The 72,089-nt window shown below is 47.2% G+C and overlaps 1 long non-coding RNA gene across 1 annotated transcript; it reads right to left on the reverse strand.

Annotated features, from left to right (window-relative positions):
- Positions 1-28,598: 28,598 nt before the first annotated feature.
- LOC135821477 (uncharacterized) lies at positions 28,599-43,119 on the reverse strand. Its single transcript, XR_010554367.1, has 3 exons — positions 43,032-43,119; positions 39,518-39,633; positions 28,599-28,670 (listed from the first exon to the last, which is right to left on the reverse strand). It is a non-coding gene; the product is annotated as an uncharacterized LOC135821477 (long non-coding RNA).
- Between the last annotated feature and the right edge of the window lie 28,970 nt (positions 43,120-72,089).

Below are 72,089 nucleotides of genomic sequence, written 5' to 3' on the forward strand. Positions count from 1 at the left end.
TCAGTGTTTGCAGAAAATACTGTCACCTACAGTTGCGCTCGGTGAAATCCGGCCCGAAGTGCAAAGCCGGCGCCGCGAATTGGCGCGAAGCCAGCCCCCATTACATCACTGGAAATGTGTGTGTATGAACTCAACGGTACGCACCTCGCGTAAAAGTTCGGAGTGCACGTGTTGCATGCTAAAAACAGTTCAAAATTTCTTTCATTCACTTCACTCAAGCACAGCAGGATCTTCTCGATAGCGGAGTACCCAACATCCTGTTTCAACCTCCCTGTTCGCTGGACATTGGTCGGTTGGTTGTTTGTTTTATATTTATTTAAAGTCGAACAACGAACAGGCATGTCTGCCTCCTTATATGAAGATTACTTCTGGCAGTAAAACATTTTAAAGAAAAGAGAAAGGAAAAAGAAGAAGATAAGATCAAGAATGTATAGACTGAGCATACAGCTAGCCGGAGACTGAGCATATAGCTAGCCTCAGCATGTATCAGAGCATCAGGATTACTACATACTAGTACTCAAGACAGGGGAGGGGGTTGCTGTCACGCTACAGTAAGACAATACGCGTGCAACACACCCTTGAACTGGAGGGGGGACGTGATGTTTCTCGCATCAGGTGGAAGACTGTTCCAAACGCGTGCAGCAGAAAGAGACACGGGATGAGTTCTGGATGGAAGCTGCAGCAGATGTTGTTGGGAGCCGAGCGTTTGGCCAGCCCTGGTCGGAGTGACGAAATCTCCAAATAATGCGCTGATCAGCGGCTGCTCCATGGCGGAATGTAGGCACCGGTACCGGTAGACCAGCAAGCACACTGTCTCACGCAAGAGCTGGTGTACACGAAGCAGGTTGTGTTCCGCATACACGGGAGTCATACGGGTACGGGAGGTCAGGTTGTACACGGCATGAATCCAATCGAGAATGTGTGGGCTCTTCTCAAGATTTGACAAGAAGAGAATAATTTCACATCGCTGCGAGAATGCTGACCAGCTGGTGCAGGCACTGCACCTGGAGTGGGACTTGTTGGCTCCTGACACGGTTTTCCCATACGTGAAGTCAATGTCACGTCGTGTTGAAGCCCTAATCGAAGCAGACGGTGGCCACACAAAATATTGAAGCCCTGCTGTTCTGTGTATGAAATAAACTGCTTCGAAACAATCTCCGTCTTCTTTACTTGTGCTGAACTGAAATGAATGTTACACTTGTCTTTGTTTGGCGCGGTTTTTACACTTTGGTGTAAGCATGCATGCGTATGAGTACAGCACATGCACAGTTCATACGGCACACGCACAACTGTAGATAACCAGTGTGGTGTGGCTGTTTTAGAGTAATGACTGGCTGCAAAGTTTCAAAGTGTCTGTCTTCCGGCACCTCCGTGCCCAGCAATGGCACTGGGCCACTGACACTTTGTAAGATGTATGCACATCTACCCACACACTGCTGCATATTGCCATACGCCTCGTACCCTGCTTACTCTTTTCTCTGGATCTGAATGTGCACCCCTTACGCATTATATAATTATACTTTATTTAGTTCCCTCCCCGCTCGCGCTCTCTCTCTCTCTCCTTCTCTCTCTCTCTCCTCTCTTTCTCTCCTCTCTCTCTCTCTCCTCTCTCTCTATCTATCTATCTATCTATCTATCTATCTATCTCTCTCTCTATCTACTAGTATCTCTCTCTCTCTCTTTCTCTCTCTCTCTCTCTCTCTCTCTCTCTCTCTCTCTCTCTCTCTCTCTCTTTCTCTCTCTCTATCTATCTCTCTCTCTCTCTCCCTCTCTTTCTCTCTCTGCTATTGGCGCGCCTGGTTGTGATGAAGCCGAGACCCAAGGTCGGCAGAGCATCCCAGACCACGCCACCACTCCCCTTATTCATGGCTCACACATGACAGGTTTACGTGGCTCTAGTAAAAAAAATAAAAAAGAAAAAAAGAAAAAATGACCATCCAGCACTGGTGTTGATCTCTGGGCCTTCGTTTCTGATCTCCACTGCCTCCCACAATTTGCGGCTTGCCCTGTCACTGGACCTTGCAATCACAGATACTGCTGAGAAGATGCTGTCCCTGACACTCAGGTTGATCCCTGCATGCTTAGCTCACATGTGATCAACCCATGGCTTCTCCACAGTGTGCCTACGAGCTTCAACATTGTGTTCCTCCAGTCTCGTCTCCAGTGTGTGACCCGTCTCTCCGATGTATTTTTCCCTGCACAACTTGCATTGCAGACGGTATATCACATTCTTCCTCAAACATATTTTCACTCCACCCGACTTACAAGTCAGACATGGTCCCATTGAGCGTCCCCTTCTCTTTGTCTTTCTGATGTTAGGCTCCTAAATGCAGCTGGGCGGACTTTGTGCTGAGTGACCGAGCTGACATTTGAGGCTACCCGCATGCTTGTAAACCACCCAGACTGGTAACTTGTGCTTCCGGATAGCTTTGCTGACGCTGTGATGCACCCTGTCCGACTTATATGACAGCTTCAGAAACGCACAATTTGTATTACCTCGGCGGCGACGCTTGGGTTTCCTTGCTGCTTCTCGGGCGTGCATTCTTGCCGGAGATGTCTACCTGTGGCGACAATAATTTTTTCATGGACTGATCTTCTTTTTTAGTGTTAGCACACTCTTGGCTGCTACTGTGGAACTTTTGTATTTTCGTGCTGCTGCGCTCTGTACGGCTGCACTAGCCGTATTAACTGTCGTACCCCGGGCCAGATGCACATATTCAATCCCTGGCTATGCTTTGGCATTGTTTTCGTTGCCTATGTCCTCATCTCTCTTCGTTTTGGTTTCGCTGCCTGGGCTCTCATTTATCTTTGCGTGCTTGCTTGCTTGTATTGCTGAGGGAACATATGCTGGTTTGTATTCGTGGTTCCCCATGGTGCATGGGTCACGCGTACTCATCCGGCGTATATGTGTGAATAATAAATAATTCTCGGGCATTAATGATGAGGCTCTCTGGATAGTAGTTGAGTTGAAGTTGGTCTTGAATTTTCTGTTCACTTTCTTCACACATGGTGTCATTGGAAGACAGACATTATGCTCTTAAGAATTGAGACTTGGCAACTGCAAGTTTGATGTGATGGGGCACAGCAAATGCGTAGTCTATCAGCAATCCACTATTGCATGGATTTTGGAAGAGCTTGTACGTCATCTGGCCCGACTGTTGTATGGCAATCGTCACATCCAAGTTATCAATCCAGCCTTTGCTACTGCTGAGCTCGTCGGTGAACTTGAGTCGGTCGTGTCCTGCATTGAAGCGCTGTATTAGCTCCAAGAGGCGTTTCTGACCGTGGGTCCAGAGAATGATCACATCATCAACGTACCGTTTGTACAGCACAGGCAGAACCGGTGAATCGGCAAGAAGGCGCGTTTCCAGAGAGTGCATGAACAATATTGGGAATGGTGGTGCTAGATTATTGCCCATTGCAACTCCCTCTAGCTGGTGGTAAATTTGTCCCCGAACCTGAAGAAATTGTTACTGAGAACAAATTGAAGCAAGTACTTGACTTTCTTTCTTCATCGTCACACATTTTCGGCGGTTGTTTAAACCCACGCTGCTTGGGCTTCCAGAGTTTTCTGTCGCCCACAGTGTCAGAAGCAGTCTCGTTGTCTGGAACCTCCGCCTGTTGAGGCCGGGCTTGCTGCCAGCGCAACATGTACGCCATCCGTTCGACAGACGTAATCACCTCCGAACGCTCACAATCCGTAAACTTGCCTGTCGAAGGAACAAAGCTCGGTCCAAGCTCCAGAATCCGCCTGGTGCTGTCCGGCACACAATCATCCACAACCAATGCCCGCTGGACACTGGATCCATCACATGTCGCCGCACTACTGGTCCGAGCGCCAAGCTGGGCTTGTGATGCGGCTTGCGTAATTTCATGCTCTTGCTGGCCAGCTTCTGCACGAAGCTTGCCAAGCTTCCGGGCTAGCCTTGCATTTGTATCGATGCGCTCCGTTGTGGCTACGCAATGCATCACGGTACGGATCCTTATGTAGTCCTACCGAGAGGATGACCAGAGCTTGTCCCGAAAGTGCGTGCTCTGTCTCAAGCGAAAGCCCTTCTCTGCACACGTGTCCTCTATGGCGTCGCTCAGAAGACGAAGGCAGTGCTGGTGTCTTCTTCTTTGGCGGGCTTGCTTTTGTCTGGAAGACCTTGGCTGTCGGGTCCCCTGGGTTATAAATCGCGGAATAAAGTTTTCCCTCCGGCATTGTAGCAGAAATGACCACTGACACTCGCTCTTTTGCAACTTGCAAGCCCATTGCACATAGCGCCACGGTGCCACGCTCCGGGAAGAGGAGAACCACGAACGAACGCTTCTTTTATTTACCTAACAATCTAGGCGTGTACCTGAAGTTCGATTAAAAGTTAATTTGTGCACTGTGCCTTCACTCGTCAACCACTTCATTGGTGGCAGTGGTGCGTGAACTCGTCCCTTGACTATTTATGGAACGCCAGTCTCGTTTTTAGTGCCCACTACATTGGTGGCTGTGGTCTACCTAGTCAGTCATCAAGTTATGGCTCAACCTGCTGCTGCTCCCACAGCTGCTGCACCTGCCGTCGCTGCTCCTGCTCCTGCTCCTACATTGTACGTGAAGTGTGTGGGTAACAGTGAAGTCTGCATCCCACCCACCGGTGTCGATTAACACAAAGTGTGAGGAACGAAGTCTGAAGAAAATGTTGAACGGACTCTGCTGGGATGACGACTACACCATAGCTCAGTGGTTACAGCATCGCTGGCTACAAGCGAGGATCCCTGGTTCGAGTCCTGGTGGTGAGAGTCAATTTTTTCTTCAGACTGTCCCCGTTTGTGTCCTTCCCTCAAATTAGTGAATTTTGTATACTTCCTCCGCTAAGCAAAATTTCGTTGCCTTTTGTTTTTAGTGTTCTTGTAATGATATTTCTGTTGGCATTAGACATATATTATGTCAGTGATCTATCCCCTACATAGAGAAGCTGAGTTGTCGTCCGTTGTTCTGGCAGGCTTTTGAACCTCCGAAAAGCGTGGAGTCCTTTGAAAAAATCGGCGAAGCAGAACCGTTTCTCGACAGGATGTCACCAGAACACAACTCCAGGCGCGCACGCATGACACCAAAGTGCGAACACGAGAAACTGTTTGAAAGACCGCGTGGCTCGAAGAAGTGTCCAGGAGCCGGCCAGCACACAGCCACTGCTGTACTAGCATGAGTCGATGGTGAGCATTACAACGCAACGGACAACGGAAACGAGTTGGGGAAACATTTATTATTGACGATGAGACGGAGACAAAGACGAACTTCAACAACTACATTATGAGAGAGAGAGACTGAGACAACAAGAGACAATGAAGGGCCTGGGTAGCTATGGCAATATAGGCGCGCAAGTAGCTACCCAGGCCAACGGAACAAAAGGTGAGTACGGGGTTCATATGGTTCATGCAGGCCAGCTAGGGAATAAGGTAGACTGTATGGGAAGCGGTACCTAACAGATAGAATGACCCCACCATTCTTCTATACAGTCATACTAACTTGTACACCCTTGAGAAACGCCTCAACTTCAAAGCCTTTGTATTTGTACCGCTGCCTGAATGGACTTGCTAGTCCTCTTCTGCGAGATCGCTTTACGTTGTCTCTGTTGCTCTTGTTCTGCCCCCCCCCCCCCCCCTCCCCCAACACCTGATATGGCTTCAGTGCGATCTCTTACGCGTTGACAGATATTAAAGGTTGCAAGAGGGCCACAAGTTATGAGAAACTGGAGGCTTTCACACGTTTCTCTTCCAACAAATGCAGTGTACACGGCCTCGATCTTACTACGATGGACTTACTGGACACAGCGTTCACTTGGGCATCTTAACTAACGACAAATCACTTTAGCCTCAATGCAGATCATGGAGAGCGTTATCAATTGTCAGCTCATGAATCACCTTGAGCGTTACAAACACCTGACACCCCACCAGTTCGGGTTTCGTCGCCGCCTCGGGACCTCAGATGCGCTACAGGCTCTACACCACGCCTGGATCACAGCCGTCGGCTGAGGCGGTGCAGCACGTATGCTAGCCGTGGATATTGCCGGAGCATTCGACCGTGTGTCCCATGCTGGCCTCCTCCACAAAGTCCGCCATCTTGGCATTGGCGGCCCCCTGCATACCTGGCTCTCTTCCTACTTAGGTGGACGGTCCATTCAATGCTTGGTGGGCGGCCAAACCTCATCGCTGTATACCATATCAGCAGGAGTTCCCCAAGGGAGCATACTCGGCCCTACACTCTTCCTGATTTACGTGAACGACGCCTCAGAGACCCTGTCACCCGGAGCCCACCTGGAGGCGTACGCCGACAATACTACCTTGTATAGCCTGATATCTCTCGACACATCCCCAGCCGACGCAGCATTGAGCCTCCAGACTTCTGTAGATCGCTTGCATCAGTGGGGCGGCAGATGGCGCATATCCTTCGAACGGTCCAAGTCCCAAGCCATGACCGCCACTCTCCGCAGAACCCCCATCAATTTGCCTCGCATTGTCTTCGGCGGCACTCCTATCCTTGAGGAGAAGGCTCTCTCTTTACTTGGAGTGACCTTTGACTCGAAGCTGTCATTCAGCACTCATCTCCGGAAGGTTGCCACTTGAGCCAAACAACGCCTGGGCTTCCTGCGCCATGCAGCGCACATTCTCTCTCCAGCTGGCCGCACCACAGTATACAAGGCATTTGTTCGACCAGATATGGAGTATGCCCCCCTCATCTGGATAGGTGCTCCGCCCAGCTACCTGCAACGCCTGGATCACATCCAACGCTGTGCTCTGCGAATCATCGGTCCAGGTGCACTATTACCTAGCCTGGCCATCCGTCGTACTGTTGCCTCGCTTGCCTGCCTATACAAGCTGCATTACCTGCCTGGCCCTCCGCGGCTACTCTCTGTTTTGCCACCGCGCCATTTCCCCTCATCCAGCCCCAGAACTCGCAGCGAGCATGGTAGCATCATTGGCCATGACTACCAGCTCCAACACCAGCTGCTTGCATCTGTCCCACTGGCATTAAAGCGCTCGTTCCCACACTGCAGTATTAGTGACTGGAACTCCCTCCCCGCCGCTCTTCTGTCCCAGCCTCCCCACAGCAAGGGAATACAAGCATTCAAAACTAATGTTTATCGCCATCTACGAAGCACAAACTGGTTCTGGGCAGTCGACTCGCTATGATGATGCTCTCGTCGATCTCCTCTATCCCTATCTATGCACCACAACTGGCTCAGACAACCGACTCGCCGTGATCAGCCATGATGATGCTCCTCTCAGTAACAGCCCTTGTAATTTGTTTGAATAGTCTCACAGTTTCTCCCGCACACTCGCTGGTGTTAACCCTTCCTTTCTTTTCATTTTGCTGACTCGTACAGCTCTATTTTTTGTTTTTGGTGCGTGTTTTTGGCCGTGATGCCGACACCTCAGGTCGGCAGAGCCATCAATGCCCCACCATCACTGCTGCGTCTCGGTGCAGCCCCTGCTCAATAGTTGTCACGTTCGTCCTAGTCTCAGTATCATTGTCTTTACAAATCATCTACTTGGAGATAATAATTTTAATATAGCCATGAATAGGATGAAGACCGCAGACATCACGCAACTACGTTACTTGTTCGACATGTATTTACTGTGTATTTTATAACAAAAATATTATTGTCTTTGCCGGTTTCTGAGGGCATCCTGGATTTGGTGTGCAGCGCTGTGGAAATGGCTTGCTGTGGAGGTCCCAGCACTGGATGTTGTATCAAAGGTACGACCTCGTAGCACGTGCTAAACCTAAAAAAAATCAAAAATTGACTTGGATCTGTGGGAGTCCGTGAGAGAACGCCCACTCCTTCCGCTGTGACAGATTCCAGGGCCACGTTGAGGGGCCCTACCCCACCACCCATGGCTGCTTCTGGACTTGTTTTAGGTTTGGGTCCCTCGCACGGACAGAATGGGCACGAAAATGTGAAAAAAATGTAAATGCATTTGTTTGGTTCCTGGGTGGCTCGCACACCGTGGCACTATGCCGGAAATTTGAGTTTTTCCGGCCTGGAAAGCCTGTCAGTGAGGCGCAAGAACTTGTAAATCATGTCCTGAGGGCCAGCATAGTGGCAGGAGCGTGTGGTCAATATTTCACTCAAATCCACTGAGAAACACCAAAGTTACGGTCAATTGAATGCCATATGCAATTTATGGGTAGGCTGCCCCCTTAAGGTGGCAGACTACCCAAAAATTCGCTGAAAAATCGAATTTGTAAATTCATATTGAGTGCTACGTCAGTTGAAAGAGCATGAATAGCTGCAAATTCTCTGAAAATTGTGTCCCGATCTGACCGGCCGTTCAAGAGTTATGGCCGAAAATGTGCCCTTGCAAGGAAAGATTTTTTTGTTGCACGCTGTCATTTGTTGGCAGCACTGTATTTGAATGTGAGCAGACCGTGCGCAACTTGTCGTATCATGGAAACACGTGAAAGTGTGCAGAATTTTGCTCCAAGTCCAAAAAATCAGGTTTTTGAGCCACGTATTGGGCTGCACGGCGGCGGGCAAAGCCCGCCGCCGTGCAGCAGGACTTTTGCCAGCACCCTCGTGACGTTGCAGATATGTCAGGTAGGATTCAGTACTAGGCAGTAGTGAAACGTGAGTGGCAGTCTTTGCCGGTTTCTGAGGGCATCCTGGATTTGGTGTGCAGCGCTGTGGAAATGGCTTGCTGTGGAGGTCCCAGCACTGGATGTTGTATCAAAGGTACGACCTCGTAGCACACCCTAAACCTAAAAAATTCAAAAATTGACTTGGGTCGGTGGGAGTCCGCGAGAGAACGCCCACTCGTTCCGTTGTGACAGATTCCAGGGCCACGTTGAGGGGCCCTACCCCACCACCCATGGCTGCTTCTGGACTTGTTTTAGGTTTGGGTCCCGCGCACGGACAGAATGGGCACGAAAATGTGAAAAAAATGTAAATGCATTTGTTTGGCTCCTGGGTGGCTCTATGCCGGAAATTTGAGTTTTTCTGGCCTGGAAAGCCTGTCAGTGAGGCGCAAGAACTTGTAAATCATGTCCTGAGGGCCAGCATAGTGGCAGGAGTGTGTGATCAAAATTTCACCGTCAAATCCACTGAGAAACACCAAAGTTACGGTCAATTGAATGCCATATGAAATTTATGGGTAGGCTGCCCCCTTAAGTACTGTACTAGAAGAGCAAGAAGAGCAATTGGATGACGAAACGGTTGGTGAGGAGACAGAGGACGAGGCAGATGATGGTAGTGATGATGATCGTGAGGATGACGAGCGGAACGAGGAAGAGGATGATGAGATAGACGAGGAGGAGCCGGGTGGGAAGGAGCGAGATGAGGCGGATGAATGTGTTGATCGTAAGAAGTCAGCTGTGTATCTACACTTGTTATCTCGTCCTGACTGTCTTAGTGTGTATGATGACTCTCATTTTTCTGTACTGTGTCGTGCGCATTATGTCCAACAGTTGAAAGTCCTTGAGGCAGTCTGTATACGTATTCATAAGCCTGTTTTGTGTAAGCAGAAGGAGCACGTTGTTGCACTGAAGTTGTATTCGTAGGTTGACACTTCGTTTAGCGCCTTCTCGCCTTTGGTTACGTAATCTTGTTACCTTTTTGCGTTTCCTCTAGTGGTTTTATTGCACTTGTATTTTGTTGTTATTTCTAACACATTTCTATTTACAGTACTTAACTTCAGTTTCTTTGGTTGTATCCTTAGTTCCGTATTTTTCCCACTGATGATAGGAACAAGAAGATCGATTATGGGTTTTCAATAATATTTTTGTTATAAAATACACAGTAAATACATGTCGAACAAGTAACGTAGTTGCGTGATGTCTGCGGCCTTCATCCTATCCATAGCTATATTAAATCATTGTCTTTCTTTATTATTTTCGAGCTGGGAATGTGAACATAGTAAAAAAAAAGTCCACATGCTTCTACCTCGGCTTGATGCCTCAAAGGCGACTGGAACCGACGGTATTTCCGCTCCTGTCTTGAAGGAATGCGCCAGGGAACTTGTAATCTCAGCTCTTTGCTTCCAGCAAAGAATCCAGCCACGGAATTCCACCTGGAAAAGTCTTCCACGAGCGGCGTCAGATTCGGGTCGTAAAGGGTGCGGGAGGGTACATTAGATCAATCAACGAGATGCCAAATCTCGAAATCCTATTTGCTACATTTCAAAAAAACAGAACTACGCAAAAAAATGTGTTTTCCCAATACATGCACACCATGACTTACAGTTTTTCTAAGTTTGTTGTAGCATCGAACAGCCCGGCAGGTAGGTTAACAAGTATATTAAAAGTGAATTTTCTAGGAGAACAAAGTAGAACTTGGATAAGATGTACATCACTTCCTGGAGGAATTTCTTTAGTGTGCTACTGCCGTGGACATGGAAATCCGGTCAGTGGTCAAGCAACCCATGGGCGCTGGCCATGCAGCCGTGAGTACGCATGCCGTGCACACATTCATTTCTGCGCTGCAACGCTGCGCCGCTGATCCATTTTGGATTGTGTACATGAACTACAGATTTGGTGTGAATTTTGGCACGTGTCAATGCATATTGCTGGAAGTGACTATACCCGTACCCGGTACTAGTGAACTTTCCACCATTGCAAGAAAACACACAGTACACCCAGCAGAAGAAAAAGAGAGAGGGAAAGACACAGTTGTGTTCTGATTGTTTTATTTGCAGCAGCTGGGAAGCTGGGCTAGTATCTGGTGTGACCACCATTATTTGCGATGACGTCATGAAGACGGTTTGGCATGGATGTTGCTAAACTCGCCACATCGGCAGATCGGAGCCTTGTGTAGCTTATCTGCAGTTTGCCAGTTGTGTGCCTCCAGTCATCGTTTCAGCAAGCTCCAAATGTTCTCGATCGGTTTACCGGGTCTGGTGAACGAGCAGGTTGAAACGCAATGATCGGCATGCCGTTGTCGAGGATGTGCTGCTGTGCGTTAAGTGACAGAGACACAGCGCCGAGGACGTGCACCTTCGCCGGATGCTGTGACTGCTCAAGAACAGGCACAGAATCGCGAGGAAACCAGAACATGATTCGACCGTCGGGGCAGGCAGCGAAGCAAGCTTCGTCGGCGGATACCGTCTGGTCGAAGGCATGGTCTTGGTGGACGATTGCCCACACAAGACGGTGGAGCTTGTGTGCCTCTGTGAGGACGACTTTCTTATGCGGAAGCCAATGCAATGGGTTTCTGATAGGCGCCGTGTTACCTGCCTAGCACCTACTGATTCGCCTGCTGGACCGACATTAGCCAAGTCGGCTGCTGCTTTCTCGCTGCTGGAATAGCGGTTGTCTTCAACAAAATGCTGGATGTGCTGAAGTCCGTCAGGGCCTAGTGTGGGCTGAGCGCCACTTCCCGCTTTCGTCTTCACTGTAACACCAGCCTCGACCTTCTCTTTCTGCTCGTATCTCCATTGCTTTGATGTTTTGCTCGCTTACCGGGGTTTTCTTATAGCCGGTCAAGTCATAAACGTGCCTGCTTCCCAACCCAGGTCGGTAGAGCGCATCTACAGTCAACTTCGTGTATAATAATGACACTCGGCGGGGCATCAGAAAAGTGTCCTTATTCGCGAAGTGTCGTTATACCCGAAGTCCCATTGTATGTATTACAGTGGGATGTGACTTTGCTCTGGGCATGGAAATTCTGTCGTTATTCGCGAATTGTCGTTATATCCGCAGTCGTTATTAGCGAAGTTGACTGTATGTGCTCTCTTCTGCACAGTTCTTTTCCAGGGAAATCCTGGTGGTTGGGGACGTTCCTCATCTTTCTCAGATTACACCACGAATGCTTATTTGCACATCTCTCGTTGCAATGGTTAACACGTGGCGGTGAAGGGGAGGGGGGGGGGGGGGAGATTCCGCAAAGGTTAGCCATTGGCGAGTGCTGTTGTCTTTAGTGCAAAAGCCGTCCACTTGTTGGAAACGCTTCGCACGTCTTCGACCTAGTCGTTGGAATCGACTTCCAACATACTCATGTCAAAAATACCAAAAAAGGGATGCCTGGCCCCGTACCATTCGTATATGGGTGTTTGCATCGGATCCATATGACTGTGCGCTGCATTGCAGTGCATGCAACGCTCTGTACGCGCTGACAACGCTGAGGGCCATGTCCACGACAGTAGTTTGCACATGAAGTGTGCGGGTTACTGTGAGGTCTGCGTCACACCAACCGGTGTAGATTCACACAAAGTATGAGGTACGAAGTCTGAAGATAATGTTGGACGGTCTCTGCTGGGATGACGTCTACACCATAGCTCAGTGGTTACAGCATCGCTGGCTACAAGCGAGGGTCCCTGGTTCAAGTATTGGTGGTGACAGTCAATTTTTTCTTCAGACTGTTCCCATTTCTTGGTCAGGTGCATTTTCTGCTTCAATGTCGGCGGAAACATTTAGTTCCATATTTTACCATGTGAAGTTCATCCACCGTCCGTAGAGGGCTCAATTTGCGAAAGGGAAAGAGCGGGATACACACACAGCAGAACGAGCAGTTGCGGTTTCGTAACTCCGAGTTTCACAAACTTAATCGATCATCAGACTAGTCTGGGTCATTGGCAATGACCCTGCCAGGCTATAATTATACATGTACCGTGAATGTGGCAAGTCCAGCATAACAATTACCATTATGATATGTAGCGCGACACAGCGTATGCGAGAAAGTTTTAGTTATCTGTGTATTGTTAACAAAGCTTGACAAAAGGTGTTATTTGGCCCAGCATTACCTGCAGAGAGAAAGTGTTATATTTGTGTATATTTATACAAAAGAGAAAGAGCAAGGAACTGCAAGTTACGCTATACTCTCCACTAACACCACCAGTTACTAAACAATCAGCTCATGCGATAACATTGCACGACACTGACCGATGGTACTGACGTTCTACAACTAACTGGCTAACAACTCTAGCACATCTTGGATGTAACTTGCAGTTCCTTGGTCTTTCTCTTTTGTATAAATTAAACCTTGGCTCTCCATCTGAGTCCATTTCTGTGTATAATTACTAAGGACGTTTAGTAATTCGAAAATTCGAACTTTTTGTGGTGGTGATATTTCGCGAAAATCTGTTTCGAAAATAAAACTTGTGAGGTTTAGCAATGTGAAATGACTTTTTCTCGAAGTTATTTGAATCTTATAGTACTGTACCGTATACGCAGCTCAGTCTAAAGCAGGGGCTGTCAAATTACTACTCCCTGTAGTCAAATGCGTACCTAGAAAAGAGAAAGTTACTTTCGCAAATCACTGCAACTTCGCGTCCAAGTTTTCGAAGTTTCGAGCCATTTTTCTGTACTCATTAATAAAAATAATAATGATAATACCAGAGCACGCGTAATAATATAATTATGTGGGTATAATTATACGTTCCGCTTCTGTCCTATCTCCTATGATCAAATTCCATTGTCAAGATAATTATTAATACGGTGCACTGATGACCTGTGACGCCAGATCATGGATTGTCGGCCAGATTTTTCCACGTAGGCTTATCCAGAGCGATGGCCCTCAAATTCTCCAGCTGATCGCTGCGCTTCAGGTCGATGTTCCTTCTCTGTAAGTCGCTTCTGATGCGCATCGCAATGGATGGCCTCGGACGTCCACGCCCAGCCTTGGCATCTCCTGCAAAATAGCCCGTCAGCGCGATCCATGGCGGCGCATCCCTGTCCATACGGAGAATATGGCCGGTTAGCTGCCATCTTCTCCTGTCCACGATGTCAGATAGTGGTTCCGTGTTGCACCTCTCATACAGCTCAGTATTTGATATCCTGGCTGGGTAAACTATGCCAATGAGCCGTCGGAGCTGCTTCCGGTGGAATGCGTTAAGTGATTCTGCTTGTGCCGCTGTGAGCCCCCATGCGCCGCAGTTATACAAAAGAACGGGCAGAACCAGGGCATTATACAGTCGGATGCGCCTCTGCTCACTGACCTTCCCACGCCTCAGCCAGAGGCTATACATCCTGCCGTATGCACTCGAAGCGAGGTCTTTCCTCCGCTCCAAGTCCTCACTGTCGCCAATGAGGGACCCTAGTTGCCTGCTGGACCGCCAGGAGTCTGAAGTTGATGTCAGATGCAATAATTCGGTCTTGGTCTCTCTGTACTCATTCCCAGACTCGAAATTTCTTTCGAACTTTCGCATTGCTAAACGTCCTTATTATTAACTGAGTGATGTTCTGCTAGTATCATGTGACAAAATTTGACAAGTAATATTTGTTCTCATGGCAGCACTTTGACACAAGCTCGGACCGTTTGTTGGGGCACCTGGATTCCATATTAATTTTTTTCCTGTGCTATGCAGAAGACGTTACTTCAGTAAAATCTGGCGCTAGCCAGGGTCCACACAGCTTTAATTTGGTGTTTGTTTGTTGTGTTGTGTTTGTGTCACGCCTAGAGCTACCGTATCTGTCCCGTATCTGTGATTTGGTGTTTGTGTCCCGCCTGGAGCTACAGTATCTGTCCCGTATCTGTGACTACAAAGGCTCTACAGGATTGTACATAACAGCTGGCCACAATATCTGCTGGCTCCCTTATCTTTCCCATAGCTAGCAACAAACAGCTGGCCACAATATTCGTCGTATCATGTATACGACTCCCTGATGTAGAGGGAGATTTGGAAAGAAATAGGGAGACGAGGAGGAAATATAATTAGAATGGACGCTAGTTGCGGAATAGGTGATAGGATGCGTCAGCAAAAACATACTTTGGAAGAGAGATCCCGTCGTCTCCAAAATAAGCGTGAACGGGCGATTCAGCGCCGGTCCCAGGAAACGTCGGAAAAGAGATCCTGTCGAGTCCAGAACGCCCGTGATCGGCAGAGTCAGCGCCAGTCACAGGAAACATCAGGACAGACGCAGAATCGACTCCAAAATAGGCGTGAATGGGCGATTCAGCGCCAGTCTCAGGAAACGCCGGAAGAGAGATGCCGTCGAGTCCAGAACGCCCGTGATCGGCAGAGTCAGCGCCGGTCCCAGGAAACGTAAGGACAGACGCAGAATCGACTCCAAAATAAGCGTGAACGGACGATTCAGCGCCGGTCACAGGAAACGTCGGAAGAGAGATCCCGTCGAGTCCAGAACGCCCGTGATCGCCAGAGTCAACGCCGGTCACAGGAAACGTCAGGACAGACATCTCGTCGACTCCAGAATGCCCGTGATCGGCAGAGTCAGCGCCGGTCACAGGAAACGTCAGGGCAGACATCCCGTCGAGTCCAGAATGCCCGTGATCGGCAGAGTCAGCGCCGGTCACAGGAAACGTCAGGACAGACATCTCGTCGACTCCAGATCGCCCGTGATCGGCAGAGTCAGCTCCGGTCCCAGGAAACGTCGGACGACATAAATGGAAGAAATGAGCATAGGAGGCTTAATCGTGCTGATTCGCGTCATGCTACTGCAGCTGCGCACATGGAAACTGTGCGGTCTATGGTAGAGGAAATAAATCATGCAATGGTGTCCTCTTTGACACGTGAAGAGCGCCAGCAGTATAGCCACCTATCGTAATCTTGCAGGGAAGATAACGTTGACGTAGCTCTGCTTTCCTTTTATGCTGCTTCAGGTCATGGTCGTGGACCATCTCGGACAGTACCTGATACTTATGTGAGAGAAGAACTGGCATCCATTATTCCAGCACCAGTTTCTACAGGCCTGCTAGCTGATGGTCTGGAAGCGTTCAAAGCGGAGTACAATTTAGAGAATGTTTGCCTGTGCGCTGCATGTGGCTGTCGTGATATGGTGAAGTCACACAAGTATCGACTTCATGACGAGGCGTTTATGAAATGCCTTCGACTGGATGATCCAGCCGCCGAAATGTACGAGCAGAGGCCAGAGGTAGTAAGGGAAGTGATGAATGTATATCGCTCCCCTTCAGATGGAAATCTGTACCACCTTCTCCCCGATCATTTAGATGAGGTTGAAGATGGTGCCACTGAAGTTATCATTTGTGCAGCTTGTAGCTTTACCTTGAAAAAGGGAAAATTTAGCTTGGCTAGTGGGTACGATTTCGGAAGGTTGGACATGCTGGAATCGTTGTCATTACTCGAGAAGATCAAGGTGTTGCCGTATCGAACGTTCGCAACTATTCTCAAGTTGAAACCTTCTCGTGGAGCCGCAGGAAGATCATCTCAGAGTTTCCTGGAGGGTCATGCAGTGATGTTCCGTCACGATGCTGTCGAGGCGACTGTTGCCATGTTTCCAAGGCACAGGTTCGTTTAAAATTTGAAATGCAACTTTTTAATTAGTTTGTGCAGTTCGTTGGCAGTTGTGAGGTATGTAGTAGGTTTTTGACGATGATTAATTTTGGTTCAAAAAGGGTTTTAACTAGATAATTGTTTCGATTGTTTTGCTATGATTATAGGCTCGAAGATATATCTGAAGACTTTTCGATTATGTTCCTAGGATCTAGTGTACAATGGCGACAAAGGCGGTCTGACATATTAAGACGGGACCACCCGCACAGTGGCCTTCTGGTGTGTAGTGGGCGCAAGATAACGCAATGGCTCCGTGTGATGAAAGCTGCTGACCACTGCGCATATCGCCATTTGCCGGAAGATGCATTCAACTTGTCGTCAAGCATTATAGACGCTTTGGAGTTCTTCCAGAATTACTTGTGGACAACGCTCATTGCGCGGACAGTGCAATCGCAGCGGCGATAGACGACTACGCGCGCGATGACACAGCCAATGTAAGACCGCATGGTGACGTGACTGATTTCGACGACACCTTGAGATTACCAGCTGTGGACGGTGTGCAGTCTGTTATGCTGACTTCTCGAGCCATGCAGCATGATGCTAGCGTAATATCTGAAGTGTTCAAAGTGTTAGAAAACACTGTTAATGGCACGGATGGTGAAGCTCAGGAGCCAGTGACAATAGATGGCACGTACCGGAATGCATCTTCTCAAACACGGAGGGACAGGTTATTGGAAGTCACCATCAGGACGGATACTAGTGAGATGATTAATGAATTTACTCACAACGCTTTCCTGTCAGGTTTCCCATACCTGTTCCCGTTGGGCATAGGAGAAAAAGATAATTATTATGTCAACATCTATATCCAAAAGAGTTATGATGTGGCATGATGGTCGTTTCGGCAGGGACAACCGATTTTTGTTCTATCTATATGACCGAATTCGTCGTTGGAATGCTGCGCTCGGCGGTCATTTGAAGGTCAAAAATGATAGAGAGTCGGTTGATAAATTCAACCGGTTGATTTTGGATCCGTCAATCTCCGATAGAGTCACGCAAGCTGCAGCAAACCCGGCCAATAGAGACGCTAGATTATTGATGAATTTACTGAAGCCGCTGTTGGTCGTGGGGATCGCGAAAATATTCACTTTCGAGTCAATACATATAGTTTGCCTGTCGAGAAGAAGAAAGAGGCCTTTCTATTTTTGAGCCACATTTCTTCAGTGTTCCCTCTTTAATCATTGTGGTGATTTCTTGGTGCTGGCAGAGATTGTACTGGAGCGTTCTGGAGAATGTGGAGGTGAGCAGGACAACACTCTATCTCCCTGCGCGCTCAACCCTACTTGACGAGGAAGATTCGCTCATTCATAGTGGCCGTGTTTCTCATTGTTGCGATGACGAGAGCCGCTGGTATAGTTATGGGGAGATGTATACAAGCCGTCCGACTACCGTTCTGACAAGCTGCAACTATCATTCTGACAAGCTGCCTAGTGAGCTGGCTCTTGCTGCAATGTTTCACTTTGATTCGGCCACCTTCAAATGTTCATGACGTGGCGTACTGTATTCCAAGGCCAATAGTGCCACATGTCGAAGCGATGCATTGACTCTACCTGCTAGCATATCGTCCCGTGGTGCCTTCTACCACTACCTACACCAGGAAAGGAGAGTGACATGGACTAGCACGGACAAAGAATCAGTGCTGCCTTTTTAGCAATGTGCAGTCTGCTGGACCTACGTGCAACGTACCGATGGAGCTCAATCGATATCTGGCACAGCACTACGAACTACAGCCATAACGCTCTTTGCTTTGCTGCGTTGACGGTCAAATTTCTTGACGATCGCGGCCAATTTCTGATCAATATCCGATCAACCATGTCTCTGTCAGTGAGCGATGTCCAGCCAAAATGCGCTCTGCTGAGCTGCGAAACGCACTGGCATCCCGCAATTTAGACCCGACAGGAACAAAACCTACTCCGCGGACTCGCCTGCTCGAGTTGAAGTTGGCTCCGGACTACTGTACTGACTTGGCCGCTCCGGCAGCGGAGCAGAACCTAGCCAGGGCAAGCTACACCCAGGGACTGATCAGTGCCAGCAGTGTTGTTCCAGATCCGGTACTTAGAGCACATTGCCCACTATGCTAATGGGCAGCCGCATTGGACGGCGCTCGCATCAATTGCTGTGAATAGTAATGCCGATAAATCATGTTTGGGTCATGTTGGTGTCAGTCAATTTTTTTCTTCAGTCTGTTCCCCTTTGTGTCTTACCCTCGAATTAGTAAACTCTATAAGCAGTAAAACAATAAATTATGATAATGTTTAGTTCTAGTGGTGAGCCAATTTAATTATGGTAAAAGAGCAGAAGGACAACCTATTACGAGTTATGACTAGGGATTATTATTATTTATACAAAAGACACAAAGGCACACAATGAAAACCTTGGCAAATTAATTCCATTGTGACTCAGAGTTTCATCGCTGAACCAATCATCAGACAACGATAATGGAATAGGAGGCCGCGCTGGTATATCTAAGCGGAGAGAGGTGTGATAATGCGATAGCGAGAGGAGTAATCGCGTGAATGTATACATGGTCAGGCTATTTCAGAGGCAGATGCAGGAGGCGCAGGTCTAGCACTAACAAGCACGCGCTTAATCTCGCTCACACACCACACCCACACAGACACACACACAGACACACACACACACATACTAACACGCACACACACACACACACACACACACACACACACATACACGCACACACTAACACACACAAATCTCGATTTGTGCGATCGAAGCACGATATTTTTGCGTCCTGAAACTGGCCGTGTGCCGACCACAGCGTGACATAGCAGATCGACGGATTTGATCGATTTGATCGACAATCAAGATCAGAATCAAAATCTAGATGATCAGGTTGATCAGCAACATGATATTTGCTATGCTACTACTGTGATGTATGATGGAATGCTGCTTGAGTGAAACCATGAAGAGGCACGATGCCCTGCACTTCATGATTTGGTATCTAGCTGCAACCTGTTTTCCCGGAATATCATTTGAAATTTCGACCACGTAGCATACTGACCAACCACCAAAATCTCAATCCCTTGACAATACATGCAGAATGCCTGGATGTTTCGCAAAATCCCTGGATGGCACAAAAACAAGGGGAAAGGGCTTTTCCCGCCAAAAAAAAGTTCAACTCTGCAGATCTGCGTACGGCACAGTTCAACCCTGCACTGCAGTTCGATCAGTCGGCGCGTCGGCGCCTGTCAATGCAGATCTTGTGGTCAGGTCTTGAAAGTGCCGTTAACAGCTCGAAGTGCAAGTGCGCACCGTACATATTTTTGAAAAAACCGGGACATTCAAAGCAAATCCAACGAGTTTTCAGGAAAATCCGGTATCAGACGAAACTGTGACTTTTCCGGTATTTTCCTTCAAATCCCCAGGACCCCGGGAGTAGTGTTGATTTCCCGGGATTTTCCCAGGAAAACGGGGAGGGTTGGCCACTATGACAGGTATGACAGGTTCGAGCACTTGCTTTTCAGGTGCACCCCGGAGAGACCGACGTGTTGGGTACGGAAATGCATCCATGGCTATTTCGTATGTCTGGTAAGTTGGTCGTGTGTTTCGTGCATTTTTTAGGATGTCAACAGTAATTTTGTGTTTCACGCATGGATGACATCTGTTGCCGGAGCGACATAGCTCGACAAAGAGAATAAAGTTGATTCCTATCGACATAATGTCTCTATTCCCACCTGATCTATATTCCTGCAACCAGATAACTTGATGAGCTCAACACAATAGTCATTATTGGGATTTTGAGCATAGTCATCCGAGTCCTAGACTTCGTTGATGCCGCACTGGAGACTGTCTCGCAGCCTCTCTAGACACTCATTGAACGGGAGCAGTGCAGTATCGTCAGCAAATACGGACACACCTTCAACATGACTGGGAAGATCATTAATATACACTAGGAAAAGGAGGGGCCCTAGGATGGATCCCTGCGGCACTCCGGATAGAACAGGTGAGGCATCTGAGAGAAGTCCACCTACAAAGACAACTTGCGTCCTGTCGGATAGGTAGTCTGTTATCCACTCTAGCGCTGCGCCACACACACCGAAAACTTTGGAAAGTTTAGCAAGTAATGCACAGTGCCACACGGTGTCGAAAGCTTTCTCGAGGTCGAAAAGCACATGGCAACTTTCCGCCCCATATGACGATGGTCGGCAATGTTTTGGATCAGCTTGGTGAGCTGTAGAGCGGTCGAGTCACCACGACGAAACCCAGATTGCGCGGGATCCAGAGCAGGAGAAATATGATTATATAATTGAATGAAGAAGAGCCGTTCGCAAAGTTTGGAAATACAGGACAAGAGGGAAATTGGGCGATAGTTACTCGCTTGGGATTTGCTGCCTTTGCACTTGTAAATAGGCACAAATTTAGCCAGTTTCCAGTCGGTAGGGAACTTGCCTGTGGTAAAGGAGAGGTTAAATAGGTGGCTAAGTGGAAAAAAATCGCAGGAGCTAGTTTCTTTCTTGAAGGAATGCGCAATGGAACTTGTAAAGACACTATCTCAGCTCTTTGCTTCCAACACGGAGTTCTACCTGGAAAAGTCTTCCACGAGCGGCGTCAGATTCGGGTCATAAAGGGTACATGAGATCAATCACACGAGATGCAATATCCCAAAATCCCATTTGCCACCTCTCAAAAGAACTACGACAAAAAGGCCTTTTTACGGTACATTCACAACGTGACTTACAGTTTTTCTAATTTGGTTGTGGCTTTGAACAGCCCGGCAGGAAGGTGAACAAGTTTATTACTGCACAAATCTCTGGAAGAACAAAGTAGAATTTGGATAGGATGTAGGATCCTGGAAGAATATTGCGTGCTAGTTTGTAGGTGGAGTGTGTGGATTACAGTGAGGGCTGCGTCCCACCCGCCTGTATAGATTCACACAAAGTGTGAGTTACAAAGTCTGAAGAAAATGTTGAACGGTTTCTGCTGGGATGACCACTACACTATAGCTCAGTGGTTACAGCATCGCTGGCTACAAGCGAGGGTCCCTGGTTCGAGTCTTGGTGGAGTCAGGAAATTTGTTCTTCAGACCGCTCCTGCTGCCATTGCCGTCGTTGTCGATCTTGTCATTCTTCTAGTTGATGCGGTTCCTGTCACTGCCATGCCAGTAAGTGTCTTGTCCGGTTGTTTTTCCGGTGGTCTAGTTAATTGTGAGGTGACGTTGCTTGGTGTTGATGCCGCTGCGTTAGATCATCTTGTACCAGGATGATTCTTTGCTGGACGTCTCCTGTTGTCGGATGCGTGCGTCCAGATGTTGACAAGATCGGCAACGAAGGTGATGGCAGTCTAAAGCACTGACATCAACGCCAAGAAACAGCAAAAATCGGCACCGACGGCGATGGCAGCGTCTAAAGCACTGACAGCGGCAATGGCTAGGGTCCACACGACTAGCCATTTGGTATCGGATGTGTCCACCGCAGATGCTGATTATTCTGATGTATGAGTCGTCCATTGCTAGTCATTTGTTTGAGCATCCTGATTGTTGTGCTGTGTATTCAGATGATTTTGTTCGATTGTGTCATGTGTACGCAGTGCTAGATTGTTTTGAAGCCGTATACATCCACACAAAGAAACCCAACCTTTGCAAGCAAGCATAAGCAAATTAAATTCACACTTAGGCTGTTAGGTAGGCTGTCATAACCTCGTTAGTTATGTCCAGTGATTGTCTCTTGTTGTCGCACTACATGTCACGCCTATTGAGTTTTCTCGCACTTGAACTTTTGTGTCATTATTGCTATGTGTATAGGTCACGCATTTTCGCTGTTTACTTTAGCTATCTTCTTCTTTGCGCTGCTTGACCACCTCCTTACCGTACTTAATTCAGTGTTCCTTTTCCTTTGCCTTAATTTCACCTGACGAGAAGGCTTGAAAGTATACTTGTGAAACCAAAACCTTCAAGATTTTCGTAAAGTCCTTTTTATGAGTATTGTCGCATTCTTGTCTCAGAGGAAACTGTCTATATAAGCAGTAAAACAATAAGTTATGATTTTAGATAGTTTTACTCGGATGGTGAGCCAATTTAATTATGATAAAAGAGGAGAAGGACAACCTGTCACGAGTTATGACTAGGGACCATTAGCAAGCCGTAAAACTTCTACGCGAAGGGGGTGCTGGTTTAGAGACCAGTCGTGACAATGCGAAACATATTCGTGTCTCACGAGTTCGGATGGGTCTACTCGTCATGAACGCTACGAGTGGGTTTTGAGCTATTTCTCACCCATTCTTGTTGGAATAAAGCCAAAACCGTCGCAGTGCACACACCTCCACGCATGCCGGCAGAGAAGGCAGCAGCACGGGCAGCACAGAGCGGAACAGCGGAGCTGAAACTGACTCTCACCGTACCGATGCGGCACCAAAAGCGGCCCAGAGTTTGACCCACGCCAGCGCCGTATCCGAAACCGCCTCCGACGGTGGCAACACCACTCCGAAAGCGGACCTGCTCTCCAGCTCGCACCAAATGACCCAGTCAACGACCAGTACGAACACGACATTATATCGCCCATGTCGGCAACCAGCACGACTGTGCACCCTGACACGCCGCCAGGCAGCACAGGTACAGGTACGACAACATCCAACCTCACCGCACACCGACACAACCACTCCTACCACCACAACATGCAATCACCCAGATTCGGCGTGTGCTGAAGATCTCCTATCCTCACTGGTGTCTAACACAGACATGTCTAAACAGCCAGCAAACCCCTGGATTACCTCCGAACAACGCAGGAGAACCAGTCCCAGTGCGGAATCCTCACCTGATTTCTAAAATTCCAAAAAAACAAAAAGAGAGCAACAACATCGACCCTAGCCACAGCCAACCCCTTGCCCCAGCACAGGGCTCACGCCTCAGCAAACTGATGTGACAGGATACTCAATCCTAGCCTACAGTGACGTTGTTCTCCACACCTTTTAGGTATTTCATTAGATTTTTAGGACCCTTAGCCATACATGTAGCCATGCACCCGCTTATGCCAAATTCCACTCCCCTTTTTAATTTCCTCCTCCTGCAATGAAGGGTAGCAAGCATCTTCGTATTCTCTGCACAAACGCTTTCGGCCTAGCCAGCAAACTTCCCGACCTACAGCACACACTCCTGCAGCATCAGCCCGACGTCGCAATTGTGACAGAAACGAAGTTCACTGCGGAGAAAGTGCTTCCCTCTGACATTAGTTTCCCTGGATACAGCTCACCATTTTGGTTGGACAGAACGGCACACGGGGGAGGGGTAGCCATCTGGGTGAAGTCGTCACTCCCCTCCATGCTCATCACTGAACTCATGTCCCCCGCACATGAGATCATCTGGTTTTCTCTCCAGCTGGGCCCAGGTCTCCTCACCGTCTTGGGAGCAGTGTATCGGCCGGAGTCCTGTGCCCCTGGCGATCTCACCCTAATTGACCATCCCGACACCATCCTCCCAGAAGCTAGACAGCAGGGCCCCCACATTATCCTAGCTGGCGATTTCAACGTGCACAACCAGGCTTGGTTGAACAGCTCGAAAACTACGCCTGCAGGCGAGGCTCTCGAAGATACCTGCCGCCCATCTTCTTTTTCAGCATGTCACCCGTGGAGACAACCCACTAGACCTCATAATGTCAACATTCACGTCCCCAGTAACTACACGTACACTTCCACCCCTCGGTCGATCTGACCATTCAGTTGTACTGTCAGACTTTTCTGATGTGCTCCATAGACGTGAACCCCCCAGTATCTTGCTACAACAGGGCAGACTGGGATCGCCTCAGGGCGCACCTTCGCAACGTGGAATGGGGTGATATCATCACAAAGGAAATTTCCTGTGAGCAAGTTACCGCTTCGATAACTGCAGCTGTTGCATAATTTGTCCCATCCAAAGTTCTGGAAACGAGGCCTTCCGATCCGGTATGGTGGACGCCTGAATGCACCCAGACCGAGAGGGAGAAGAAAAAGCGCTGGCGCAACCGGAGAAAACACCCTTATGACCCAGCACTTCAGCAGGCATTCACCAATTCCGTGACTGTAGCGATCGCCACTCAGTTCCGATCACGACGTGCAAAGGAGGACAGCCTCTGTCGAGGCCTCTCAACTGGGTCCCTCTGAGACAAACAGTGGCGGGCGAAGTTGAAGAACGCCGCTGGCAACTGCACACAGCTCGAATTTCCCCTAATTGTCAACTCTGACGGCCGCAGCTTTGGCTGTTGCGCAGTGTGGCTTTGCGTTGTGAGAACTAACTACTTGCACTGCATCCCCATTGTACTTGCACTTCCTGTCAAATATCCGTCTTTTCTTTTCTCTATTTATTTTCTTCACCAGGCGTGGGCCATCCCCTGGACTATCAAAATGGGTGCCTTATTATTTTATCTGTTTCTGTTTTAATGACAGTCCATTGCAATTTTTTTACATCTATGCTGTGATAGGTGATTTCAAGTACTGCTTTGAGCCGAATTCTGACTTTGGGGCTCATAATATGGCCGAATTTGGACATTCTCTCAGCCGATAGAAAAGCCGATTAGGCGAAAAAATCGGGCCGATTTGGGAAATGCTTAGCTGGTGCTCATGGCCAATGACACTACCGTGCTCGCTGCGAGTTCTGGGGCTAGTCAAGGGGATATTGCGTTGTGGCGAACAGAGAGCAGATGCGGAGGACCAGGCAAGCAGTACAGCTGGTACGGGTAGGCAAGCGAGGCAACAGTACAGCGGATGGCCAGGCTGGTTAGGTGTCCACCAGGACCGATAGCATCCAGTGCGCAGCGCTGAACATTGTTCAAACGCTGGAGGTGACTCTGCACAGCTCCCATCCACACAAGAGGCGTACGAACGCCTTATATACGGTCCTCCTGCCGGCGCAGGTGATGATGTGGGCGGCTCTGTTTAGGACCCCAAGCCGTTGGCGTGCACGGGTGGCTGTGGAGCGTAGGTAGTTTGTGTTTATTATTTAAGGGGGTCAGCCTACCCATAAATTCCATATGGCATTCAATTGACCGTAACTTTGGTGTATCTCAATGGATTTGAGTGAAAGTTTGACCACAAACTTCTTCCATTATGCTGGCTCTCTGGGCATGATTTAAAAGGTCTTGCGCCTCGCTGACAGGCTTTCCAGGCCGGAAAAACTCAAAATTCCAGCATAGTGCCTCGGTGTGCATGACACCCAGGAGCCAAAAGAATGCATTTACAATTTGTTCACATTTTCGTGCCCATTCTGTCCGTGCGCGGGATCCAAACCTAAAACAAGTCCAGAAGCAGCCATTGGTGGTGGGGTAGGGGCCCTCTCAAAGTGGCCCTGGAATCTGTCACAACGGAACGAGTTTGCGTTCTCTCACAGTCTCCCACAGACCCAAGTCAATTTTTGCTTTTCTTTAGGTTTAGCATGTGCTACGAGGTCGTACGTTTGATACAACATCCAGTGCTGGGACGTCCACAGCAAGCCATTTCCACAACGCTGCACACCAAATCCAGGATACCTTCAAAAATCGGCAAAGACTACCACTCGCGTTCCACTACTGCCTAGTACTGAATCCTACCTGACTTCTTGACACGACTCAAACTTGACAAAGTCACTAAATCAACGTCAACCACAATATTCAAGCCACATATCTGCAACGTCACGAGGGTGCTGGCAAAGGTCCTGCTGCACGTGCAGCCCAATACGTGGCTAAAAAACGTGATTTTTGGACTTGGAGCAAAATTCTGCACACTTTCGCGTGTTTCCATGATAGGACAAGTTTTGCACGGTCTGCTCATATTCAAATACAGTGCTGCCAAAAAATGACAGTGTGCAAAAAATCTTTTTCCTTGCAAGGGCACATTGTTTCGGCCATAACTCTTGAACGGCTGGTCAGATCGAGACAAAATGTTCAGAGATGTTGCAGCTATTCATGCTCTTTCAACTGACGTAGCACTCGATATGAATTTACAAATTTTATTTTTCACCGAATTTTCGGGTGGTCTGCCACCTTAAATGATCTCCCAAAGGCATAGCCTATCGGGGGGATCAGGTGATCGCTAAAGGTCAACTTGGTGTCCATCTTCACACCAAGGAGGGTGATGCTGTTTGTCTCGGGTACCAGTGTGCCACCAAACAGGAGTGCGGGAGATCTAAGCCGGCGCGTCTGAGGGTGACTGTCATGGCCTGGGATTTGGTCGGGTCAAAAATCACTTTCCATGTATGGCCTCTGAGGGTGGCTGTCATGGCCTTGGATATGGTCGGTTGAAAAATCACTTTCCTTGTATGGCCCCACTGGTGCAGTCTGTCAATGCCCCTGCTGCAGCCAATACAGTTCCTTTTCACAGTGCTACCCGACAGAGCGATACGCAATCGCAGCAGCCATTCGTTTTCCTCAAACTCATTCTTGACACAGATGTCCTCGAACAGGTGGAGATAACACTCCAGTGGCTGCCTTTCGTCGTATGTCGATACTTTCATTAAAGGCCTACACCCACCGCTGTGACAGGGAGCCTCCGCTGTACCTCCCATCCACCTCACACGCGTAGCGTCGCCATTACCCTCATACACTCTGACGATGCGCTCTCTCATCTTCTTGAGCTTTTCTTTAAACTCTGTGCGGAGCACACCCTTGCGCAGTCTGACACGGCGTTCTTCACGCTCCTCGCACTATCGGAGCCTCTTCTCCACGTATTCCATCAACCTATCGCCTTCAAATACATACCGAATTCCGTTGGCGAAAACGTTGGCTTCCAAATAACCTAGTTCCTGTTCCATGCTCGCTTCGTCCTGGCGTGGTCTCCAAATGTTGTGAACCCTCTGTGATTCTCTAAATTGTCAGGATCGAACGACCACACTGCATGAGGACAACTATTAACTCTTGACAGTATATTTAACTTTGATCAACAGCAACTAGCGCTAAAACCACCAGGTAGTTATAGCGTGAACATGACAGCAAACACATACAACATACAACTATAGCGCACACAGCAAATCACACATAGCGCATGTAGCGTATGCCACCTCATACACATCAGCGGCACGGCGGAGTCAAGATACAACTGCATTGAAACGAACACAATGTCACAAGCGAGAAGGCCTGTCACACTTGAGAAATTGTGGTTTCATAACAACAAGAGTTTCCATGACTTTCGAGATTATGCACAGCAAGGGTACGGGCCTGTAATTCTTAAGGTTTGAGCAGGAAGATTGCTTGTGGATTTAAAGCACGTTGGCCGTCTTCCACATCTTAGGTCGGACTCCAGACCGGAAGCACTGATCCCTGTCTCCATTCTGCCTGTACAATGTCCTTCATTACTTTTAAAATTGATTGTCCACCCAGCTTCGCGAAATCCCTTCTGGCACTCTCTTTCAAATCCCAGATATCCCTGCTGTTCCAGAACTCTGTATGCTCGTGTAGCGACCACCCTTCCCATACACGTAGTCACTAATCCCTGCTCACCCAATTCTTCGTCACTCTTTCTCCTCTCTCACACCATTATCGCTTATTGGTCACTGGGTACCGTGAGAATAAAGTTTTGACAACAACCACGTTATGAATTTGCAGGTGAAAGCTCTATTTGATTAAGGTGACCAGCTGTCTTTGATGATGCTGTGCGGTCCATGTACCCCATCTTTTTCATAGCTACGGGAATAAGGCTGCGTTTACACAAAGACAAAATGAAACGAAACGTAACGAAAACGGGCTGGCCTCGAATCGTTTTCAAACCTTTTACACGAGAACGGAAAATCGGTTTAAACCGCTTACACTAAACGGAAAACGGGCGATCAGTCTGGAGTTAGCACGTGCTGGCTTGGCGGACGGGCGGGAAGTAACACGTTAGTTGGAGTTGGTATGTGCTGGTGGTCGCAAGGAATGGGTATTTCCCGCTAGTTAATGGTTTCCATGACCGCGCTTCGTTTCCAATCGTTTTCACTGTTTTCACCGTTTAGGGGCCGGGCCGTCCGTAAATATCGAACTTTTTTCACCAAACGAATTATTTTAGTTTAGACCCAACCCCTCCCTCCCTCCCCCTCAGAACGTAAAAAATGTTGACATACATGCATATACAACGGACATGTACATGAATCAATGTTTTCTGAAACGAAATTGGTCAACCCCCTCCCACCCCATAACGAAATTATTTCGTTTTGTGAAAAAAGTTCGATATTTATGGACGACCCCAATACACGAGAATGAAAACGTTTTGAAAACTGTTCAAAACACTTTGAAGTGCTTTTCCATTTCGTTCCGTTTAGGTATCGTTTTCGGTCGTTGTCGTGTAAACGATAGTAGTAAACGCAACAATATAGTTCCGGTTGGGTCGTATTTCGTTGTCGTGTAAACGCAAATCGTTTTCAATCGTGTAAACGCAGCCTTAAGCATCATTACGGCATAGTGAGGACTCTTGATTGCCATTTAGAGTGAGATTCGTTTTGAAAATTGACTTACATATACGTAACGTTCTTGTTATTCTGAAATGCTGAGCCACTGAGATTCGTCAAATGCTTATAGCGCAAAGAACTAGATGCAATAAGGCACAGAATAAAGCGGTATTTTATACACAAAATAAAGGACCAAGGAACTACACGTTATGCTATACAGTCCATTAACACCACAAATTACTAAACAATCAGCTCGTGCGATAATAGCGCACGACACTGACCGACAGAACAGACGTTTCACGGCTGTTATGCATGCATAATCCAGCGACATTATGTACCGTACGACATTTTCCCGTCGCCCCAGTGATCCATGATGCAGTCTTACGCGACCTTGCTGCCTTTTTCAAATTTCTGGAAATATTTGGCAAGGTTTAGCCTATGTTTCTGTCGATTCCAGCCGTTTTCTACGCTGGATTCGCGAAGTCTAAGCGAATTCACCTTCTTGCCTTCAAGCTGCGCAAGCATATATTTTGATCGTCAAAATGCGCAATGGGAAAGTGAAGTTACGACCTTTTTCATTTCGTTCTTCCTCGGCGTGCCGGCCATTGGCGTTTATCAGAATCAGCTCACATTCGAGGCTTCCTCCTAAGGGGTGCAGAATTTTTAGCAGCCTTCATGCCAATTTTCATTGAAAGGTTTGTCCTTTTCCTACGTCGTAGTTATATTTTCATTGCCGCCCAGATTATCGTTTTCGTGCCCAAGTCGATTTGCGTGGCGTACTTGGACGTCAATTGCAAGTGTTTGCTGATATATGCAGAACGAGTGGAGGTGTGCTCTCCTGCCTCGATGTCTAACGAAGACCCCGGTTTCGTCTGCCATAGGAGGGATCCGTGCATGCTTCGTTCTGGATGTCAGCAAGTACAAATCAGACATGCATCCAATGAACATTTTTTGAAATCCATGCTTTCGAAATGTATGTACAAGCAGGACATTGTGTACAGATTTTAAATGTTAGACAGATAGGCATGGGTTTTTTTGTATTACTAATTTTACTGCAGATTTAGGCCTCGCACAATGAAGTCTTTCGACGATCCTGCTGAAAAGCACACACTTGCATGCGTGAAGACCATACGGAAATACTTCAAGTAATTGAACAACAACAAACGGCAACCATGATGCAGCTTATATATCTTGCACTGCATCAGCACTAAGCACAGCATGGCACTCAGGACAGGGCCGCAGCCGCTGGTAATGGCCGTACCCGGTTTTACCACTCTCGGCGTTCATGATAATTACATGTAACATGTTCAATATGGAAATGATTATGTAGAACACTAACAGGCTATCCTCGTACACTCCTCACTAGAGTCCCTCCTAAACTGCTTTCTTCTTTAGTGAGGACTACTGTACAAGCTGCATTATGCAGAGTATCTGTTGCTACCGGAGTGTGTAGCCAAAACAAACAGGTTATTATTCTGATGCGAATAAGATACACAGCATCACGCATCTTCATGACCGTGCCATTCCTATGGAGCTGGCTCAGGGCTCGATGGCAATGCAGTTCACCTGCTGAATTGACAGATGTCCATGAATTCATTTTAAAATAACAAGTCGGTCAAGCGAAAATTCAAGTCGGCAGGAATAGCACAAGCTCCCACGTAGGGAGCAACACACAATTCCACAAGTATCGCCGAAGTTGCATCAACCTCTTCTTCACATTAATTACAATACGGCAAATTAAATCAAAGCTGTAAGAAGCTAAATAATTATGTGACTTGAAACAAGCATTGATAGAATAGCACCTATAGCAGGTCCATGTGCTCTAAAAGTCAGAGACTGGAAGATATCCTCTATTTGTACACTAACAACACCAACATGGAAGTGTTGCGGGCAACCAACTCCACCATGCTATGACACTTGATGATGTATTGTGGTACTTTGCTTATCACTGCAAGCCCACTGGTTGACTTGACAAAATCCATTGCTTCTTTCATGACGAAGATCAGCAGTGCAACTGTGGCAATAAATATCACCACCTCCAATGCCGCACTTATTGGAGGAGCACATTCTACTGGAAATGAAACACTTCAATGTTCAGTTGGTGCTGATCTGGAATAGTATGGAGAGCAGGTTGGTGAAGGGTTACACACAAATTCAACATCCTTGCCGATGAGCACTGTGGAGCATGTGCAATGCAGAAACTGCTGTCCAATAGTATACAGAATCTGATTTCCAGCAATCCTAAAATCCTCACATTGATCCCCAAGGTGAAGAGCACACGCATGAAGAGGCGTACAGGTAGCTGCTATGTCATCAACTTTGCGCTGAGAGAGTAGCAGACGATCGAATTCTATCCTTCTCCTTCTCCAAGATGAATTGCCATCAGTCTAACGATTTATTTGTGCTCTTTTCTTATGCATGGAAATCTGGCTGTAAGCTGTCCTCAGGGGGAGAACATGTTCTAGAATAAGAGCAATGGGGTTCCATCTGTTCACGTCATGATGGTAGTGAGTCAAGCAAACGTGCCCCCTTCTTGTTCCGAAGTTTCAAACACACCGAATTCCATGATGCACTACAATACTAGAATTTATTACACTGCATCGTCTTGAAAACAATTCCTGTATTGACTCCAGGACATATTAACTTCAGTACTTCGCCGAAGGGAGGCTTCCAGGTCTTGGTAGACTTATTCTCCTCCAGCATGGCCTCATACGACCTCTCCAAAGCACGAATCCATTGCCCCAAAAACAAAAACTTTCTTCGATAAATATGAAAAATGTGAAGTAAGACTGCACGCGTCGGCACGCCGTGCGTACGCGAGCTATTGCGAAGCGGGTTGCTACGGTACGCCGCCATATTGATAAATGTCGCACTCGGAACAGCCCTGGTTTCACAACTAACTGGCTAACAGCTCTAGCACATCTTGGATGTGCACTCCAACAGCCTTCTAACTTGGAAGGTTTTATTATTATTATTATTTTGCTTGTTCGCGTTGGCATCAACCTGCATAAAGCAGGTATATAGCCTTCGCTTAAGCTGCCATAAAAAAGAAAGCTCATCCTAAGCGAGAGGGCTAGAGGGAAATCTAACGATAACGATAACGAGATACAGAATACAAAGAAATCCAATGAGTTCAACGTACAATTCAAAACAAGAAAGAAAGGAGAGAAAAACAGAGCCGAATCTACCGATTGATCCATCAATCGACAAAGGGGACTAATCTGTTAGTGTTGCAAAGTAGAAGCTGATTATAGTTGCAGATCTCCAGGCCAGGGCCAGCATATTGCCGATTCTGGATAGGTCTCCGCAGCATTTGATGTGGTAATTATCATAATGTTTGATAAAATTGTTAGAGTATCTAGTATCTAGATATGGAAGGTATGGGATATATAGGGGAAGGTTTTAAGTTATAGAAATAACATCAGAAGGGGAAGGTGAGCGCAAGCAAGATAAGCACGAGCTGAAAGTCTCCGCTGTGAAAGACGTTGGCGGATGTTCATGCATTGCGATGACAATACTGGCAAGACCAATGGACAATAAGGTCGAACCACGATTCGAGATGTCTCAGTACTCTGTCAGTTTTGTGCCTAGTTCTTGCACTTTCTGACTGTACATAGTAGTGTTGAAACGAGCATATCTATAACAAACGAGCGACCAGTTCCACTAACGAGCAAGCTATCGAGCGAGCTAACGAGTTTCATTGATGTAGCAAGTATGATTTTTTGAATATTTTTTTTTTCTAAGTTCGATTTTTTTCAGCTGGTTCAAATTATCACCGCAAATTATCACCGCCAGCATAATTGGGGTTGCTGCTGCTGATTCACTCCGGACTGCTGTTTGGTGTCGAGATGTCTTTTCAGCGCCGTGGTTGAGTAGCCTTTGTACGAATGGACCGTTTTGCAAAGATTGCAAGTAGCCCTGGTCTTCGCTGCATCGCAGGAGAAAACTTCCAAACAACTGAGCGTAACTTTCACTCAGATGCGGAACAAGGCATCAGTAGAGTCCACCAAAGCTGCGATGACAACCCAAACAACTCAAGTGTCGTGCAAGCATACAGACACTGTAACTGCAAGTGATTTTCACTTTGCGTGGGACTGGACTCTCGATCGACCAGGGAATCGTAAAATATTTTACGACTCCCTGGCCGACATATACTGCCATGTGTATGGAATACGATGTACGGTGTTCATTAGTGCAAACGAGCTGGCCGCACAAACGAGCCGAGTTTCTGGCGAGCGAGCTCACGAGTACCCAGTGAGATCGTTTCAATACTGGAATGCCCTGCCACCCGCCGTCCTCAGCCAGCCACCTCACCGGAAACGGCTGCAAAGTTTCAAAGTGTCTGTCTTCCAGCACCTCCGTGCCCAGCAATGGCACTGGGCCACTGACACTTTGTAAGATGAATGCACATCTGCCCACACACTGCTGCATATTGCCATACGCCTCGTGCCCTGCTTACTCTTTTCTCTGGATCTGAATGTGCACCCCTTACGCATTATATAATTATACTTTATTTAGTTCTCCCCAACCCTCCCCGCTCTCTCTCTCTCTCTCTCTCTCTCTCTCTCTCTCTCTCTCTCTCTCTCTCTCTCTCTCTCTCTCTCTATCTCTCTCTCTCTCTCTCTATGTCTCTCTCTCTCTCTCTGTCTATGTCTCTCTCTCTCTCTCTCTCTCTCTCTCTCTCTCCCTCTCTCTCTCCCTCTCTTTTTCTCTCTGCTATTGGCGCGCCTGGTTGTGATGAAGCCGAGACCCAAGGTCGGCAGAGCATCCCAGACCACGCCACCACTCCCCTTATTCATGGCTCACACATGACCAGTTTACGTGGCTCTAGTAAAAAAAAAAAATACTAGTATGTAGTATCTAGTTACAGTGATGGAGAGTTAGTCTTAACTCGAATCCAAATGTCCTTTTCATTTCTACAGTTATTGTTGGTTCAACATCCGACTTTAATATATTTATTCTGTTTCCTTTGTGACTCGTCAGGCGAAATTACTGGTCAGTCGGCGACACCCATTTTTCACAAAAATTTGCGCTTCACCTGCTGGGAGAGTATGCGTGTTCTCGAGTCTCACCCTGAGCACGTTTTTTCTTCTTTTTTTCAGCTCCAGTATAGCTGTATTTTTCATTGCAAAGCCGTCCTCGATTGTTGTGTTCGTTGCTCAAACGAAGTGGACATTCAATCATGAAGGCAGAGGACATAGGAGCCTGATTGGAGTTTCTCGTGGCATATGACAGCCACACAGAGACACTTTTGGATTTTCTGAATATAAAATACCGTACGCACGATGCTGAGATCTATTTGCGCGATATCAAGTTGTTTGTGATCTACCACATCGAGCAGAACGGGATCCAAACACAAGCTTGCCGACCTGACTGGACAAATGATCCCTGGTTTCACCAGATGCCAGAAGTCGGAAACCATATTCTTTGCCGCAACGTTCATCTCCAAAAAGAACTCCATCTTCGTTGTGAAAAGGCTTGAAATACTCAATATTCAACCGAGATTCGCAGTCTCACCCTTTCTCAGATTGTTGTGTATGCAAGTTAGTCATTATATATCTACTACACCGTTTGTTACTGTATTGCGCATGCTCGCATATGGTTGTTGTTGTTACTTTACCTGACCAAGAGGAATGTCTTCCAAATGCTAGTGTTTGTGTGTGTCAGTGAGAATGCATGAGTGTAATGGAATGTTAGTCCGCAAGGGGACATAACAATTTGGCGACGAAGATAAAAGACGAAGATGTCGCGATCGAAGCTTGAAATATTTGAAAAAGGTGATTTTCGTGAGTATGTAGAGAGACTCACGTTTTATTTTATCGCCAACAGTATTGGACAAGTCGCAGCTGGGGCAACCGCGGACCAGGAGAGAGCGGCGGACACGCAAAAGGCAGCTGTCCTGATCAGTCAACTCTCTGCTGAGAACTACTCGATTCTGAAGAGTCTTTGACTGCCGGACAAACCAGCGCAGAAAACGTTTGAGGAACTCGGAGAATTGCTTTCAGAGCACTTCAAGCCTAATGTCAGTGTGTTGGGGGCGACTCATAGATTCCAGAGGATTTGTCAAAAGGATGGAGAGTCAGCAACACAGTATGCAGCTAGACTAAAGCAAGCAGCCATGGACTGTAAGTTTCAGGCGTATTTGGACAGGGCACTCCGAGACCAGTTTGTCAGTGGGTTGAAGTCGATGAGTGTTACGAAGGAGATATTGTCGAAAGCAAAGGAGACCTCAAGTTTGGCGGACATTGTGACGATGGCATCAGCCTATGAAACTGCTTCGAGAGAGTCGGAACAATTGACGGCGCAGTCCGTCCACGCCGTTCGTTCGCGCCAGTCGACGAGCAAGCCAACTCCAACTTTCAAGTCGCACGACAAGAAATGTTTTCGGTGTGACAAGGCTGGTCACAAACCGGAAGAGTGCCGCTTCAAGAGTGTGAAGTGTCACGCGTGTGGTACGGTGGGTCACATCGAGAGAGCTTGCCGCAAGAAGAAGTCTGGACAAACCGTCCATCACATCGCGGAAGAAATTGGTGAGTTCGTTCCATGTGCTAGTAAACCCGATGTCACCATGTATAGTGTAAATGCAATGGGGCGACTACCGTACACTGTGTCATTAGATGTAATGGGTACCACTATCCAAATGGAGATTGATACGGGAAGTGCTGTCACGATTCTCAGCAGCGCAGATTTTTTGCAATGCAATGGTGTGCTGAGTAACCTGATGGAATCCAGTATCAACCTTGTGTCCTACTCTGGAGATGTGATTAATTGTCTCGGGGAAGCGGAAATGGAGTTCCGAATGGGCACACAATTGCACACACTATTGGTGAGGGTTACAAATGGAAACCGTCCATCTATTCTGGGCAGAGATGCAATGGCTTTGTTCAAACTCCCCTGGAAATCAATTTTCGAAGTGCACCAGGTCGAAAAGTCTGGCGCTAAATTCATTGAGAAATACCCAGGGTTGTTCGACACCTCAGAAGTGGGAAAGGTGAAAGGCGTGCAGGTGAAATTGCATGTGTCTGATGAGAGCCCTGTTTACCGAAAGGCAAGGCCGGTACCACTGTCAATTCGGGAGAGCTATGTTGAGGCTCTGAATAAATTGGAAGCAGATGGTATAATCGAGAAAGTCACGCATTCAGAATGGGCCTCCCCCACTGTCACGGTAGAGAAATCAGGAGGTGGGTTGAGAATCTGTGGTGACTACAGTGGCACTATCAATCTGCATTCTAAATGCGAGCAATACCCGCTACCCACTCTTGAGGAGCTATTGCACAAATTGGGCCCGGGGTCTAAATTCACGAAGCTGGATTTCTCGCAAGCCTACCACCAGCTAGAGATAGCACCTGAATGTCGGAAGTACCCCACGATCAATACCATGCAGGGGTTGTATCAGTACAAACGACTCCCTTTTGGTTTTCACAGCGCCGTATCTATTTTCCAACGGGTAATGGAAGAAACCCTTAGCGATTTGCCAGGATGCGGGGGCTACATCGACGATGTGTTGTGTACTGGTCGTGATGAGGAGATCCATGAGAAAAATGTGGATCAAGTGCTATCTTGCCTAAATGAGAAAGGATTCAAGCTCAATCCTAAGAAGTTCAGCTACATGGCGGATAAGCTAACGTACCTCGGTCATCAGGTAACCGCGCAGGGAATCGCACCCTCGCCTGATCGAGTGAATGCCTTGAAAGTCGCAAAGCCGCCTAACAACGTGAATGAATTGTACTCTTTTCTGGGTGCGGCCAATTTTCAACGGAAGTTTGTACCTCGGTTCGCAGAGATTGCTGCACCACTGTACAACCTGCTCAGGAAAGAAATGAAATGGCAATGGAGCAAGGCAGAGGAAGATGCATTCCAGGCCTTGAAAGATGCAATGTGTGAGCATACGCTATTAGCACACTACGATGTCAAGAAGCCAGTCACACTCCAGGTGGACGCTTCTCCAATGGGTCTAGGTGCCGTACTATTGCAAAGGCAAACGAATGGTGATGTTTTGCCGGTTGCTTACGTGTCAAGGAAATTGACACCGGCTGAATCGCGTTATGCACAAATCGAACGGGAAGCCGTAGCTGTGGTTTTCGGTGTTAAGAAGTTCCAGAAATACTTGCTAGGGCGCCACTTCACACTTCAAACCGACCATCAACCACTATTGAAGTTACTGGGAAACAACGAACCAGTTCCTACACTTGCATCAGCTCGCATCAAGAAATGGGCACTAATGCTAGCTGGCTATGATTATGAGATCAAGTATTTGCTAGGCAAGGAAAATGTCTACGCGGATTTCCTGTCTAGGCAACCATGTGGGAATATCAGTCCGTCTGCAGAGGAAATGGTTACGGTTCGTGTCTTGCTAGTGGAGGAAGATACGATAATCAAAGCAGACGTAGTGAAATCGGAAACAGCTCGTGACCCTGAGCTATCTAAGGTGCTCTGCTATGTGGTGAATGGTTGGCCTAGCTCAGTACCCCAATCGTTTCGGTCTTACCACAATAAGAGGGATGAGCTGTCTGCGGAAGATGGTATCCTATTGTGGGGACAACGAGTTGTCATACCCAAATCACTAAGAATGGTATTGCTACGTGATTTGCACACGGAGCACTTTGGCATGGTCAAAACCAAGCAAATGGCACGACGGTACCTATGGTGGCCAAATGTGGATCAAGAGATTGAAATGTTAGTCAAGGCATGTGCTCAATGCCAAGAAAGTGCGAAATGTCCACCTGCCAAGTCGGGAACCTGGTCATGGCCAAACGGTCCTTGAAAACGGGTGCATATCGACTTTGCAGGACCATTCATGGGCAAGATGTTCCTGGTTGTGGTGGATGCATACACAAAGTATCTGGATGTAATTGCAATGTCTAATGCCACGTCTGCAACCACTATTGCGGCTCTGCGGCACGTGTTCTCTGTGTTTGGTCTGCCGGAGCATCTTGTTTCAGATAATGGAACCCAATTCACGAGCGAGGAATTCAAGGCTTTCCTCCGTGCCAACGACATTGTGCACACCCTGACGGCTCCAGGCCATCCGGCTACGAATGGACTTGCTGAGCGCTATGTGGGTGTGTTTAAGCAGAAGTTGAAGGAAATGGGTGCAACGAGCGAACCACTGCAAGCTCGGCTCGACAGGTTTCTGCTAACGTACCGCACGACACCCAACCATGCCGGCAGAACACCTGCGGAGATGATGTTTGGACGCCAGCCACGCACGCGGCTCAGTGCTCTGCGTCCCTCGCAGGTACGTCAACAGGCAAAGGCTTATGAGGACGGCAATCGCGTCAAGCCAGCGTTCACAGAGAGTGACTCTGTGTTTGCGCTGAATTTCGGCAAAGGTAATCGTTGGGTCCCGGGACGAATTGTGCGTGTCCTCAGTGACTACAACTATGAAGTACAAGTGGGTGATGTGTTGTGGAAGCGTCACCGAGATCAGTTGCGTCTACAGTCAGTTCCGGCAAGCTTGAGTGCATCGCTGCCAGAACCACTGTTGGATACAATCGATCAGACATCACCGTCACCAGTGCTGTCAGACGTAGGAGAGTCGTCACTGTCCAGTGATTTTCCGGCTAGCGTCTCGCCACAGTCTGCTACTGTACAAGTTGAGGCGGATCCTCCTTGTGAGCAGTCTGCTCCTGAAGTTGGTTTACCACAGGTCGAGAATACTCCCTGTGAAACCACTGTTAGACGTTCGTCTCGGCGTAGTGTTCGTCCGGATAGACTGATTGAACAGTTTTGAGCCGTTCCCTGATATGTCATTGCTGGACTGTTTAGCGAACTAGTAATTATTACCATGTACAATAGTGTGCAAGATCCTTGGTATTGCTAATATGGACTGACGGATTCCTGCGTCAGATTATGTTATTGTAGTGCTGTGTCAAAGTTTAAGAATTCACGTACGGGGGATTGATGAACTTATTTTATGTGTTGCTTCAACGATTTTGAGGTATTTAATTGTGGTAGAATATTCCCTGGAACATTCTTGAAAGGGGGCAGTTGTTGTGTATGCAAGTTAGTCATTATATATCTACTACACCGTTTGTTACTGTATTGCGCATGCTCGCATATGGTTGTTGTTGTTACTTTACCTGACCAAGAGGAATGTCTTCCAAATGCTAGTGTTTGTGTGTGTCAGTGAGAATGCATGAGTGTAATGGAATGTTAGTCCGCAAGGGGACATTCCACAGATCGAATCATTGTTTTGTTGTAGCAGTTGCAGGGCAGATCCCCGCCACTACTTCAACAGGAAATGGCTCCAAAGCATGCCTGGAACAAGCCATATCGAGGTTGCAAGCCACCCCTCTCAGCAAGAAATTCGAAATTTCAATGGTGGAAGATATCCTATGAAGAGAATTTCAAAAAGTATGTTTCGCGGAGCGATCGCTCAACCTACGTCATTCAAACTTTGCAGGATGGTTCAAACGTACATGCTAGGCATGGAAACACAGGAGATGATATCATAGCTGACACACAGAGTCACACACAGCAGATTCGTGTGCACAGATACTAAATTAGTAGACGTCGTTATATTCTTCCCGCTGATCTCAAATATACTATGACGTGCTATTTCGCCTGACGTCTTTCACTTGTGATTTTCTCCTCCCCTCCCCATTACTTCCCATTACTATTATCAATAAATTTGCCATGCCGTGTATGTCGCTCACATGTATAAAAGGAGGCGCCACCGCCTGTTTGTGTAACTCTAAAGCTGGTTTTCCAACTCGGCAAATCAGTTGATCTATGCGACTTTGTGCCTTTGTAGCACGTTGACGTTTGTATAGCAAAAGGCATGCAACAATGTTATTGAAAAGACCCTAATGTATTATCTGCATCAAAACTTGTTTCATTCATTCAAAAGGATCAAAAGATTAACTCCATCATTGAATAGTGTTCAATGTGAAGACTAATATGGGCACAAGTGCTGAATATTTCCTATTGCTGATTTGAATACGTAAGTCGAAGCTTTCGATTGCCAGACCATGTAGAACTCACATTTTGGCATTGTTTGGGCACGACATGAGAACTCCGTTTGTACATGTACACAGTCCACAGGCATTGGAAGGTTCACTCCAAGCTAGCACCATACAAATCACGGCCACCGATAAGAGCTGCAAATATCCAAAGGAAATGAGCAGATGCACAACCAGAACAGAACAGAAAATGTTACTGCTTCTGCTAGGAACTCCAAAATACAACACAGCAGTGTTATCAATTACCTAAACATAATATTTGTATACGTACGCAAGGACGCTAAACATTCTAATTTTGCGAACAAGATGAGAAAATCAACGCTGAGGTGCAAAAATATAGGTAGAATCTGGATAAATCAAACCCCAGTATGCCAGGGCATTCCAATTATCCAACCCCTAGAACATATGCCCGTTTTGAGGTTCGAATTACCAGACTTTGCTATTCCCGTAGCTATGCAAAAGGTGTTACTTCAGTAACGTATTGCGCTAGCCAGGGTTCACACAGCTTTAATGCCATGTGTCTGCGTGTTTGTGTCGTCGTGTACGTCGGCATGCCTGGCGCTATCTCGTACCTGTCTCGTACCGTACCATCAGAGACAGCTAGCCACACTATTCAAATAGGACTTTCAAATGCAAGATCATAACGTGCAGCAGCTTGGAAGAATGAGTATGTATGCAAAGTGTATCGGGGGGATGCATACGGTGCGATAGTGCGGGTTCGAATCCTAGGTTAAGTCTTGAGTAAATTAGGAGAGGTGAAAAATACATAACATCACTATTGTTTTTTGCCTAGGTCATCAAGGTGGTAGACGGTGTCGTATTACCTTCGAATGCAAAGAGAAAGTTATTTTCTTTCGCTCAGGGCCCTACGCTATGCTTTTTTGCCTAGCTCATCATGCATGTTATTCGAACGGATGGAAACTGTTGCTGTACAATGATGATGTAGCCGATCAGATCGTTGTGGTATGGTTGGGCATTGTAGCCGTCATGGTCGACGTAAAACACTACAGCCAATCAATGGAAAAAAAACATTTCCAACAGTTCTAATAACATGCATGACCTAGGCAAAAAAAAAAGCTTAGCGTAGGGCGTTGAGCTTCCAAGCTCTCTCGTGTTGAATTCGTTTGTTATATCAAGAGTAGTAAAATTACGATTGAGCTGGCTTTAAACTCTGATAAGGCTCTTGGCGGCAACGTTGCTCATTGGTCGTTTCCTGGACAACGAGACAGACCCCGTTTTAAATACTAAATAGCATAATACAATATTGCGTAACATGTTTCCCATTCTTTAGTCCGCTGTACCACAGAAACACACTAGCCGAAAAGCATCTAAACGAAGCCATGATGCGCTTCTAGCAGGGCACAGAACTGAAGGTGGCTGGGCTAGTAGTACAGTTGTGGCAAGTGAAAGCCGACACTTGGCATAAGGGACTGCACCATGCAGTCTGCAGCCCCTGCAGCCCTGCATACGTACAGTACATGTGTTACATACAACTTTATCTGTCTGATGACAAAACTCGTACTCATCACAGTCAAGGTTCAAAAGGTGCTGGCAAAAATGAATGGGGATTGGATACCAATACTCCTTATGTGTACCATATTTGTGAACTGTGTGTATCTACGCTGTGACCTTTCGGGATGCATACGGCTCTATAGTACAAATTAGGTGCAGTGCATTACATCATTGGTGTCCATTTGTGGCGCTGTCCCCTATGGCAAGTGTCGGATTTCACTTGCCACAACTGTAGTAGAAGTATTAGTAGTGTGTATTAGACTAGGGAGTCCCAACAGGCATGGCCCCGCCATTGTTACAGGGAACCCTAGGTGAATCTTTGTGAGGTGAGCAAATGTATCAGCAGATTGTGCCCGACGACAATTTGGAGGAATAGCATTCCACCAACCTGCCGCCAGAAATGAAACCGAGCGCAGTCCATGCTCAATTTCTACAGTAGGTAATACTAAGGCAGCTGTATCCTGGCCAAAAGTACAAGCATTTTTGTGTGCGCCAGCTGAACGCAGGAGAAACAGTGACTGAAGGAGGGGGCTGGCAATTGATGACAAACAGTGATAGACCAAACAGTATAGTTTCAAATTAACTCTATGCTCAAACGAATGCAGATGACACCGTTGTTCATGCAGTTGGGGTCATTCAATCTAAACCAAATGCCTTCTTCATCGCAATATGGCTGACCATTACAAGCCTGCAATATGGGGTAGTTTTCAAGCAGTGCATATATGCATTACAGTTGAACATCGATTACCCGCACATCGACTATCCGACCATTCGATTATCCGTAACAGTTTTTTTGGGCGCACGTGCCGTAGAGTACGCACTGTGCATGTAGTGAGCCATTCAAAAAATACGAAAATTTTGAAAAGTAAAAAGGTCGTGCGGCTAGTAATAACCACTGAAAGTGTGCGAGTGACAGTTTTTTCTTATCCGGAACATTTGCCTTATCTGAACACCGCCTGACAGTTGTCTGCCCAGAGGTGGTCGGATAATCGATGTTCAACTGTACTTGCAAATCCAAGATAAAAAAAATCATAGATTAGTATGTATCTAATATTGACTGAGTACGAGGTCAATATAGGAAATAAAAGCCGAGTAAAAGACCGAGGCGAAGCCGAGGTCTTTTACGAGGTTTTTATTTCCTATACTGACCAAGGACGAAGTCAATATTAGATTTATCACGACGAACAGTCCGTATTTATAATTCCAGAACAATCACCTCATGAAGCCCGGTTTAATGATTGCACAACCGTTGCACAATGCAGTGACCATGCTACATAGTTTAGGCACCATTCAACTGCGCAACCCCTAAGCAGTCAAATATATAGGCAGTCAATAGACAATATAGCCCTAAGGAGTGAAATATGCAGGAATATTTGACTGCTTAGGTATAGCGAAAATCAATGGGTTGTCGTCGCTTTCAAAATATTGGGCAGAACTGCCCGTTTGACATGCGATGTAATAAACAACAGTAAGAACTTGGTGTTTTTTTACAACATTCACATCATCTTTGTTCAATATGTGTACATTTTGCGTACTACACCATTGTTTTGGTCGATTGGGCCAGCGTTGCTCCGACTACAGCGTCTGCTTGCACTCAATCCAGATTTGCCAATCGATGAGACCCCCTGCTTAATAACAAGCTGGACCATTTACTCTGCTGCTTGTTATGACCAGCGCGAGCGGTGAAAGTACAATGTGAGATTTAGACCACGTGATGTGTGAAACTTTCGCTGTTGGCGAATCTCAATCTATATGTTATAATTTTGCAGATATATTCCCAGTATTAAAGCCATGAACGGAGACCCCCTCGACTTAGGCCTCGGCCTTTGGGGAATCCATAAATAAATAAATAAAAAATCTAGGACATGCAGATTTAGAGATTAGACATTCTTGGGCACTTATGATAATTATGTTCTTGATGACACAGTACAAGTGACAACTATCTCTTGTTGGCGATGGTGCCATCGTCAGTATAAATAATTCAACAAAGAAAACTAACAGCTATAGAATTATCGAGTACTTACACACACGTTTGAAGCGTTCATGATGTCCTCCTTGCAAACAGCTTGTGAGATACAAGAATATTATGCCACATTCAAATTTGGGTTCCCTCTCTCGACAGCCCTCCTTCTGTTACGAAATGCCGATTGGTCGTACAGAGAAATACCAGTACTACTACTATTAGTGTTTTTCGGAAAAGCAGGGCCAAAGTGCTCCTACTCTTGGCAATGGTAATGATGACAGTGAAAGAAGAACTGTGCACGACTACATGTACCGGGTTCATGCACGGTGTTTACATGAGGCGTTTCAACCCGGGTTGAGTTCGACCCGGGTCAGATTTCAACCCGCCATGTGCATAAAATGAATGGCGCGTTTACATGACGCATTGTGCTTGACCCGGGTTGAAATTTCGCCCCGGGTCGATTTCAACCCTCCCCCCAAGGGGAGGGTTGAAATCAACCCGGGTCAAGAAAATCGTACAAACGTACTTCTGTGCGTATCTCGCGCCAGGTTTGAACGGCACTGCAGATGCAAATTTCGCGCGAACGGATTCACGTGACCATACAGGACTGTAGAAGTGGACTTTTGGCGGCATATCAGTATTTGACCCGGGTCAACCTGGGCAACTGTCGTCATCATGTCAACGCTCACCTCTTTTGTCTATCGTACAGACTATCAACCCGGGCTGAACTCGACCCGGGTTGAAATTTCTCATGTAAACACAGCCTTGCTATACTGATAGGCTTTGTTCTCGCACAGCGATAAGCCACATCTCTTTTGTCTATCGTACAGACTTTCAACCCGGGCTGAACTCGACCCGGGTTGAAATTTCTCATGTAAACACAGCCTACGTTAGGAGAGGGTTGAAGGGGAGAGTTGAAATCAGGGAGTAGTACAATACCTACTACTCCCTGGTTGAAATCAACCACTGGTATCCCTTTGATGTGTAATCATTGATTTACATGACTGTACACTGCTTGTTCTTTCACTGTATCTTTTGTACAGTATCTCACTGTTTCCGATCTCATTTTGCACATTTTCTCTTTTTTCCAACTCCAATGCATTAATGTTCATTGCATATACACAAATAGGAGATCCCCCCGATAGGCGTCAGCCTTTGGGTAATCCTGAAATAAAGATTATTATTATCATTAACCATTACATCGGCGCGGCGATGGAGAAATTTGGAACCACCGTTGGTCTCCCAAAGCGGGAAGAAAAGTCTGTGGATGGCTGTACGTTCACGACTGGCACTATCCGCACTGTATTTGTAAATGTTGTACCCAAGTCCGCCATGCCGTCTACAATCGTGCTGTCTGGCTCCCATATGGTGCAGTGGTATGTGCAGCGATTTCCAATCGATAGATTGCGGGTTCGATTCCCGACGATTATGGTCACACACGTCTTTCTTCTCTTCTCAGACTCTTCCTGACTTTCCTTTCATTCTCCTGGGTGGTTACCAACAGCCAGTGCATGCCGGAGTATGTGGTGTGATGTGTGTGCGGGAAAAAAATTGAAAAGACCAAATATAGGGATTCACTGGCCAGAGAAAGTCACTTCAAAATAGCTGTATGGTGTAGACCAGGCTGAATAGTGGCGGTCAATTCTTCAGCCTTGCAAGCTGTTGAATGGTGCAATCCCAGCACAAGTTGCTATGGCTTCTGCCGTAGCATTGCTATCATCGCCTCCGGCGATGGGCGTCAAAGGTCAAAGGTCAAAGGTCAAGGTCTGGCTCCGGTCAAAAACTTCGCGTTTGGCACGGGGGGTCAAGTTAGTTCCCGCGTGCTTCAAGTGTGGCTCCCGTACGCTGTACTCTCGCGATATCCATGGCCGCGCGCGCCGGTTCAAGGTCGAATACAGGTCAGGTCATGGACCTTTTTAGTTCATGGTACAATAGACATCCTAAAAAGTACAGTAACGCTAATTTTTACGGTACTCACTCCCAGCCGTGACAAAAGACGTTATCGGGTAACGGAAAAACGTTACAGAGCTCAAAATAACGGGCCGACGTTCGTTATGGTAATTCTGCAAAAAATGCAAAAACACGCATTGTTTTTAAACTGGCGGGACATAAGAAGCACGTACAGATCGAGATGAGATTGCTTCCTCTTGTGACATTTAGCTTTTTTGGCGAGTTTTGCCTTTCAGTTGACAATGTCTGCGTCCTCTGCTTCGTGCCTTTCCCATCTGGGAAACAAAGGACCAGTTCCACGGCACTCCTGAGGAAGAAATTCATCGGCCTCTCCTAGACGTGCTGGAGCTGGAAAACCCTTATGCTGTGCATGCTCAGCAGTGTAATTGAATGGAAGAGAACAATTACTTTGGTGTTTTGCAGCTCTGTTTCGTTCCCTGACGGTAAACAAATCTAGATGTAGGAATCTGTTGAGCAGGAGAGTGACACATGTCTTCCCGACGGCTGTCCAGGCTGCAGTGGTGATGAAGAAGACACAATCATCACCCCGAGATCGATTGCAGCGAATTGGAAAACTCATGGTGAATCTGCTTCCACTCCAACGCAATGTCGAAGTATGAAGGGTGCTTGTACTGCCTTCCAAAGTGAAGAGGAGATGAACATGGCTGTGCATAGCTGTTGTTCTACGCCAACATACCTACTCTTGCTGGTACCGTAGTGGCATATTGCAAATTTCGTGGACGAACAACTCTAGTCACTAGTGGCTAGTGAGCAACACTAACAGGTGAGATTTTTCAATTTGACAAAAATTGTTTTTGTTTGAGAACTGGCAGTGGCAGTCATTTGACTCAGTAGGTGTCTTTGCAGCTTCTTTCCCTTCATAGATAGGGTTGTGCTTGAATAGTACAAGTGCTTGAAGTGAAATAAAATAATTAGAACATGTGGATGCGTTATGCAGAGCTCACTGACTTGTCAGTTTGAGCACTCTGGCAAGGTACGTTCGGGCCTAATTGGAAATTTTTATTCCCGTAGCTATGCAGAAGACGTTACTTCAGTAACGTCTGGCGCTAGCCAGGGTCCACACAGCTTTAATTTGGTGTTTGTGTGTTTGTGTGTTTGTGTGTTTGTGTCACGCCTGGAGCTACCGTATCTGTCCCGTATCTGTCCCATACCTGTGATTTGGTGTTTGTTTGTTTGTGTGTATGTTTTGTGTCACGCCTAGAGCTACCGTATCTGTCCCGTATCTGTGATTTGGTGCCGGTTTGTGTGCTTGTGTCACGTCTCGAGCTACCGTATCTGTCCCGTATTTGTGACTACAAAGGTTCTACAGGATTGTTTTTTTGTTTTTTTCTACAAAATCCACATATCTCCAGACACTGGGGTGAATGATGGAGTGTGGTGGTGGGGCCCATTAAGCTCCGCCGACCAGAGGTCTCGGCTTTATAGCTCCATGGACGCACCAAAGGGATATTGGGTGGGAGGATTAAATTGAAAAAGAAAACAGAAGAAAGAAAATGGAAAGATTGTATTGCTCAGTGAGCAAAAGAATAAGTTGAGTATTGATGTGAACGCTGTTAGACTTTTAAATTCAAGAGGAGACTGTCCGTGAGGAGAGATTACATGTATGTCCAAGCAGGGTAGGACACTGTACCCTCTTACTCGCGTATGCTATGAGTGGCCCAGTGCCAGTTCGTTCTGAGGAGATGGTGATAAGCTGCTGTCTTGAACTTTTGGATGTTCTTTGGGTGAAATGGGTGGGGAATGATAGAGGTAGGCAGCTGGTTCCAAATTGAGATGACGGAGTGGGGAAAGGCTCGGCTCACATTGTTCCGGGAATTGGCAGGAAGAACATTCTGTAACTGATGGGGACGTCAGGCGAAATTACTGGTCAGTCGGCGTCACCCATTTTTCACAAAAATTTGCGTTTCACCTGCTGGGAGAGTATGCGTGTACTCGAGTCTCATCCTGAGAACGTTTTTTTCTTCCTTTTTTCAGCTCCAGTATAGCTGTATTTTTCATTGCAAAGCCGTCCTCGATTGTTGTGTTCGTTGTTCAAACGAAGTGGACATTCAATCATGAAGACAGAGGACATAGGAGCCTGATTGGAGTTTCTCGTGGCATATGACGGCCACACAGAGACACTTTGGGATTTTCTGAATATAAAATACCGTACGCACGATGCTGAGCTAATTTGTGCGATATCAAATTGTTTGTGATCTACCACATCGAGTTCAAATGATCCCTGGCTTCACCAGACGCCAGACGTCGGACACGATGTCCTTTGCCGCGACGTCCATCTCCAAAAAGAACTCCATCTTCGTCGTGAAAAGGCTTGAAATACTCAATATTCAACCGAGATTCGCGGTCTCACCCTTTCTCAGATCGAATCATTTTTTGTTGTAGCAGTTGCAGGGCAGATCCCCGCCACTACTTCAACAGAAGATGGCTCCAAAGCATGCCTGGAACAAGCCATATCGAGGTTGCAAGCCAACCCTCTCAGCACTTTTTTTGAAGAAATTCGAAATTTCAATGGTGGAAGATATACTATGAAGAGAATTTCAAAAAGTATATTTCGCGGAGCGATCGCTCAACCTACGTCATTCAAACTTTGCAGGATGGTTCAGACGTACATGCTAGGCATGGAACCACAGAAGATGATATCATAGCTGACACACAGAGTCACACACACAGCAGATTCGTGTGCACAGATACTAAATTAGTGGACGTCGTCATCTTCTTCCCGCTGATCTCAAATGTACGATGACGTGCTATTTCGCCTGACGTGCGCTGTGGACAGTCGTACAGCCTGGCGGGTGAGGCGTGTGGTCCTGGGTTGGTGTGTCGGGGGTGGAGCCATTCTCGAGAGAAGAGCGGGAGAATTATCGCAAAGGGCTTTATACAGGAGGCAGAGGGCAGCGATGGTGCGGCGAATTATGAGGCTAGGAAGCCAGCATTGCGGATGTATTGCCTTGATGGCTCGCTCCTGCACCCAGTCCAGCCGATTCAAGTGGGAAGGAGCTGCCCCCATCCAGACGATTGGGCAGTACTCCATAACCGGCCGGACAAAGGCTTTGTAGGCTCGAAGCCGGGCAGGAATAGTCAGCAAGTGAAATGCCTTGCGCAAGGCTCCAAGTCTCTGCGTTGCTCGGATTGTACATAACAGCTGGCCACAAACAGCTGGCCACAATATTCGTCGTATTATGTATACGACTCCCTGATGTAGAGGGAGATTTGGAAAGAAAATTAATAGGGAGACGAGGAGGAAATAAAATTAGAACGGGCGCTAGTTGCGGAATAGGTGATAGGATGCGTCAGCAAAAACATACTTTGGAAGAGAGATCCTTTGGAAGAGAGATCCCGTCGTCTCCAAAATTAGCGTGAACGGGCGATTCAGCGCCGGTCACAGGAAACGTCGGAAGAGAGATCCCGTCGAGTCCAGAACGCCCGTGATCGGCAGAGTCAGCGCCGGTTACAGGAAACGTCAGGACAGACATCTCGTCGACTCCAAAATAAGCGTGAACGGGCGATTCAGCGCCGGTCACAGGAAACGTCGGAAGCGAGATCCCGTGGAGGCCAGAAGGCCCGTGATCGGCAGAGTCAGCGCCGGTCACAGAAAACGTCAGGACAGACATCAGGACATTTTTTGCCTAGCTCATCGTACATGTTATTAGAACTGATGGAAATGTTTTCTTTCCGTTGATTGGCTACATCATTGTATTGCAAAAACGTTTCAATCAGTTTGAATATGAGTTAGGCAAAAGTATTTGCAGAATTTATTGCGGATTGTTATTTTTCTCTCACTTCATCCGCTTTTGGTTTGCTCCTTCTTTTCCTTTTATCTCCTTATATAGGATTTTCTGGCCTTTTTACATAAAAAGCATAGCGTAGGGCTCTGAGCTTCCAAGCTCTCTCGTTTTCATTGCTATCAGATTCGGCCTCATTTTCTCTGTGCTGCGCTGACGAGTTCAAAAAGAACGAAACAGCATGCTGTCCGCAGATTGAACATGTGCAACATAAATCTAGTCTAGCATCAGTACATGTATTGCGAATTTCAACTTCAAAGCACATGAAATCACAATGATCACAAAGTTTATGGAATCAGGAGTACACCCTGTGTTCAACGAACACATACACACATGCTGTATTGCGCACACACATGTACACATGTGCGTGCACCCCACCCCATCCCACAGACACACGCATGCAGCGCGCACATCCATGCATGCACATGTATCCCCCCCCCCCCCCCCACACACACACACTCCTACCCATACACATGTGCACCCCCCCCCCCCACCCACACACACACACACACTCCTACCCATACACATGTGCGCCCCCCCCCCCACAGACACACACGTGTGCACAGACGAATACACAAACACACACGCACGAACACGCACACAATATAATTATGTGTAAGTTTACATGGTCTTCCTGGTGCAGATGCTGGGCCAGCACAATGGAAAATACCTCCATCAAGATGCTTGATCAAGTGTTGAGATAATGGCACTGGTTGTTTGTTTTTACAAAGAAGTGTGGGAAGGATTACAATGCGTTATAATTCATAATAATTATTGTTCTTTGCCTTCTACTGTGCAGACTAGATTGCTTCGCTATCAACTCCTGGCTTTCCATCAGCATGGTGTTCAGCTGCAGCGGCATCTGGTCCGGGGAGGTCAAGTTGCTGGATGGCTGCACTGACACAGGATGGGTTTGCGTTGGCAATGCGATACGGCAGTCATCCCACATCATGAGCTACGTGTACATGTTTATGTAATTTATTTTGTGGCTCGTCCAGCAACGTCAAGGCTCTGCATGTGAACACAGGAGAACACCATAATACTACTCAGGGATAATATGATAATTTTGGATTATCATTTTCGTGACATTTATGAGTTCCTGTCTAAACCATGCCGTGATATTGATTCCTATCTGCTCGCAAAGTACCGTGTATTGTAACAATACTCTGCCTAATCACTACCCTCCGCCAATTATTAGATTCACACACTATTCACAACGTATGCAACACAATGCTGTCTATTGACACTACTTCGAACTGAAATGCTCACTACTCTTCTCCCGTTTTCATCTCCCTCTACCTTGCTGTTTTTGTTTTTTGGTTTCTCGTTCTCGGGGCCTTCTATTCGGTACACTTTGTAGTTGTACTTCTGTACTGTTGAGCTATCCGAATTCAAATAAACATTAAAAAAAAATCAATACTCTACTATGACATTACTGATTTCGTTTCTACCCTTTCCATTGCTGCCAGCTCCCAGTCTTTTTCAATGCAGAACACCACCTTGAAAATTTTGTGATTTGCTGTACACATACTTTGATCAGATTTTGTTCCACATTTTCTATTTATTTTTACTTCAAGGACAACCCTGCCGATGAAGGGAAAGAAGTAGCAGAGAGACACCTACTGAGTCTAATGACTGCCACTGTCAGTTCTCAAACAAAAACAATTTTTGTCAAATTGAAAATTCTCACCTGTTAGTCTGTCCCTCCAGGAAATCGCGATTCCACGGATGCAACAAATTTCGCGATTTTGGCCAAAACCCGCAAATTTCTGAAAAGTCCCCGATTTCCCGCGTTTTTTGTTGTTTTCTGCACTTCTTTTTACATTTTTCTGCACTTTTCACGCAGTATACAGTGCTTTCTATGTCCTGCACGTGGGTTATTTGCACAGTACGCAAATAGCGATTCTAATGATGCAACAAATTTCGTGATTTGGCCCAAATCCGCAATTTCCTGCCAATAATTCCGTGAGTTCCTGGCAAGTTCCGCATCTTTCCGCACTCTTCGCCGCATTTTTTTGTTGTTTTCTGCCGCAATTTCTTGCGCAAGTTTTCGACGACTTTTTCCACAAATTCCCGCAGGGACAGGTTAGTGTTGCTCACTAGCCACTAGTGACTAGAGTTGTTCGTCCACGAAATTTGCAATAATCGTAGTGTTATTATTATAACACTACGGTACCAGCAAGAGTAGGTAAGTTGGCATAGAACAACAGCTATGCAAATACCGCCATGTTCATCTCCTCTTCACTTTGGAAGGCAGTACAAGCACCCTTCATACTTCGACATTGCCTTGGAGTGGAAGCAAAATCACCATGAGTTTCCAATTCACCATGAGTTTTCCAATTCGCTACAATCGATGTCGGGGTGATGATCGTGTCTTCTTCATCACCACTGCAGCCTGGACAGCCTTCGGGAAGACATGTGTCCCTCTCCGTTTCAACAGATTCCTACATCTAGATTTGGTTACCGTCAGGGAACGAAATAGAGCTGCAAAACATCAAAGTAATTGTTTTCTTCCATTCAATTACACTGCTGAGCATGCACAGCATGGTGACAGCTAAGCAGTACGCACGTCATCAAGCCCAATTTCCAAATATGGAAGGTGTTATTTATGAAATTTGACACGGTTCCTCTTCTCTGATCGGCTCGAGACATAGCTCATCGGAATCAGTGCTCAATTCTCCTTCGGATAAGCCAAACTTATTTTTGGCGTTCAGTTTCCCTTGAAGGAGTATTACTTTACATTTTTCGTACGGGCGGCAGCACCTTTTTTGGCTCCCGAAAAGCGGCCTTTTTTGTAATTTCCTGGGCTTTAGGCCACTGGAAAAGTCCTTTATTAGATATCCTTAGCTAAAAAAACGCTAACGTAAACGCAAACCTTTCCGTACTTCGGATCGTTCAAGCTGACTTTTCCCTTAGCACAAAGTACGTTATAGTTGAGACGAAGTAGTCGTGACAACCATGGCGATATGAATTTTCGTGGAAACAGATGCGGGAAATTCAAAATTTTGAACCAGGGATTAGTTTGCTGTCGTTCCGAAAGAATACCTTGGCGAGGTCTCTGGAATAGCAAAAGCACAGCGAAAACGAGTTTTCGCTGTTCCCAGGTCCTTGGAAACCCTTTCCTAAACGCAGCACCGAAGACTGTAAGGGTTCTCCAGCTCCAGCACGTCTGGGAGAGGCCGATGAATTTCTTCCTCAGGAGTGCCGTGGAACTGGTCCTTTGTTTCCCAGATGGGATAGAGGGAGAAAGGCACGAAGCAGAGGACGCAGACATTGTCAACTGAAAGGCAAAACTCGCCAAAAAAGCTAAATGTCACAAGAGGAAGCAATCTCGACTCTCGATCTCATCTCGATCTGCACGACGTGCTTTTTATCTCCCGCCAGTTACAAAACAATGCGAGTTTTTGCATTTTTTGCAGAATTTCCATAACGAACGTCGGCCCGTTATTTTGAGCTCTGTAACGTTTTTCCGTTATCCGATAACGTCTTTTGTCACGGCTGGGAGTGAGTACCGTAAAAGTTAGCGTTATCGTACTTTTGCTAAGGATGTCTATTTAGTAATAAAATGGCTAATAAGCCCGCTGCTGAAGTGGACATTGCAGTCCTGATCGACGGGGAGCTGAGGGACCTCATCAGGCAGCGTGGACTGGAAATCCCACGAAAAGCCACCAGACCCGATCTTGTTGCCCTGCTCAGAACATCGCTGGATGAGGACAAAGAAGTAAGTGAACCTACTAGCACGAGCCCCCTGGCTACTAATGAGGGTGTTGTTGCCAGCCTGTGCTCAGCTCTGTCTGAACTCACTAATGTCGTCCATGAGAGAAATAGAAGCTAAATTCAACGATTCTGCCAGAGAGGTGTTGTGCCTGAAGACGGAAGTACGGGAACTTAGGAACGACCTGCATGCCAAAGTTGAGAGGTACGATACGGTGATTCAAACTTTGAACAATGACCCCACTGAACCAAGCTTTACCAAAACCGTATCCTCCACCCCACAACATCGACCCACGTATGCAGAAACTTTGCACCAACAACCAGCATTGCAGCCCAAAAATACTGCCCCTGCAGCTGCCCCAGCTGCCCAAAGGCCACAACGCCAGCCTCCCAAGCCGTACAGGCGACAGGAATCGTCTCGCTGGCTGGCACCCAAGCTTCCAAAGAGCACCACCCGATGTGCACTAAGGCTGTGTTTACATGAGAAATTTCAACCCGGGTCGAGTTCAGCCCGGGTTGAAAGTCTGTACGATAGACAAAAGAGGTGAGCGTTTACATGAAGACAGTTGACCCGGGTCAAATACTGATATGCCGCCAAAAGTCCACTTCTACAGTCCTCTATGGTCACGTGAATCCGTTCGCGCGAAATTTGCATGTGCAGTGCTGTTCAAACCTGGCGCGAGATACGCACAGAAGTACGTTTGTACGATTTTCTTGACCCGGGTTGGTTTCAACCCTCCCCTTGGGGGGAGGGTTGAAATCAACCCGGGGCGAAATTTCAACCCGGGTCAAGCGCAATGCGTCATGTAAACGCGCCATTCACTTTGTGCACATGGGGGGTTGAAATCTGACCCGGGTCGAACTCAACCCGGGTTGAAACGCCTCATGTAAACACAGCCTAACGGGTAAGCCAAGAGTCAAAGTGTTCTACGTTGGCAACGTGGACCCCGAATGTGATGCCAAATCAATTGCAGAGCATTGTCAGGCACAAGATGTACACATCGTGCAGAGTGTTGTGTACACCTCGGAGCGCTTCCGAACAGGGTTTGCCAGGGTCACAGTGTTGGCGTCGGACGCCACCACCGTACAGGACAAAGCATTTTGGCCGGACTCGCTCGGTTTTGCAGTTCGTGAATGGCGCTTTGGTGCTGACGGCACAGCTCCAGCACTCACATAATGCCACACACCACCTACCGGTATTCACAGCCCCTGAACCCGCATGCTCCTGTGTTCACCCCTTCGTCTCCAAATCCCTCAACCCCAGCATTCTACTCTACAATTCATCCATCCAACCGACTAAATGTTGGCCACATAAACATTTGCAGCCTACGAAATAAAACCCATGTTATAACTAAGCTAATAGATGAGCACTGCCTAGATCTGCTGGCGGTTACGGAAACGTGGCTCGACTCAAGCATCTCGGATACTGAGGTTTCTGTACCAGGCACAATTCTCTTACGTCGAGACAGGCCGTGCGCTGATGGATGCACTTGCCTATCCTCCTGCACTCCATGTCGTAAAGGAGGCGGGATCTGCATCTTCGTAAAGGAACATGTTAAGGCTAAGCACATCTTGGACCACTCACACTCCAGTCTAGAGTTGATGTGGCTTAGAGCTGGCACAGGCAAAGATAGTACCTTGTTTGGTTGCATATACCGTCCCCCATCCGAGCCGCTAGAGTTTTGGAATCGGCTCGCTACATCCACGGAGCAGCTGGACGGCGAGAATATTGTGTTGCTAGGTGACATAAATGTGGACTTTCTGCGTCAGACGTCCAGTGCGTTCCACCATCTCAAAGACACGTTGCTACTTCCGTGCAGACTGGCCAATAAAGTAACTGAAGCAACAAGAATAACAGGCTCTACCCGTACATCCATTGACTGTATTCTCACGAATATTGATCGAGTTCCGTCAGCCTCTGTCGTGGACTGTGAGTTTTCAGACCATCGCCTCGTCATTACTTCCGTCCCAGTGCCCATCATGGATGCGCGGAGCAATACTACTACCCATCAAACACGCAGAGACTACCGGAACTTCAACGCTCAGCGTTTCTGCGATATGCTGCTGTCCTCCGATCTTCATATCTTTACATCCCGTACCCCAGACCTGATGTTGGACGAGTGGACAGGGAAAGTCAATGCTGTGCTTGATATCATCGCACCGTACGTAACCAGGAAACACAGGAAGTCCCGTCGGAAAAATTGCCCGTTCATGACCTCGCCCCTCCTTGCCTTGATTAGAAAGCGCAAATCGGTCTTCAAGAAACTAAAAGCTACTAACTTTCGAGACGAGAGCCTATCTGTACAATTCAAGCGGCTGCGCAACCAGTGCAATAACTTGTATCGACACCTACAGAATCTATACTTTTCAGACCAGTGCCAGCGGTATGAACGGGAGCCTCGGCAGTTCTGGAAAGCCTTGAATATGATCACAAAGCGTTCCTCTCCGAAGCAAACGGTTACCATCCCACCTGAGCGATTGAACGACTATTTTCACTCGATTGTCACAGATAAGGAAGCGAATTACAAGCTCCCAATGGGACCTGCTAAATCCGACGACCTTACTACGTTTTCAGCCGTTACAGTAGCAGAGGTGAAGCTTCGGATCGGTGACCTCCAAAGTAATAAAGCCCCTGGACCGGACGGCATTCTTCCGTGTCTACTTAAAATATCAAAAAGACGTAATTGCTCTATCACTTGCTATCTTATTCAACACTTCCCTCTCGTCTGGTCAATTCCCATCCTTGTTCAAAATTGCAAACATTACACCAATTCTGAAGTCAACTCAAGGCCCCCGCGACTGCCCTTCTAACTACCGCCCAGTGTCTTTAACATCTATCCTAGCCAAGCTCCTGGAGGGGCTTGTATTTTCTCGTATACATCTTTTTTTTAATGATCGTTGCCCATTCCATGTGGACCAGTTTGGCTTTCGGAAGCACCGTTCTACCGGACAGCTTCTCACCAAGGTTACAAACGACTGGCTTGTCTCGCGCGACGCTGGACTGCATACGGCAGTTGTCTGTATTGATTTGAAAAAAGCGTTCGATATGGTGAAGCATCAGCAGCTTCTTCTTGCTCTCGCAGCTGTCGGTATTTCGGGAGTGGCCCTGGCCTGGTTCCGATCATACCTTTGTGCCAGACAACAGCGGGTGGTTACCCACACTGGAACATCTCCGTTGGTGGCAATCACTAGTGGCGTGCCACAGGGCACCATTCTGGGTCCGGTGCTATTTAACATCTATGTACGGAAGCTCCCATTGACAGCAGAGGCCTTTTCTTGCAAGCTCCCGATGTTCGCTGACGACATGACGTTGTATGCCAGCAGACGTACACAAGCTGAGGCCGTCGCTACCGTTACTGATTCGTTATCTGCAATTTCTGTGGATCTAGACGAGCTTGGGCTGCGCATTAATACAACAAAGACTGTAACTTTGATGATTTCTAAGTCTTCTCAACCCCTCTCAACTCCAATCGTTTTTAACCAACAGCCTCTGACTCAAGTGTCTAGCACGAGAATCCTGGGAGTCATTGTAGACAGTGATGTTTCTTGGTCTGGTCACATAGACTTTATCGTTAGGAAGACTTGTACGAAAATTGGCGCTCTTCGACGGTGTTTTCGGCAACTAAGTTTGAAGGCAACACGGCAGTTTATCCTCTCGGTTATCCTGCCTGACTTATTATACTGCTGCTCTTGCTTTGCAATGAAGCTATCCGCCAAGGACCGACAGCGACTCTCGTCCGTTTATCGTCGTTCTGTACGCGCTGCTTGTGGCTCGAAACTACAAGATGACGTCATGCCGCTGTTAGCTAGATTGTCGATTGATCCGTTTGAACATTACCTTATTCGTAGCATTGCTAAATTTATCCATGTTAATCATGTCGTTTTCCCTCTCCCAAATCTGACGGACCTTTTCCCTCAAGTTTCAACCGGCCCTAGGACAACAAGAAGCTCTTTTAATGCTGCTATTGCAATATCTAAATTCCGGACGACTGACGGTGTCAACTCCTTTTCAAATCGTGCTGCCCTGTTCTTTAATTCTTTGCCTGTGGAGTGGCGCACCCAGCACCGCACTACATTTGCTAAGCACCTTCAGACCATGCTAAAAGACGCAGCGTCTTTTCAGAAGTATTTTGATCTTCTTTTCAGCAAACTCCCTCATTGATCTGCACCGCCTGTATTGTATAACTGTGTTTACTGCGTTCCTAGTTTAAATTCGTTTTTAAAAACATCTCTTTAATTCTTGCATTATCCCATTATGACCATGCTTAAAGACGCAGCGTCTTTTCAGAAGTATTTAGATCTTCTTTTCAGCAAACGGCCTCATTGATCTGCACCGCTTGTATTGTATACCTGTGTTTACTGCTTACTGCTTACTGCTGCTTTATTCCCGTAGCTATGCAGAAGACGTTACTTCAGTAACGTCTGGCGCTAGCCAGGGTCCACACAGCTTTAATTTGGTGTTTGTTTGTGTGTTTGTTTGTTTGTGTCACGCCTGGAGCTATCCCGTATCTGTCCCGTATCTGACCCGTATCTGTGACTACAAAGGCTCTACAGGATTGTACATAACAGCTGTCCACAATATTTGCGGGCTTCTGTATCTGGCCCGTACCGTACCAATATTCGTCGTATTATGTACATGTAAGTGTTGGTTCACATATCGCCGGTACGCGCCGGGAGTCACCGGCGGTGGGCTTCTTGCAACCTCTCCCGGCGCATTGCGATTGTGTGAACCAGTGCAGTCGTAACAAAATCATACGGTAAAATATCGCAAGGGACCGCCGGCAAAGTTGGACAGTGCCCAACTCTTGCGATCTGCCACGGCGCCGATCCCGTACAATTATGACCAAAAGTGGTTTGTGAACCGTTCGCGCCGGTGATCGCCGGCTGCCGGGAGCCAGACTTTGTCAAAATATCAAACCAACACTTGTCCTAAATTTTCCTAAATTGAAGCTAGAGAGGAGGTCCGTTCGCCATTCTTGTAGTCGCTTCAAGGTGGCAAATAAGTCAGCATACCAGCCCGTCCTTCTCGGATAATCTGCTTGACCATTGTGCAACTTCTGAGACAAATACAATTGAAACAAATAGAAAATATGATGGATACATTGGCAAGTTCTTGTGACTTCACCAACGTTTGCAAGCATAATTTCGACACAATCGCTTACTAGACTGCAATAAAATGTGTAGAAGTATTTTCATGATCTCCAGTAAAAGTAGCACCGAGTGGCCATCACTGAAAGACCTTGAACTACTGAAGAAACAAAGAATTCAAGCTTCAATTGGCAAACCTGTCGTAGCATTTGGGCACATTCTGTACTACTTTGTAGTAGATTTGGTACTCGAACCGTATGCGCAACGGATCGGGAGCTGGCTCACCGCCGATGTCTTGCGGCGCCGATTTTGCTTATGTGAACCAACCCTATGACTCCCTGATGTAGAGGGAGATGTGGAAAGAAATAGGGAGACGAGGAGGAAATTAAATTAGAATGGACGCCGAATAGGTGATAGGATGCGTCAGCATAAACATACTTTGGAAGAGAGATCCCGTCGTCTCTAAAATAAGCGTGAACGAGCGATTCAGCGCCGGTCACAGGAAACGTCGGAAGAGAGATCCCGTCGACTCCAGAACGCCAGTGATCGGCAGAGTCCGCGCCGGTCCCAGGCAACGCCAGGACAGACATCCTCTCATTTGACTTAGAAAATCTCAGATTTTGAGTTTTTTCCGCTCCATACATATTTTATTTTCATTATTTTATTGGTTTGGTGAGACTCCCATGATAGGTATCCATTTACCTCTGGAGAATCCGTAAATAAACAAACAAAATGTCAGGACAGACATCCCGTCGAGTCCAGAACGCCCGTGATCGGCAGAGTCTAAGCCGGTCCCCGGAATCGTCAGGACAGACAACCCATCGAGTCCAGAACGCCCGTGATCGGCAGAGTCAGCGCCGGTCCCAGGAAACGTCAGGACAGACATACCGTCGACGCGCAGAAAAACTAAATCTGCAGCCTCTTTTGCAGTCGGACCGGATAAGTATTTTAGGAGACTAAAGTGTTGTAATGTGCTCCACAGGCAACCATGCATTCGGCGTCGTCATTGGCTCAACAGGTCAATGTACATGTATTACTACAAAAAGGCCAGAAAATCCGATTTATACTGTATTAAAATCAACTAATTTTCGCTGGCGATTTTATTTCGCTGATTTCGCCGCTTGGTACCAACCGGCCAAAGTAAATCGCAGGCCAAAGTTTGTCACAGAGGCAAATGATGCATGATTGAGCAATGGATGCATGTGAGAGCAAAAGTACCGATCGATTTCTTTTTGAAAACTCCAATCGGCCAAAGTTTAATGACGGCGAAAAGTTTCGTTTCTCATCGGCCAAAGTTTCTCATCAGCCAAAATTTGTTGATTTACAGTAGTATAGGGAGATAAAAAGAGAAGAAGGAGCAAACCAAAAGTAGATGATATTAAAGAAAATTACACAATCTGCAATAAATTCTGCAAATACTTTTGCCTAAATCATAATATTCAAACTGATTGAAACGTTATGATCTTGCGTTTGAAAGCCCTATTTGAATATTGCGGGCAGCTGTATGTGGCCAGCTGTGTTTGATGGTACGGTACGGTACGGGAGACGGTGTCGTATTACCCTCGATCGTACCTGTCCCGTACCTATCCCCTACCGTACCGTGCCATCACAGACGGCTGGCCACAATGCATACTGTACAAGCAGAAATATTCGTCTGGAATTTAATTTCGTCTTTTTCGTCCAACGAGCTGTTAGACTAAATTAAATGCTGGACTAATATTAATTTGTCCAGCTTTTCAATACACTCTTATGATCCATGGACGAAATTTACAACCGGACGAACTCCCTTTCTTTGGAGTTGGACGAAATTATTGACCGACGAAATTTTCTGCTTATACAGTATTCAAATAGGGCTTTCAAATGCAAAATCACAATGTGAAACAACTTGGAAGAATTAGTATGTATGCGAAGTGTATCGGGGGATGCATGCAGGGCGCGCGATAGTGCGGGTTCGAATCCCAGGTTATGTCTTAAAAAAAAGGATTTTTTAAAGAATTTATACCATCCCTATGCTTTTTTTGTCTAGGTCATCAAGGCAAAAAAGCATAGCGTAGGGCCCTGAGCTTCCAAGCTCTCTCGTTGTTCCAAGTATCAGTTTAGTTTAGGTTAAATAGTCTCTTATTATTATTATTATTATTTTTTTTTTTTTTTTCTCACCCCACATCCCTCTACCCTGTTATCGGCCCTCTTAAGAGTTGTGTTCATCACTGTTGAGGCTTCCGATGGAAAATAAAAGAATACTACTACTAAAAAAGGTGGCAGACTACCCAAAAGTTCGCTGAAAAATCGAATTTGTAAATTTATATTGAGTGCTACGTCAGTTGAAAGAGCATGAATAGCTGCAAATTCTCTGACTGGCCGTTCAAGAGTTATGGCCGAAAATGTGCCCTTGCAAGGAAAGATTTTTTTGTTGCACGCTGTCATTTGTTGGCAGCAGTGTATTTGAATGTGAGCAGACCGTGCGCAACTTGTCGTATCATGGAAACACGTGAAAGTGTGCAGAATTTTGCTCCAAGTCGAAAAAATCAGGTTTTTGAGCCACGTATTGGGCTGCACGGCGGCGGGCGAAGCGCGCGCCGCCGTGCAGCAAGACTTTTGCCAGCACCCTCGTGACGTTGCAGATATGTGGCTTGATTATTGTAGTTGACGTTGATTTAGTGACTTTGGCAAGTTTGAGTCGTGTCAAGAAGTCAGGTAGGATTCAGTACTAGGCAGTAGTGAAACGTGAGTGGTAGTCTTTGCCGGTTTCTGAGGGTATCCTGGATTTGGTGTGCAGCGCTGTGGAAATGGCTTGCTGTGGAGGTCCCAGCACTGGATGTTGTATCAAAGGTACGACCTCGTAGGACGTGCTAAACCTAAAAAAATTCAAAAATTGACTTGGGTCTGTGGGAGTGTGTGAGAGAACGCCCACTCGTTCCGTTGTGACAGATTCCAGGGCCTCGTTGAGGGGCCCTACCCCATCACCCATGGCTGCTTCTGGACTTGTTCTAGGTTTGAGTCCCGCGCACGAACAGAATGAGCACGAAAATGTTAAAAAATTGTAAATGCATTTGTTTGGCTCCTGGGTGGCTCGCACACCGTGGCACTATGCCGGAAATTTGAGTTTCTCCGGCCTGGAAAGCCTGTCAGTGAGGCGCAAGAACTTGTAAATCATGTCCTGAGGGCCAGCATAGTGGCAGGAGTGTGTGGTCAAAATTTCACTCAAATCCATTGAGAAACACCAAAGTTACGGTCAATTGAATGCTATATGAAATTTATGGGTAGGCTGCCCCCTTAACTATGTTACTACTTCGCGAAGTAGTACATACACAAATAGGAGATCCCCCAGAAAGGCGTTAGCCGTTGCGTAATCCTGAAATAAAGATTATTATAATGCTGGGAGGCCACCGGAAGCATGCCGGTCGTTCCACTCCACACAACTGTAAAGTCTTGAAGAAAGCACAATGTTCTGATCACCACACAAACAGTGACTGTGTTCACGGGGAGCTCTACCCGCATTAGTGGCGCAGGCGAATGAAAAGACTTTAGTGTGCTCCAAGGGCATTACAAAAACCAGGCAGGCACAGTGGCTTGGTCAAAGACCATGATTGAGATACGAGAGGTACCTGGTTCAAGTCCTGCCTGGGAGCGGTTTTTCCAGCCGTGCTGCTACCCACAGTCAACTGGGAACTAACTTGTGGCCAGGCACAAGGGGTACATGGATGCAGCTAATGGGGTCGTTCTCGGCACTTGTGCCAGTGGTTGTGAGACTTACATGTATCCACTCACCCCCACCGTTAGGCGCTGCATCTGCAACGGACACGATAATTTTTATTTTTTTTATTTTTAAGGGCATTACATGTTTTTATAGCGGGTCAACACGACAACAGCAACATCACTAGGAATGTCGCTGTAGTGACGCTATGTTTCCAGCGCCCGGCACAACTCACAAGCACCGAATCCTTGTGACAATGCATGGCAGCAGCTCAGCGAGAGCCACTGTCACTAACACTGCAGCGGGTGCACAAAATTGTATGACAATCAGAGAAGAGAGGTTTCGTGTCACGTTCTTCTGCACTACAGTGTGAAAAATCGCGTTCACGTCGAACGTGAGTTGACCTCAGCTCACGTGGCCATTTCTCACCCTTGCGGCGTGACAGGACTCGCCATGGTGGCGGTGTGGCAGTCTGGGTTAAGACTCCCTCGCTATGCGGGAGCTGGAAACAATCGACGTGCTTGATCAGGAGCTGATCTGGCTAAGCGTCAAGCTGTGCAACGGCCAGTCTGCATGCCGCATGGTCTGTGGTCATATGGATAGGATATTGCACGGTTCCGAGGGGATTATTTTTCAAATCCCCAAGGCGCGCAGCGCCGCGGGGATTATGAAAAATAATCCTCGCGGACACTGTGCAATATCCTGTATAGACCACACTTTTCGGGTGATCAGCAGCGCAGCATGAACCAGTACACAGGTACAGGTGCAGTGCAAACGGAACACTGAAGTAAGTTAGTTCTGACATAGTCATTTGCTCGTCGCCTCTCCGTGTTTACATGAAGATCCACTTGTTGGTTTGACTGAGGCGAGTGCGGAATGTGACACACTTTCTTAGACGAAGCCTCATGAACTCCGCTGCTTGTTGGTAGCTGACAAGATCGTGAGAAAAGGCGGTGCTGATTGCGATCAAGTCAAGACGACGAAATAGTAGATATTGTAATCATTTGAAAATAATTTGAGGTGCTTTGTTCGTCTGACACCAACAAAATATGCTGCGTGGAGGCGATTTATTCCCGGTACAAATCAAAGACTACAATGATGAATTGTCAGACACTGACGTCCGTCCTATGGCTTACTGTAGTCTGATGTTGTAAGCGGATCGCGGAGTGTACTAGTACCCGAAATAAGATGGATTGTGATCGTGTGGAACAAATTTGACAAGACCAGTAAAGTCTGAATGCCACATGTAGAACCAATCACATTGAGTTAGTAGTAGGCTAACTGCTGCAACGGTTTGTCTTTCAGGTCTGTGAAAGAAGGAAATTTCCATATACTGTACTAAAAACCAATTTTGCATTGAACGGCGATGCTCATTACTATTCGTCTTTGTCACTTCTGTGCAATGTTTCTATGACAACTCGTGTGCTGGACGCGCATTTTTGTTGTGATTGGTTCAATTTCTTTTACTCTTCATAGGCTATCGGATTATTTTCCTTATCCGGTCTATTTATGACCAGTATCACCAGTATCTATATGCGAGTGTGGTCTGTCTCTATGGTTACCGGTGTTCGGCACATCCGGTTCAAGTAGTATGTTGCAAATTAAGATGCTCTTGTTTGTTGCTGATAGAAAGATTGCCACTTCCCTAGTTTTGTTTCACCAATATGCTTTTCTTTTGACAACTATAGCCACTTCCCCTTTTTAGACCTTATCTGGAATAGGCCTTGACAGATTATGCTAGCATAAATTTTTGCATAAGTCCTAACATAATCGAATAATCGCATAATTCGAGACAACCAAGACTGTCTCCACAGCAGTCGAACGACACGTGCAGGCGAATATGCAGAGGACATGTGCCACATGTATGGTCTTGAGCAGCTTGTCCATGAGCCAACCTATGGTCGCAATACCTTGGACCTCGTGATGTCAGATTTACCAGGCAGAATCGTCACGCCTCTGCATCCACCCCTTGGCAAATCCGATCATGCGATCCGATCATCCGATCATGGCAAATCCGATCATGCATGATCATTCATGTAATAGCTGGCCTACTGTAACAATTATGATTTTGCTGGCCAAATAACTGAGGCTGCAGTCACCTCACCAATCATCTCATATTCTCAATGTTCCTGTTATTTTACTTTAACAATTTCGCAACCTCTCTCTCTCTCTCTTTCGCTCTCTCTCTCTCTCTCTCTCTCTCTCTCTCTCTCTCTCTCTCTCTCTCTCTCTCTCTCTCTCTCTCTCTCTCTCGCTCTCTCTCTCTCTCGCTCGCTCTCTCTCTCGCTGTCCCTCCCCACCCGCTCTTGGTGCGTGTAAGTGGCTATGAAGTCGAGACCCTAGGTCGGCGGAGCTCCCTAAACCTCACTACCACTGCCACGACTCAGGTTGTGCGTGCTTCCCCCAGCTGCATCTCATGTTTGGCATTAAGTGGTCTTTGTAAAAAATATAAATAAAAAAACGTCATGAACGGGAGTTTCGACGCCAAAATGTGCCACACGGACGTGACATTTCACGGTGTAGTGCAGAACGACGTGAAACGAAACCTCTCTATTATGTTCTGCGGTGATGAGAACCATCGCTGAGGCGCGAGGGCCATTGACTGCTCGCTGTCGCCTCCACAGTAGACGTCGGTGGTTAATGCTCGAAAATCACACGGATAATGCTCTGAAAATCACTAAATTATGCTCAAATTATGCTTCATGACACTGTGCTCTTTCATGTTTATAATGCCACTAAAATGTATAGAACGTGTACTCGGGAGTCGGGAACAAATGTGGACTTCCCGGAGAAAACTGCATGGAAGAAGATCTAGTCTCAGCTATGGAGAAGGAACCAGGATACAGAAATAGGCACTGCAACATCAATACAAGCATTATAATTACTTCTTCGTATGTACAGTACCATGCTTGTGCTTTTCTTTTCTGTCTTACTTGATTTCCTTGTGCTTATTATTATTTCTTTTTAAATCCAACATTTCACACTCACTTCTCTCGCATCCTTTAATATTTGTGTACATGTACATGTATGTACTAGTAACCTACATGTAGTTTTCAATAACTATGTTACTAGTACATACACAAATAGGAGATCCCCCAGATAGGCTTTAGCCTTTGGGCTGGTTGGTTGGTTGTGTTTATTTGAATTCGCAAGCCGGACGGACTGAACATGTCCAATGACAAGGAAGCAAATGAAGTCCAAGTAATCCAGGAATGGGAAACTCGGCAGCAGACACAGATGAAAAGAAAATATTGGAACAGAAGGCTCTCCGCAAAGGAAGAAGAGAAAAGAAGGAAAGAAAAAAAGACATAAAGGAGAAAAAGAAGAAAAAGAAGAAAGAGAAAAAAATCGTGGTTATGGCGAGAAGAAAGCTTTTAGCAAAAAGAGAAAGGAAAGGATAAAGGAGAAAACGGGGAGACGAATCGTGGTCACGGCCAAAGACGGAGTAGCGGCACGACACAGTAGACAGGTACATGTGCTTACATATCACAACAACAACAGGAGCAAGCACGCATGAAGCATGGGCCATGCCGGCCCAGAAGCGGGAGACACCGACAGGAAGAGAGAAGAAAAGAGAGAAAAAGCGAAGCCTTGCACACCTACACCCACACACTCACCCCCCCCCCCCCCACACACACACATACATGTACATACACACATACCTACCCACCCACACACATACCCACACCTACCCACCCACACACATACCCACACATATACCCCCCCCCCCACACACACACACACGTTCACACACATTCATGCACATCCACACACTTGCACTCATACGCACGTGTGCACGCGCGCACGCACACACACACAAACACACACACACAAACACACACACACACACACACACACAAACACACACAAACACACACACACACACACACACACACCATTGGACCATTGGACGCCCATCGCCGGAGGCGATGATAGCGATGCCACAGCAGAAGCCATAGCAGCTTGTGCTGGGATTGCACCATTCAACAGCTTGCAAGGCTGAAGTATTGACCGCCACTATTCAGCCAGGTCTACACCACACAGCTATAAAGTGGCTTTTTCTGGCCAGTGAATCCCACACACACACACGCGCACACACACACACACACACACACACACACACACACACACACATGTACATGGACAGCCACACATACAATTGCTTTGCAATGTTCTCAGTTCATAGAAGAAACGGGACTGCTGCAGTACGGAACTGACGAGGAACGGAGATGGAGTGAATACTGCTAGGCAGGTTGTTCCAGTATAGCGCACCCTGGAAGGCGAATGTCCCCTTTCCAGAGTTGCTGCGGGCGGGTGGCAGGCAGAGACCCATGCCGGAGTCCAGGCGCGTGGACCGGCCACCAGCTGGCAGCAAGAGAACCTGAAGCTCAGGACTTGCTTGGCCGTAACGACAGCGCCATGCAAGGAATGCCAGCTTCTGCTTGTATACTTCAGTTATCCAATACAGTGAGAGGCGCTCCAGTAGGTCATGTGCGGATGTCCATGGCGGAAGTCCAAACACTACACGGGCACCGCGGTTTTGCAGAAGTCGATGACCGTGCCTGGCTGCCAGAGATGTCGAGAATGCATTTGATCCATAATAGAAGATCGGCCGCATCCTCCGCATCCTCCACAGGACTCTGATGTGACACACGGTTTGCACAGCGGGTTACGCGGTCATCCCAAGACATGTTGCTATCAAGTGTGACACCAAGGTACCTGGCAGACTCCACAAGTGGCAGCAGGGTCCCGTTACAGTTCACCGAGAGCGGAGTGTGCTTCTCAGGCAGGTTCCCAGAAATGGAGATCGCCTGGCTTTTGGAAGCATTCAGGATCAAGCCACGGTCGTTTAGCCAGTTAGCAATAGCTGAAGCCGACGCAGACAGAATTGCAGACACTTCAGACTTAGTCGGTTTGCAGCAAGTGAGACCAATGGCATCTGCAAACTGCAAAGACAAGGCTTGTCCAGCAACATAGGGTATTTCCCGAGTGTATACGTTGAAGTCAAGCGTCCACCAGGATGACCAAGGCTTCGGTGGATTGATGTGGTGAAATCCGACATCTCCCCTCTCGGACACACGCTCGAGGATTGCCTCAACACTGCACGGGACAAAGAGCTATGGCTGGACTTCATTGACAAATGTACATTGGTGTAAAAAATAATGTCATGTACATGTCATGTGCTCGAGCCTGTATATGGGTTTTTTCGTATGCTATTCTTCCTGCTGCAATCTATTTCATGGTGAAACAGTTGACAGACAAAGGAGGAAACATGTGATTACAATAATACAGTTATTATTATTATTGGGGAAGAGCGTGTTGCTCCCTACATCGGAGCTCGCGGTTTTCAGGAAAGAGTTTGTGCTGCCTCGGTTTGCACAAGGATAGAGTGTGTGCTGCCTCGGTTTGCACAAGGATAGAGTGTGTGCTGCCTCGGTTTGCACAAGGATAGAGTGTGTGCTGCCTCGGTTTGCACAAGGAAAGAGTTTGTGCTGCCTCGGTTTGCACAAGCGTCTACACTCTGTCCAGTGGTCTGTCTGGATGAGTAATTGTCCCGCACTGTTTCTTTGCCGTGTGCTGCTGCTACTGGGCTAATTGATGAGGAGGGCGAGTGGACAAAAATAGCCTATTTGTGTCCACTCGCCCTCGTCATGCTACGCTTGCTCGCTGACTAAAGGCCGTGCTCAAGGCAGCTGGCATCTCGAGCACGTTTACAGCGCATTCACGCTGTGGTGCTTCCACAACGGCGGTTGCTGTGGCTGGAGCTACGATGGCTGAGGTACTCGCCGCTCTTGATTGGAGTGGTCAGCATACCTTCACTGACCACTACTAGTACTATCGTCCCAATTCACAGCTGTTCACAGATGCTGTCCTCTCATCTGGCAATGAGATAACCTCTCATCATAGCTCTCGTCAATCATGACTCTGTTCACTCTTGCTCTGTCTCTCTCTCTGCCTCACTTTCGTGCAATAATTGCTCTGCCGACAATTATTATTTTGGATCAGTTTTCGCGCTTTCCTCTGTTTTGGTCTTCAAGTTTGGACCTTTCCTGGTGTGCCCCGTTCTGTATTCTATCAGGGCTCTGTGCAGTTACTAGTATACAAGTATAATATAACACTCAGCCACTGTATTGTCTCTGCTATGGGTGTCTGTCACGGCGAAATTCCGTGAATCATATTTGGTGCAGATCTGAGGCGGGAAATGGCGTAGTGCGTACAACTGAGCTGCAGTTGTGCAGACAGAGACCTGCTTGAATCCTGCTTGTACGCACCACATCACTAAAATGATGTAATTACGGAATTTCGCCGTGACAGCAACCCATCCGAGCTGCACACTCTGGTTTTCATGTACTCTTGGTTGTACCTACTGGCCAACGCAGGTTGGGTTCCATCTGGCTTGTGCTCTGGCCTTTGGGTATATCACGTTGAACATCACACTGTCATAATTCAAAACAGGAGCTCCGAAGTGTAGTTCAAGATTCCGCAAGGATTATTTTTGAAAGGATTGGGGGAACTTCAAATTCAAAGGATCAGTCGGGGTAGTAAACTGCCTGAAAAGAGAGAAAAAATCGCCAGACCCACCAGGACTCGAACCCGGGACCTTGCTTGTCATGAGCAATGCTCTAACCACTGGGCTATGCGACCAGGCTGAGAGGAGAATCTTCATGGCTGATCATGACGAGTCGATTGTGTGAGGTGTAAGGATTGCTTGCCGTCTGATGTGGAATCTGAGCTACACGACGAGTGGAGGCAGAGATTGTGACAGAGTGTTGCCACCCAATTGTCAGTGATGTCTGTGAATAGACTCACACCCTCCCGTACTGTCACATACATGTAAGTCAAAAAAATTTAAAAAAATTCACAGTTCGCGTGAGACTCGGTTTCTCTATAATAGAGGCCGAGTTTTCCGCATCCGTAGGAACACCACCACCCTTCAAGGATCAAGGCGCAGATGCAGCTCCTAAAGCGGTGGGAGGTGAGTAGATCAGCTCACCAGCATGACATTGTGGTCAAAGACCGAAAATCCCATTCACTGCATTCATGTTTTCCTCGTAAGTCAAGAGCTCCGAAAAAGGCCAAAGGAGGTCTGGAGTTCGACAGCAATATGGTGGCGGAGTTTGAAATGTTTCTTTGAATTGCTACGGATTTTAGGAGCGAATTAGGCCTAACACACTGTCACATTCTCCGCCTCCACTCCTCGTGTAACTCAGATTCCAGATTGGAATGCAAGCAGTCCGGGGGGGGGGGGATCGGTGGGCCTGTGATTGCAAACTCGGCTGACAGAATATCTTTTCTATATCAGTGAACAGTTGTACAGTTGTACAGTTGTACAGTTGTACATGTATTTGCGAACGTTCTAAGTTTAACCTGGTCCCATTATTACATTAATAGATCAGATGAAGTAGTGGTTGCGACATCGGCGATGATTTGTAAGAAAGGGTTTGCTTCCCACACCGGAGCTCGCGCTATTCCGCCGACTTTACTTGACACTTGACTGACTCACGACTGCCATCCAGAGCACACGAGAAGTCCATCGAACCTTCGACTCGGCAAACCTGCAAGAAAGCACCACTCCCTGCTCAATACACAGTGTTTCGGGGAATTCACCCCTCATCAGTTGAGCTTGAGCAGGGAGTGGTGCTTTCTTGCAGGTTTGCCGAGTCGAAGGTTCGATGGACTTCTCGTGTGCTCTGGATGGCAGTTGTGAGTCAGTCAAGTGTCAAGTAAAGTCGGCGGAATAGCGCGAGCTCCGGTGTGGAGAGCAAACCCTTTCTTACAAATAGATCAGATTGTCAGAGCAATGTGTCGGGTTTAAGTCCACGTGGGTCTGGCAGTTTTTTTCTCTTTTCTGGCAGTGCAGTTCACTTCTCCGACTGGTCCTTTGAAGTTGTATTTGTATTTATTTATTGTTAACTCTTAGTCATCAGGGGATTCACACGCACACAGGTAAAACCACGGTTTAGAGACAGTTGTTATGGAAACCACGGTTTAGAGACAGTTGTTATGGAAACCATGGTACTGTGTGGGGGGGGGGGAGAAGAACCCATCGAGGAAAAATTGGCAAATCCTTGGCCCAGGGCCTCAGGGCGTTTGTCAAGGGAAAACTCCCACGGCTAGAGAAGTATCACAAGACAACGTTCTTAGAGGCAACAAATCTCTTCATGATGTTTGTGAGAGTAGATGCATGATTACGCAGAACGACAGGGCACTTTATCCTGTTCATTTCAGAATAAAAAGAGCTGTATCATCACTCGTGCACGTCCGACCTTCACGCCTGGAAGCAACAGTTAGTTGGACAAACAGCACGCTCCGTTTGCGCCAGCGTGGCCATGGCGTGCCAAAGAGACAGTCGCTCAGCCTCTAGCTCCGGTCAGAAGAAACCCACGGGTGGTTTTCGCACGCGCCCCTGGCCCGAGCAAACCAAGGACGGCATGGCAGCGTTCATCACTCTAGTGCCGGCAGGCTGCATCACTGCATCACACCACGACCGTGCGTATATGCACGAGCGCACACAAACAGGATCATCGGAGAACATACGTGTAATTATGTAAAGGGTGCTAAGTTCCGGAATCCACACATCACTGGGCGCCCGGGCACCCACTCACTACTACGCGTTCTAGGTTTGTATTAAAAAAACTGAGCCTCACTAGTCACTACACGCTCGTCGAGATGTGAATTACGTGTAGTGACGTATGGATTATAGCAAGCGGTGGCCCGGAGCTCCGTTCATCAGGCGTAACAATCTACATCTACCTACCTATCCTGGCTATAAATTAGGTCGTAGCGGGTGAGGCCACTGGTGGACTGCAGGGTGTGCTTGCGTCACGTTCCTGCATCAGAATCAGCTCCACCGGTAGCATACAGTCAGAATACAATCAAACCTAGTTTAAGCGACCACCTCACGCCGCTCACGGTACAAGGAAAAGCGGTCGTTAAAGACAGGTGGTCTTTAGAACCAGGTCCCACAGTGTGTGCGTAGAACTATCCGTGCATGAAAAAACGGTCGTCAAGAGCAGATGGTCGCTAAAACGAGAGGTCGCTTAGACTGCCAGGTTTTACTGGATCATCAGTTCGCTAATTTAGCCAGGCACAACCGTTTCTCTATTGTATTCTGTCAGAGTGTGCCAGTGTGGGAGTAGACAATGCGCTAATGTCAGAGTATTATCGGTTCTCTAGTGTTGTACACAGCCTCATCACTTTTCTAACCAATGGGTGCAGTTGTGGCAGTCGACAGTGCGTGTAGGGATCTTACCCTTGGCCATTGCGTCCGTCGAACATGGGAATGTGCAAAGCCGGGTTGCACACCAGTTGTGCTTGCCAGCTTGCTCTGCTTCTGCTGCTGTCTCTTTGCGCCGTTCCAGCATTCTGCTCCTTGAACACCACGCTATCTTCGGGTACTCTGATCAACCGCTATACCACGGCAGACTTCATTAGTGCCGTGTGTGCTGATGGTAATGTTGAAGGGCGGCGCGGCGGCCCGCGGCGCGCTCGCCACGGCAGCGGTACATGCTTTTTAAAAACACGACATATAGCCGAACTGCTGTATTGCACCCTTCGTCAGAAGATGGAGCTGATCCGAGAACACTGTTTGCACACGGACGAACACAGCAGGAAAGGTTACGGCAACGTCTGGTGTCTGCCTGTATTCATTGGGTATTCGAATCTCCATCGGAAGCAGTTTCTTCGCAACAACAGAACTGTTTTCCCGAAATGTGAGCAAGTGCAAACATTACTCTCCATAGCCAGAGATACAGTGTTTTCTTGCAGTATAACAACTGCCCACTCCACGTATTCTCCACGAAGAAACGGCCAGGTGTGGGCAACGAACACTCCGATTTTCAGCAAGCAATCTAAACCACTGGAAAGCCGAATGAAGGCTAGGCTAGCGCTTGCGTTGTTGTCACGTCCAACGGAGTTGCCATTCGACAGGGTGACTAGTCCAGTGCCGCTGCCTTGCTGGGAGCCTGAACTAAGTGACGCGGAAGCGATATTCGCTCGAACTGGCCCCTGGGATGTGGACGACGCGTGCATCGATGTCTTAGAAACCATGTGCAGACTTGTGATGCGTCACGCCTTTCGGGACGCCATCGCGGAGAGTTGGCGCAGGAATCACAGAGAACGTGGCATGAAGCACTTCAAAGGCCTAGATAGACTGTTCCTTCGCCTATGGGCGGAACGTGTGGTGCAATTTTCCCTACGGCCAATGTTTGCAGCGTTTCGTTTGGAGGCAGCCAGACGCCGAATTCCGCAACCAAACACTTCCCCAGTGTCCTGTGTGGGTCTGAGAGGTAGACGACGTGACGTCATCAGCACCATCACGGCCCTCATAGGTCTAGTTCTGATCACGTGGCTCCGAGTCCAGCACTACGCGCTGAAAGCTACGCTCTCATCTTCCATACTCAATCAGTTGTTCCTGGTTTGCATCCCGCTACTGGTGTGACTGTGGGACGCACTGGCACTAGGGTCCAGCGGATTCTACTGGCAGAAAAATTGGCAGAATTCGGTACTTTTTCTGGTACGTTTCATGCACATTTGGCATGTGCATAAAGAAATGAAGCAGAATTTGAGGAATTGCCCGCCATACGGTTTGTATGGTTCTGCCAATTTTACTGCTTTTCGAGCAGAATCTGCCACTTTTTCGAGCAGAATCCGCCGGTCCCTAACTGGCACACACACGTACACATTAACTGCACAATATGCATACACGTCACGTGACGTAGATCTACCACGGTACATGTACCTGGTGACCCTATACAAAAAAGTTTTTCTTGTTTCCCGCAAGAGAGATTGGAAGCTGTGTCCCAACTCTTGAGTTCTTGTTTCAAAAAGCGCGATATCAGGGCACATTTCTTTCTCCCAAAGCCTCCCC

Source organism: Sycon ciliatum, chromosome 7 (genome assembly GCF_964019385.1).
Source record: "Sycon ciliatum chromosome 7, ocSycCili1.1, whole genome shotgun sequence".
Taxonomy (NCBI): domain Eukaryota; kingdom Metazoa; phylum Porifera; class Calcarea; order Leucosolenida; family Sycettidae; genus Sycon; species Sycon ciliatum.